This window comes from Gobio gobio, assembly GCF_949357685.1.
Source record: "Gobio gobio genome assembly, chromosome: 6".
NCBI classification, from domain to species: Eukaryota; Metazoa; Chordata; class Actinopteri; order Cypriniformes; family Gobionidae; genus Gobio; species Gobio gobio.
Window position 1 is genome coordinate 22,769,591 of NC_137102.1, and position 72,089 is coordinate 22,841,679.

General features: G+C 40.5%; 1 protein-coding gene across 1 annotated transcript; it reads left to right on the plus strand.

Annotated features, from left to right (window-relative positions):
- The first annotated feature begins 1,416 nt into the window (after positions 1-1,416).
- Positions 1,417-44,905, plus strand: brinp3b (bone morphogenetic protein/retinoic acid inducible neural-specific 3b). The gene is made up of 8 exons (XM_079819137.1): positions 1,417-1,824; positions 1,907-2,183; positions 12,286-12,476; positions 19,535-19,728; positions 31,177-31,282; positions 31,593-31,829; positions 42,507-42,729; positions 43,586-44,905. Exons 2-8 carry the CDS (start codon positions 1,951-1,953, stop codon positions 44,700-44,702), a joined length of 2,301 nt encoding a protein of 766 aa, XP_079675263.1. The 5' UTR covers positions 1,417-1,824; positions 1,907-1,950; the 3' UTR covers positions 44,703-44,905.
- Positions 44,906-72,089: the final 27,184 nt, after the last annotated feature.

Sequence of the window (72,089 nt, forward strand, 5' to 3'; positions counted from 1 at the left end):
CAATTTCATTGGATTTGCTATATTTAATTTAAATGATGACATTAGTGCAAATTCCATCTAAACCACCTCAGATGCCCGAGAATACAAAGATTTGGGGTCAGTAAGATCAGCAAGGATACATTAAATTGTATCAAAAAAAGTGACAGTGAAGTCATTTATAATGTAACAAAGGATTTTTGTACTTTATGTATTGAAGATTTTAACAATAATTACAACAATTTTTACAATTAAGTTGCAAAACTTGTGAACAAATTTTAAGGAACTGTCCCGATCCCTACCCAAACAACATGGCAATAAAGAGAACAGAGTCAACATATGGTCTATAAGGGATCTTGCATATCCAACTTATCAGCTGTTGTTCCAAGCAGAAGGCTGAAAAAATAAATCAGAATAAATCAATTAGGGGGGAAAATGTCAAATACATATATACATGTATAATACATATATAAACAAATAAATAAAATATATGACAAGAATACAGATTTACAGAACATTTGCAGTATTAATAATTAATAATAATACTAATATGTATGTATGATGTATGTACAGTATATATATAATATATATAATTGAGAAATATACTATATATATATATATATAAATTAAATAAGGTTTTTTTTGTTTTTTTTTTTGTTTTTTTACATAAACATCCATACACAGTACATATACACATAGTCTACACATACATATGTTACAAAACGAAAGGGGACATAGCCTACATACCATTTCGGACATTTTCCAATTAAACTGTTCACTCATGTTGTTACACTGATAATATCATTTGTAAAACAAGTGTAGGCCTATTAAGAGAAATATTCATAAATACCAGACGATACATGGTAACTTTGTACCTATCTAAAATGTATCACACGTTTGGAAGTCAAACATTTCCAATTAAAAATCCAAAAGATCAGCACTAAAATAGGATGATGATGTTCCAGCACTTTACAGATATCGCATGCATGATTGATTTAAAGTCTCTTTTGGAATATGAAACAGTTCTTCTCCCTCCTTTCTCAACAAATCTAATATTATTATTTTTCATTGTAAGCAATGTAATCACAGTGCAGAAAAGTGAACCCTCGTGTTGAGAGTACCTATACAAATAAGATACAAGAAGGTTATTTTTGATCAATTTAAACAGCTGACGCCTATCAAACCCCAAACAGAACATGAAGGCTAATGTAACACCTGGTTAAATAAGTCCCATTAGCCAAAGCAAGTGACTTACCTTTTTAAGTTCTGTAAGTTACGGGAATAATCACATCAATATACTTTTCTTTTTCAGAGCACATTCTGCAAAAAAAGAAGGAAAAAAAAAGAAGAAGAAATGAATGCGCAGAAGGAGGGGCATACAGGGAGAGAGAAATTGAGAAAGGGTGGGTGCACAAGAGTTATGCTTTATATGTATTGCTCAGTGTGAAAGTGTTCAGGCAGGAGATGCACTCGTGGGGAAACCAGCATTCATGCTCCATGTTTCACAGCCGATCCGAGAGAGAACATCCAACCTTCTACCCCCGAGAGAACAGAGGGATCTAAAGAAATTTCACTTTTTATTCCTCCGAGAAGCGGTTTACGTAGATTATTTTTTCTCTCTACCTCTGTCAGACGTGCGTCAACTTCTTCCATTGCGCGCGCGACCGTGGATTTGTGAAGGCGCGCGAACCTGCTTTCAACTGATATGTGAAAACAATTTATCGAGATAATTTAGACCTTTTCCGAGGGAATCGCTTTCCATTGCGAACAGTTGCTCGGAGGATTTCCAAGTGTTATCTTTTATAATTTCTTCTGTGTCTCGGATACCCGAAGTGTAACTCATGTCAGGTAGTGCCCCTCTTTCCGAAATCCTTATGCTGATGTTAACTTGAGAGCGCGGTTTGAAAACATCTATTATTCTGAGTTGCAGGACACAAAGGGGATTTGAGAGGAGGTAGCATGTATGGCTGAAGGATGTGGGCTCGGAGTGTTGGTCCTAGACCGCCTGACCTGATGCTCTTATGGGAGGGGATGGTGATCTGTCTCCGCTGGGGTTGTGTTCTCGTCTCTCTGGCTGTGTATGTGGGCTCCGCGGAGCCGCTCGGATGGCTGCTGTCAGATAAAGGTCCTTTCCACCGCTCTCAGGAATTCATTGAGTTCACCGAGCGATACCAACACGGCTTCACAACCAGATACAAAATATACAGGTACGACAGGTCTGAAATTCAGTCATGTGAAAGAATGCATTCTCGTAATTCATTTAGTTATGTGAACTGTCGCTGAAGTATGAGGCCAGGGTCAGATTCTAACCTCGTAAGGTTTGACCTTTAAACCCTTCTCAGTGTCTATTTAAACCGGGCTAGACTGCTGCTGTATAGCCTGAATATCAGCATGACTGATTCCCTCGAGGCTACAGGAAACCACTAGAGTGACTCTAATTTTTTGATTCTGTTCACTAAAAAGATTTGTTTGTATTCATATTATCTTCATATTTACTGATATTGCTTTCATAGATTTATAAATTATTTGAACGTTGAGAACTTTACTTGGTTCGTTGCTATATTTCTTAATTGCCTGGAAATTTAAAGTGTTGTGAATGCATACAATAACTGTGAGAAACAGGGTAAAAATATTTAAAAAATATATATATATTATTATAAAAAATGATCCCATTCAAAAATGTGTGTTAACACATTGGCATGTCACAATGGGTCACAAAACAAGCGAGAGCCAATGAATGTCAGTGAAGTCCTGGCACTTTTGAATGTTTAATGTGCCCCTCTGTTTTGCTTATTCAGATATTACCTTTCATGCAGTGTGTAATACAGCTGTCTGTGAATGTAGGAGGTCTGCAAAGCTTCAAAGATCACAGTGCAAGAAAAAAGTGTTATTGTCTACCAAAAGAAAGAACCGATTCTGAACTGCTTGAAACGAGTCATCTTCCTGCACAAACCTACGTAGTTTTCCAACAAATCTGCATAATGCCAGTCTATGGTCTACATTGGCTGCTCATGAACAACGTCTACTTTTACCCACCCTCAAAAGCTGTAGTTTTAGCTGAGACTGGAAAAGTTTGTTTTGTGTTGTCGACATGTGGACGAGACGCTATTTTCTGTGCTGCGAAAGCAAAGTCAACTTTGCATGCACTTCCAAATGATGAGGACTTGGGTTTGAATTGATACAGTAAAACCGACGGCATCATTACTGTTCGTATCACTGTGTATTGTGTGTAACAAGCAGTGGTGGCTGGTGAGTTTTAAATTGAGGATGCAGTGAGGCACACAACATTTTTGCAATTAGATCCCCTCCAAAGGATTTTTTATTTTATTTTGCCTAACTGCTTTAAAATGGCTTTTTTGGTCACTTTTATAGACAGAAAATTTAAAGAAAACGACAAGACAATATAAAATAATTTCACGAGTTCATGTGCCATAATCTTGGTAAACAGATTTGGCTTGCTGTCTGCTATAGAGGAGCTCAGAGAGGATATTCTACTCGAGCTCCGATTGTCCCTCTATTACACTATTACAAAATATTAAAAAAAGAGGGAGAAGCGGAGGAGAAGGGATACTATGGGAAGTGGTGAGAGGCTGTTTTTATACCTGGTATTAATTAGAAGATTAGATGGGCGTACCCCTCCCGATATTACGTTCAATAACTTCACTTTACTTTACTTGCCTAGCCATTAAATCCAAAAATCCATCCTTCTGGCCTTTTAAATGTCTGCGTTAAAAGAGCACATTCAGCCATTTAGTGAAGCTGATTGCTGTAGCCTATTTGTCCAAATTTGGTGTGGGGTCTTCCTTCTTTTTTTATTTGTAGATGTTGTTCGAATTGGTAAATTTGTTTGCAAATTTATTTGCGATCAAATATTCTATATCTCTACTGTCCATATGTACACTGTAAAATCGAATTAGTTAGACTTACTTGAAAAAAGCATGCAAACTGATTGAAAAAAAAAACAAGAAAAGTGAAATATATATGTGAATAATATGTTGTGTTAACAAATTAAATGCTTAGTTAGTGTAGTTCACTTACAAAAGAGTTCTAGTAACTAAAGAAGAACTGTAGAGAGTACTTGATCTTTTAATTTAGGTTTACTCTTGACTTAGTATAGCTACCATAGATGTTACCATTGTTTTGTTTTGCATGCTGAATGTTGAAGTCTGTGTGTAACTCAAGAATGATCAGCTGCAAGATATTGTTACAAATATAGAGGGATTATGTCAACCTAATTAAAAGTTCCACAGGTGTTTATGGCATAAGTGTTAGCAATAAAATTGTAAACGATCATTATATGACAAAGGAAAATATTGTTAATTTTAAAAGATGATCTTAATTTCTGACTAAATCATTAACTATAGTTAATTATTCAGTCAGAAGTAAACTTTTAAAAGCAACCTATTCATTACTTATCTTCCTTTGATACCAAATAACTGATTTCTTGTTACATCACTGCATCAGAAAGTGAGTTTAATAATATAAATAATTTAAAGTGCCCAATCAAAGTGAACATTTATCACCATAATGGTGAGGATTGTTTTTTTTTTTTTTTTTTGGCTTGACAAAATGGCACTCAAACCAATCAATTAATTTTAACTTGTTTTTTCTGAGTGAGCAAGGAATAGTATGTGAATAGTACAGATTACTAGATTTTTACAATTAAGTTAAGACACTAAGTAAAGTTAACTAAAAAGTGTTAATCACTCTTGGATTTTACAGGTACATCAGCTGTAGCAGTTCAAACTAATATCACATTTACGTCTCTTTGATGATTGATTGATATACCGAGGCAGGCTAGCCTCCTCTTCCATGTTTCTTTTCTCAGCACTCCTAATCACTGAAAGTGAAATCCTCAATGGTAATTGGCTGATTATTTTTGACCAACTGAGGCACAAGTCTCCCCTATCCACTCAGACTCGCATTATCACAGTTTTCCGAACAACTGTCATTACATCGGGTTCGGGGGAAGAGCGCAGTGGTTACACTTACAGTGGTGAAATGACAAGAAATACACATTCTAAGAGATGAAATGAATAACTCCCCTGATTAGCCTCCACTGGTATCAAGTGTTGAGAAATCATCCGGAGCTGAAATTCAGATATGGTAATGGCTGTTTCATTTCCGACATTCGCTGTAAGCGATAGACACAAAAGACTGGGCCATCTGACCAATCAGAGCAGAGCAGACTCTCTGAATCGTTTCAGACACTGTGAGAAAAGAGGTGATGCTGCAATGTATATTATGAGAAAATTAAATGCATGTAAACCTGTTGTAGGAGAAATACAAAGAAAAATCAGGAACCTTTAAAACAGCATAGGGCACTTTACATTTGTGAAAATAGAGGGAAATGATCAGCTAAATTGATCAAATTCATTACAATTATTGCCTAAATCTGCTCTGTTCCGCGAATAAAGCTGTTATATGACTTCAAAATAAATGGCACAAATAGAATTGACTGTTTCTAATACTTTTATGGTGATTTTTGACATTCTTGGAACCACAGCTCAGAGATAAAAAAAACAACAACAACTGCAGTACTTAACATTAACAATGAGCAATACATTTGTTTTATAAATATTTTTTAACGTTATTTCATAAAAACACAACTGTTCATTGTTAGTCAATGCTAGCTCATGTCTGTTAAATAATACTAACAGGTACAACCTTTGAATTTACTAATATATTAGTAAATGTTTAAACTAACATCAAAGAGGAATATATGCTTTAGAAATGTTTAATTGAAAGTTAATGCTAGCTAATGCAGTTCACTAATGTTAACAAATGGAATCTTATGTAAAGTGTTGCCTAGTAAATTATATTATTTTTATTCATTTAATTTGTACATATTAAAGTACCAGAGTAACATTTTGGTATTGCAGGATAAAATTGGTTAGAGTGATGTTTCCTTATGAAAGTGTGTTCTGAAGAGGAAATTATATCTGAACTTGAAGGTGAGTGTTTTTCGTTTTAAAAAAAAAACTAAATCTATTGGATCTTTATCTTAATTCGTGGTTAAGTAACTGGATTTGTTTTCCTCCCACCAAACCACGCAGGATATTCTGGCCAGAAACTGCCCACTTAAACAAGATTTGTCTGGTTGTAAAACAACCACAAGTCACCTTTTTACAAGGTGTTCAGGAAAGTGAGAAGATTTTACAATCATAAATTCTAATACATGGTAATTATTTAACAGAAAATGTCTGCTCAAAGACATCTACTTTAAAAGCTTGTAAGTGCCTAAAAAAACAAAGATTTGATGCCATTGCCTCACAAACTCTAGTAAATGCAGTGATATCCTCAAAAATGCTCCTTTTTATCAACCCTGTACCTTGCAAGCACGACTTTCTGTGCACCCGACTCCAGGAAACAGTGTTAAGCCATGCAACCCATCAGATTTGAGTTTGCCTGATCGAGAAAGTGCTTGCCATTTTTTCTCTCTCTTGCGATACACCACGTAAAGTCTTAAACTATTACTCAGTTTATTGAGTGGTTGTGTGACACCGTTCATAATGTTTTCTGATGTATTTGTTCTCATGGGCTCAGATATTAGCTTAAACTAAATTCAGACATGACCAAACAAATCATAATACAATTCTATATAGCATCCCAGCTGATAAAACGTCAAGTGCCATAAACTCAGCAAGCATATAGCGCTCGGAAATCACTAATAAATATCTTCTTCAAACAATAAGTAATAATGCTTAAACACACCTCCACAGCTTTCTGGAAGCCTTGCAGCAGAACTCTAGAGTATTATTAGCATCGTTTTCCTCTTGATCTCATCTTCATTTGCACCACTGGTTTCTGCTTCTGATTACAAAATAGCTTGTGGCTTTTGATTACATGTTGCCCTCAGGTCTACACCACAGGCTCTCAGAGAGCTCTCCAGTAAAGGAGCATTTTGCCCTCTCTGGTTTTTCGGTGGTGATCAGTGGCTAAGATGCTCGACGCTAGTGCTCATCAGGCACCTCATCTGATACTTACACCATCCCTCGTTGGGCTGATTGGTGATAATGACGTCCTCCATTCCCTTCATGATTGTTCTCTGGATAGGGCTCTTCATGTGAGTGATTGGATTGGTTCCCATGAGTTTTAAACTCTGTCACTAGTACAGAGGGCTGTGGTTTAATTGCTAATCTCCAAAGAGAGATTTCATCATCCAAGGTTGGGGAACCTCCTGTGTTTTCTCCGGTGTGGAGACTAATAACCTTGTAATGGAGATGCGGGAAATAGGATGAGAGAAAATAATAAATATTGATCTAATGGTGTGGTCTAGCGGAACCTGAGAAGAAGAGGCATGGCTTTTTGCTTGCTATGCAATTTGTTCACTGCTTGGATAACAGTAACTTCATTTGTATATAAATCATGAGATATTTTCCCATAAGGCAAAACTTACAGCATACAAATCTAATTTGCTGTTATTTGACACACTGATATTAAATTATATTTTTCAGTATAGTATATAATGCTTGAAAAGACTAGTGCGTAGACAGAATGATATACCGCTCAAAAGTTTGGGGTCAATTTGTTCTCTTCTGCTCACCAAGGCTGCATTTATTTGATAAAAAATACAGTAAAAACAGCAATATTGTGAAATATTATTACAATGTAAAATGACCTTTTTCTATTTGAACAGATTTTAAAATGTAGTTTATTTATGTGATGTAAAGCTGAATATTCAGCATCATTACCCCAGTGCAGTGCCGGTCCATACTTCTGAGGGCCCTAAGCAAAGCTTTTTTCATTGCGTTAAAAAAAAAACACGAAATGACCCCCAACCCCTTAATCCGTTCTTTCAGAGCAGTGTCACTGTCAACCAACAACAGTGAGTTGAAACGTTCTGTAATACAATAAAAAATAAAAACAATAGGACAAATAAAACAGAAAAAAAGAATGAAATTAAGCCTACTATTAATAATAGCTATAAAATTAAATAAAGTAAATAAAAAATGGCATAGTCTTCACTGTCTGCATTAAATATAAATTGATTCTTATTCAAGTTATTCAGTGAAGAGCAGTGAATTATTCCAAAGACTTTATATACTGTATAGGAAGACGGTGCACTCTGATTACTTATGAATGGGAGAAAGCGCAACGCCCAGTATGGCGAATAAGCCCCGCCTTCTAAATGAAAGAGCCAATCATTGATTATTAAAGTCATCGGGTCACTGCAGCTGCCACTCCGGTTGCTATAGAAACAGGCAGTGTTCTGAGACTCACACTTAGGACTGTGCATGCGCATTAGCTTTGTCCAGGCTACAATTATTTTTTTTGTTGTCATGATTCGAGTGCTTAGAAACAAAATGTATGAGAAATTTGTCAGATTTCATGGTGATTTTAAATATTACATTTAATCCATTAAAAAGACCTTTCATACATGAATTATGGAAAACATTAGCTATCATTTTTTAAGATTCTTTTTATCACTTTAATATGATGCTAAAATTGAAATTGAAATTTTTACAAAATTCTGTTTTATTTAAAAATTATTTAACTGTCCACGTATGTATTTAATATTACAATATAATAACAATAAAAAACATATTGTATGAACTATAATGGTAGTTATATGCGGAAACCAGCTGGACATTGCTGGCACATACTCCTCATCACTGCTGTCACTGTCACTTCCACTGTCCTCAGGGATATTCTCTATTATTCTGTACTGAGTGCTTGACCTATACTGTCCCTGTTTGGAAGGAAAAATGCAAATTTGTCTCGGTATGTATGTGTAAAGTTGCCATTTAATGTCGTAATATGTCATTTTAAATGGTTAATTATGTTGATAGATTTGTTAAATGTCTGTATTATTACAATAAAATAATTCATAACATCTTTGCAAAAATAGAACAGATATAGTTGCAGGTTACAGAAATCAGATTGTATGCTATCTGACTCCTGTTGCATGACGTCCACATATATGTGGAGAGTTAGTTTTTGGTGTATCAAAACATTTTACTCAAAATTTTTGTTTATAAAATAGTAACATATTCATCGTACTTTACTGTGCATACTAATATTTTTTTAACCTCAACTGACCTTTTATAAAGGTTTTTCACAGATATGCCTGGGTCATTTGGCACATGGCTATCGCTGTTAGCCATCTTGGATTAATGATGTCATCAAGCAATGAATGTTTGGAATGCAAGACAGTAGCCACTGTTACAATATTGCTGTCAATCTACTAGGGGTTGCACAGACTAGTTGACTTTAATGCTCTGTCATGACGTTTTAAGATTGATGTCGACTAGTTGCTGACCTATAGAGGGATAAGCCATTCCCTTTCCAAACAGTTCAAATGACAAATAAATGCATACTCAGAGAGCTCTCCACAAGACATGTTTGATTATGCCATCTGGATGCTCAAAATTGATCAGGAGAATGCTCGCTTATTGTAAACGTAAGTTAATCACAGTTCTACACTAATGCATGCTGCATAATGCACACACATAGCTCACACATCTTGCGGAGATGGTGCGCGCCTCACACAAAATCATAGAGTAGTGCAGAAATGTATTGTCAGCACTGTTCTGTGAGTTATCAATAAAATAGCTTAGAAAAGTTATAGCATACTTTTCTTAGTAACTAAAACTCACAGATTAACTATTAGTAGAGACACTGACAGGTAGAATTAATTCACACGGAAACGCTCTCTCATAAATGCATTCATTTAAATTTAATCTTTACTGTGCTACTTTATCTGTATCTGATTCAGAACTACCAGAAATTTGTGAAAAAAATAACTACCCAAAGTGATCTGATAAAGAAAGCTGTTATGTAGGAGCAATAACCTTGTGGGCAGCGCTGTGTCATATGCCATAGCTGTCCTGTGCACAAGAAAACCTCAGCTCGAGGTTCAGGCTTATTTGGTAATTAATGATGTCATCAGCGACTAGTCGACGTCAACATGACTTTCATCACATAAATTTCAACTTTAAAAAAATCTGAAGTCGTTCAACTCCTAAATTCTACTGACACTGCCCTCAAGTGGTTTGGAGAAAATTACCATGATGAATGAACCCTAAATGGAGTTAAAAAGGGTGAATGAAAATGAAAGGGTTTTAAGCTTGGCGAACAGTTTTGGAGAATTTGATGTTTCCCCATTCAAAGAGATAGGAGCTGCACGTGTATGCCCGAGAGGCGTTTCAAAGATGGCCACCGAGTGAAAAGACTTAAAGGGACTTTGATGATTCTCACATTTTCTTTTGTTGTTTGATTAAAATTAAATGAGCGAGAGAGCAGCAGGTTTATTAGGCTGCTGTCACTTTAGGACCAAATGCACAGCCCTAATACACTGACAAGCATTCGATTACTTTCCCAGCTGTTTATGTTCACTGAAGACATAAGTGAATGTGTTTAAGTTAAAAAGTCCCCAAGACAGATATTTTGACATATTTTTGTGTGCATTTGTCCACATCCAGAGTCCAACGTAGCATATACTTGTCATTGTTTCTCTCCGTCTCGGATCGCATGTTGAACAGCGTCTCTTTTGAAGCTCAATGCGCTTTTACACGTGACGTTACATAAAACTGATTTGGATGTTAAGGAAAGGAAAGGAAAGGAAAGGAAAGGAAAGGAAAGGAAAGGAAAGGAAAGGAAAGGAAAGGAAAGGAAAGGAAAGGAAAGGAAAGGAAAGGGGCATCATGTTTTCATAATTTTTGGAAGCCAAAATCAAAAGCGAAACTAAAACACAGCCCTAAATAATTATTGTGAGCAAGGGAGGTCCCTGGTGGTTCGGTGCTTCAGTATAACGTGATCATTCAGAAATCATTCTAATATGCTGATTTGCTGCTCAATATATATTTCTGGTTATTTTCAATGTTGAAAACTGCTTAATATTTTTGTGGAAACCAAATGCGTGTTTTCAGGCTCCTTTGAAGAACAGAAAGTTAAAAAGAACAACATTCACAGGAAATAAAAACCTTTCGTAATATGTCTTAGTCTCATGTTTGATCAGTTTATTGCATCCTTCCTTAATGTTGCTCATGATATTATATCTTTTGATCTAAAAGTCTGTGAAAAGAATGTGAATGGGCAAAAATCAAACAAACATTTATATATTCACATACATTCACATTCCAACTTTGCCTATATGTACAACCAGTCAAAAATGCATAGGCTACAATTACAAAAAGTCACATTGCTATAACTTAAAACCTTTTTGATCTTGCTCATTCTGAAGTGCCTGAAATGAGTATCTTAGTCAAATATAAATTAAGTCTACACGTGAATGCCTTTACAAAATACATTTTGGCATTTATCTACCTGTGGGAGCAAATTGGAGTGTGCTGACAGAGACACAAATTGACCCCTTGCGTAATTATATTAAACTGCATGTAAACATTATGATATGTTCCCATAAGGCAAAATGCACTCTCTGTGAAATTATTTAATGATCTCTTACAGATCGAATGTCATGATGTAATGCTTTAAATGCATGTCATTTCCACACACAAAGAAAGTTTAGGAACATTTCCGAAAAAAAAGAAAAGTTGAACAATCTCTCTCAATTTTTGCTAAAGGTTTTAGGGAGACACGAGTGGGATGCTTTGTTTGAAGATCTACCATCAGAACGTTAGCTTCAGGGAATGCTACAAATTCTGTCAGACCGGATTAGAACAGAATATTGGATGACTAAACTCTCAAACAGAGCTCTCTCACTGCGTAATAATAGATGCAAGTGTATTTAAATGGAAAGAAAGTAGATTCAGTTCTCCAGCCACAACACCTATTTCATAGTTTAGTGGGTGTACAGTATGCATTTTAGTTTACTTCCTTTAGTCGAGGAAGCGATTGCTGTTATCCCGTGTGAGGGCGTAATCAGATAATGGTTCCGAAAGGAAATTAACCAACATTATAACACACTGTGCCGCCTCTGTATTTGGTTAGAGCAGTAAAAGAGAGGTTTACAAGTACAGCTTTACCTTGAACAACAAGAAGGATTGTTCAAGGTACTAATGTGCACAATTCGAAATGCAGAGGCACCAAAGGAGGATCTTAAGGGATTACATCCTCAGTGCTTTGTAAAAATGTGTTCAGATTGTGCACCTGGCTCCCCACAGAGGCTCTTCAAGCCCTAAACAATAAAATACCACCTACCGTCATGGCTTCACTGTTGAGCCCAAAAGAGCTTTTTGGAATAGCAAAAGAGCAAACAAACAAATGTGGAGAAGAGACCGATTAAGCCAACATTTAAGAGGGCGACATGAATGTGACTGTAATGAGTAATGTGAGGGATGTGCTGATTACTTGTGCTACGATATCGGCTCATACTCACATCTCACGTAAATTATTATGAACTCACAGGGAGTTTGGCCGATGGAAGGTCAACAGCCTTGCTGCAGAGAGACAAGAAGGCAATGGGGTGGCCGTGCCCTTTGACCCCGACTTTATCCATAACATCAGACTTCTGGGGAGAAGGCCAAGCCTGCAGAAAATTACTGACACCATCATTAAGAAATACGGGACTCATTTCCTGCTCTCTGCCACGCTGGGAGGTAAGAAAACTCTATTATATGTGAGCTAGTTATTATCCCTGCAAAATAGATTTTCATTCCTGTCTTGTGCTTGAGTTTGCAAGGACATCTTTATATAGTCTCGGTAGAGGTTGATGTGACATTATGCATTATTGAAAACTGGGGTTAGTGTTGTCTAATGGATATGACACTGATAACTCAAGTTCCAGGATTAACATAATGGGTCTGACAATTAACTTAAAATTAATAAAAAAATTATTATCATTATTAAAGCACAATTCTGATCTTGATTTATCAGTGCATGGTATTCCTAAGAAAATTGCTTGTCTTTGTAACCTTGTAATTTTGCTAAATTATTTATTTGCCTCTGAAATGACTTTTGTTTTTGGCTTATGTCACCTAGGCCAATGGTTTTCAACTAGGGTACCGGGGCCCACAAGGGGCTCTCAGCAAACTTCCAAGGAAGCTGCAGGATGACTTAAAAAATATTTAAGTTAATATGTTATTATTATCATTATGTTGAAACAATCCAAGTTAAACTGCAAAAATGTTCCCCCTCAATTGTTTTTATTAAATAATATACAGTTATTGCACCTTCTAGAATCACACAATCAATTGTGGTATGTAAATGTACCTACACTCACCTAAAGGATTATTAGGAACACCTGTTCAATTTCTCATTAATGCAATTATCTAATCAACCAATCACATGGCAGTTGCTTCAATGCATTTAGGGGTGTGGTCCTGGTCAATACAATCTCCTGAACTCAAACTGAATGTCAGAATGGGAAAGAAAGGTGATTTAAGCAATTTTGAGCGTGGCATGGTTGTTGGTGCCAGACGGGCCGCTCTGAGTATTTCACAATCTGCTCAGTTACTGGGATTTTCACGCACAACCATTTCTAGGGTTTACAAAGAATGGTGTGAAAAGTGAAAAACATCCAGTATTCAGCAGTCCTGTGGGCGAAAATGCCTTGTTGATGCTAGAGGTCAGAGGAGAATGGGCCGACTGATTCAAGCTGATAGAAGAGCAACTTTGACTGAAATAACCACTCGTTACAACCGAGGTATGCAGCAAAGTATTTGTGAAGCCACAACACGCACAACCTTGAGGCAGATGAACAGCAGAAGACCCCACCGGGTACCACTCATCTCCACTACAAATAGGAAAAAGAGGCTACAATTTGCATGAGCTCACCAAAATTGGACAGTTGAAGACTGGAAAAATGTTGCCTGGTCTGATGAGTCTCGGTTTCTGTTGAGACATTCAGATGGTAGAGTCAGAATTTGGCGTAAACAGAATGAGAACATGGATCCATCATGCCTTGTTACCACTGTGCAGGCTGGTGGTGGTGGTGTAATGGTGTGGGGGATGTTTTCTTGGCACACTTTAGGCCCCTTAGTGCCAATTGGGCATCATTTAAATGCCACGGCCTACCTGAGCATTGTTTCTGACCATGTCCATCCCTTTATGACCACCATGTACCCATCCTCTGATGGCTACTTCCAGCAGGATAATGCACGATGTCACAAAGCTCGAATAATTTCAAATTGGTTTCTTAAACATGACAATGAGTTCACTGTACTAAAATGGCCCCCACAGTCACCAGATCTCAACCCAATAGAGCATCTTTGGGATGTGGTGGAACGGGAGCTTTGTGCCCTGGATATGCATCCCACAAATCTCCATCAACTGCAAGGTACTATCCTATCAATATGGGCCAACATTTCTAAAGAATGCTTTCAGCACCTTGTTGAATCAATGCCATGTAGAATTAAGGCAGTTCTGAAGGTGAAAGGGGGTCAAACACAGTATTAGTATGGTGTTCCTAATAATCCTTTAGGTGAGTGTATATTGACACCCAGTTTCTGTTAATAATATATTATAGTTCATATATTTAATTGTAGTTAATATTATAGTATTTAGGGGGCCTTCAAATATTGAGTTGGACAGTTTGAGGCCTTCGAGTCAAAAAGGATGAGAACTTCTGACCTAGGCCGTGTCGGCTATTAGTTAATTCTAACCAATAGCCAAATAGCTAAAAAGAACTGTTTTAGCCAGAGCCTTTGAACGACAGAGTTGCGACATGCTTTGATCTCACCGCCACATGGTCACATGGTTCATGAAGCTCTCTATAGAGTGGTGCAGGTAAGACGTCACTTTGTAGGCCAATCGGCAGTTAGCATTGCACTGGTTCCCTCAAGAAAATCCCAATAGGCTTTTGGATTATCGCTAAAAACAAGCTCTTTGATCAACAAAAGTTTATGATACTTACACATTTTGTCCATCAAGATAATTATCACAGATGAACACAACTTTTATGAATTTTGAAGCCTAAATGCAGTCGCCAGAAGTAAAAAGTAAAAGTAGATTATAAACGGACTACACCACGGTCACATAAATTCAACGTCACCATCACTAAGCTTCTGAAAACTCTTTCAGTTATTATCTAAAAACATTTTCCCAGAAATTTTGAGTTAGAATAGTTTATAAGAGCACAATTATAAGCATAACGGGGCTGTAAAAGCGGACTGAGGTTACTTGCTCGGTGTGAGGAGTTTCAATTTCCCCAACACCCTCTGTAGTCTAGCCACTTGTTAGCAACCACCTTTTTCAAGTTAAAAAAATAATGTCTTGTGTTCACACAGACCTTATTTAAGCCATTTAACCAAAATCCCATTCAAAAAGCCCCTTGACTTCAGGACGATGGAACCGGAAGTGCCAAAATGCTAACTTGCTTCCGCATATTGGCCTACAGAGTGGTCCTACCTGCACCACTCTATAGTTCCAAACAACTCAGAGCTATTAATCTCTTTGGATGTGGTTAAGCAGTATAGACAGCAATTTCACTATATTTGCAACAATTCCTGGTACTTTCCCCCTCAATTCACAAACATTTTTTTAAATTAATATTTTCTCATTTTATTTGTCTTATTATTTTAGTGGGTAGAATGAGTAAAGCTGTTTGTTAGGATGACAAATGTTTTAAAAGTTACATTTTAGGCTGCTTTGCCTCTGTAGTCTAACAGCACTTGTCAATGTCAAATTAACGAGATGGCCAAACAAATCAAAGAAGGCAGGTCTTGTTCATAGAAGACGAGTGCGAAAGAGTGCAGTGGTAAACAGCTAAACATTTAATATTTGACAACTGTTTTATGATAGAAATGTTCAACAACAGACAGTTATATCAAGTGATGCATTATGCAAACTTTTTATGAAATTTTGTCATTTTGAATTTAACATATTTTATTATGATTCATGTAATTTATAGCTGAATGTGACGAGACAATAATTTCGTGTTTTTGACATTTTAGGCATACGAATAAGAGTGAATGTGTATATATTTTCAAATAACATAAAAATATTATTTGCAAATAGTTTAAATTGATTTCTTAACTACAATTAGACCTAGAAGGTCTTTCATTTTCTTCATCTGATGGTCGGTGAATGCAAGCAAATATTGCACAAAACAAGGCCACCAATTGCATTCAACGGAAATATATTATATTAATATATAATATACCCAGTGAGGCGCTAGATACGTTATTCATTGAATGGGCAGTCTTCATAGAAACTCATTTGACCACCTACGGGGAGAGAAAGATATCAGAAAGACTAACAACATGTAAAAATATGACAACTAGCATCTGGTTATGGTAGGTATTGAAATGTTGCTCACGTTATCTAACTGCAATTATAGTCTAACTATATATTATCTAACAATAAACATTAACTATAACACGGTACATAAAATACCACTACTGGCTAGATTCCTGAGAGGTCAACTGCCGTCCGTATTCAACTTAAGGAACAAGCATAACTGGCACGACGATGACGTTGGACTTAGCGCAAGGGTTTTGAACTGCGAGAGGCGTTACACTTTCTTCATAAGTTGAATACGGAAGGCGGTACGCCGGATGCTAGATTTTTTACTTTTTATTTTTCTTACACAAAGCCATCGATTCACTGGAGAAGGCATTTATTAATAGGGGTGGTTAATCTGTCTGATTTCCCGATTCGATTCGATTACGATTATTGAAGTCCCGATTCGATTACAGTCGATTTTCGGTTATTAACGATTCTCGATTAGCGATTATTGATTTTCCATTTAACAACAGTAAACGAAAATACACTACAAAGTGATTGCAGTATAAAAAAAAGTCAGCTACTGAATTACTTAACTCTTTTATTGAGTAACAATAACCTAACCTAAAGATAATCTATTGGGTTGAGATCTGGTGACTGTGGGGGCCATTTTAGTACAGTGAACTCATTGCCATGTTCAAGAAACCAATTTGAAATGATTCGAGCTTTGTGACATAGTGCATTATCCTGCTGGAAGTAGCCATCAGAGGATGGGTACATGGTGGTCATAAAGGGATGGACATGGTCAGAAACAATGCTCAGGTAGGCCGTGGCATTTAAATGATGCCCAATTGGCATTACGGGGCCTAAAGTGTGTCAAGAAAACATCCCCCACACCATTACACCACCACCACCAGCCTGCACAGTGGTAACAAGGCATGATGGATCCATGTTCTCATTCTGTTTACGCCAAATTCTGACTCTACCATCTGAATGTCTCAACAGAAATCGAGACTCATCAGACCAGGCAACATTTTTCCAGTCTTCAACTGTCCAATTTTGGTGAGCTCGTGCAAATTGTAGCCTCTTTTTCCTATTTGTAGTGGAGATGAGTGGTACCCGGTGGGGTCTTCTGCTGTTGTAGCCCATCCGCCTCAAGGTTGTGCGTGTTGTGGCTTAACAAACGCTTTGCTGTATACCTCGGTTGTAACGAGTGGTTATTTCAGTCAAAGTTGCTCTTCTATCAGCTTGAATCAGTCAGCCCATTCTCCTCTGACCTCTAGCATCAACAAGGCATTTTCGCCCACAGGACTGCCCACATACTGGATGTTTTTCCCTTTTCACACCATTCTTTATAAACCCTAGAAATGGTTGTGCGTGAAAATCCCAGTAACTGAGCAGATTGTGAAATACTCAGAGCGGCCCGTCTGGCACCAACAACCATGCCACGCTCAAATCTGCTTAATCACCTTTCTTTCCCATACTGACATTCAGTTTGGGGTTCAGGAGATTGTCTTGACCAGGACCACACCCCTAAATGCATTGAAGCAACTGCCATGTGATTGGTTGATTAGATAATTGCATTAATGAGAAATTGAACAGGTGTTCCTAATAATCCTTTAGGTGAGTGTAGTTCATATCATAACATCATAATATACATTATACACCCGCTATATTGCTTAATCTACCCGATTTTTCATATCAACAGAAAAAATATACCGGGATAACCTGGCTTCTCTTGAGACTCCCCTTCTTCAGAGCGATCATAGTGATTGGTTACAAGGTAGTTTGTGATGTCAGAATCACCAGCGATTTCAAACCTCGTTTGCATCACTGCAGTTTTAAAGAGAACATACTCAGCACGTATTAAAAACACCTCATAGATATATAAACAACATTAAAAACTTGATTTTCACCACAGGGGGGCTTTAAAATGTGAAAAATTTCAGTAATTTCATAAATTTACCTGTACATGTGCTTGAGATACACTGAAATGAATGGGGTTCAATGCTGGAACTATTGGTTGTTTGGAACTATTGCTACACGACACGTGTTACTTCCACATTCCCCAGTTCCTGTGGAAGTCTATGGGAGTATCGTAAGTTTTTCAAGAGCTCTGGTTTTAGGCTACTTTTGTAGGTAATTCAGCCATTCTAAAATAGTCAACACAATACATTTTAATGCAATGTAATAGAAGTTACAGCGATAATAACCATATATGCTCCCTTTACACCTGGCAATAACTGTATGATTTAAATTTTTAGACTTGTTTACCAAATTTTAAGATTATTACAGGATAATAACCTTTTTTGTGCAAAACCTCTCAGTGAGGTAGACGTTAGGGGTTAGAAGTGCAGAAAAAGGAGATTCCAAGTGTAATTCGGTGAAATAATTCAATAAATGATGGGAAATTGTTGATTAAATTAAATGAGAGCAAAATAGCTCAGTGCTTGAATGTGAAAATGATTTATGCCTTTTTCGACCTCATCACATTTTACTTTCATCGCTGCATGCGGATAATCAAAATGCATTTGCATTTGCATTTACACCTTAATTTACAGTAAATTAATCCATTCAAGACCATCACCAAATGCGTTCACAATGATCCAATCACAATCCGTCTTTCATCTGGCTTTTGGATGTGGATATGGATAAGTGTGCTGATCGTGACTCAATCACAGAGAATGCATGTTAATGCCAGGTGTGCATGGAACCATAGATTTGACAAAATGGTGTATGTTGAGATGCTCTTGAGTAACTTGACGTTTAGCATCCATTTAGCAAGTCAAAAAGGCCCCTCGAAATTATTTTCCACTTAATCGGTTCCCCATATATATAATTAAGACCCTTCCGTTTTTCTTTGAATGTTTTATGTTCTGATGTATATAAAAAAAATGCTATTACAAAAGTAAAATGGATTCACTGCCATGTCAGTTTCCAGAGATGAAGAGAGTGGAAAGGTACATCCCTGATTGTTTAGCTGGTGTTCAGCTCTCTTCAAGTCTCTTCATTTGTAGATATATTGCAGAGCAGTAGTCCTTTGGTTCAGCATAGTCTTTTATGCCTTGCCTACCGAGAGATTGTTTACAGTACACAACTCTTCAAAAGAGACATTCTCATTCATCAATATCTCACTCCATAAATAAACCGCTTTTATACCATGACTGAGGCTAAAAGTGGGGATCATTTGAAGGTCTGGCTAATGCTCCACGGGACACCTTTTGACTCCACCATTTTTTCTTAGGCGTTTATTCTCTCCAAACAAACCCACCAGCTGAGTCAATTGATTTTCATTGGATCCCTCTCACTCAGAGATGAAGGATACTCTCATCTGTACCATGCGTGAAATGAGAGTTGACGCGTCAGATGGGGAAGAGCTCCATGGCTTTGTGGGCCCCCGACGGGCCGAGACGGGGCGAGCTCATGCTGTAGATGATTAGGGTTGATTAGCTTCTCCAGCTGAGATGATCATTTCTGTCTGACTTTTGATCAGGCGAGGAGTCCTTGACCATTTTCGTGGACAAAAGTAAGCTTAGCAGAGGTCAGCAGAATGGCGGTGCCTCCAATGTTACAGCTGGTTCGCTGACCCTCGAAGCCCTCCACCAACTGGCGGCATCCTATTTCATCGACAGAGACAGCACGCTCCGGAAGCTCCATCACCTCCAGATCGCCTCCACTGCCATTAAGGTATGACCCCCATGGATCCGACCAGGGTTTGAATTGTGATGACACTCGATTGGGGGTAAAAAAAAACGCAAAAATCAATTACACTTCTATTTAGCATAGTTATGGGCGATACACAGAGGCGGACAGTAGTTAAGTATTTTTACATTTGAGTGAAGTATTCAACTACATTTTTCAAGTATATGTACCTTATCCCTGTTTTTCTTTGGAAAACTTTTACTTCACTACATTCTAAAGCATAATGTCATATTTTTAACTGCAATACATTTCATAAATGTAATTTTTTTTTTACCTTTAATACTTAATTACATTAGAAAATGTAATACTGTCTTACTTGTACTCAAGTAAAACTTTGAATTACTTTTACTTGAGTAAAAGTAAGAAAGTACTACATGTTTAATGTAATTAAGCATTAAATGATATTCAATATGAAACGTAGTGCAGTAAAAAGTACAATATTATGTTTTGGAATGTTGTGAAGTAAAAGTTTTCCAAAGAAGAACACTAGTGAAGTACATATACTTGAAAAATAAAATTACTTGGAAAGTAAAAATACTTCACTACTGTCTGCCTCTGAATACATTGAAAATTAGCAATATTATTGTGATATCTTTACTGATTATATAAAATTCGGGAATATTGTTTATATCATAAAGTTTTGCTTACTGTATAAAGACTGTAAACCAATTTCACTCTTTTTTTTTACATCTCACGGCCATCACAGCTAATATAGGCACCTTTTCACACACACTTTGTTTGCTTTCTTTATAACCCATTCATTATTTGAATACAATTTTATTTCTCATGCTAATAGCTACACACTGCAAAGTTTCTGGATTGACAACCATATTTAAATGTGGGATTGAATTTGAAAATGCTGTGATTGACAGTGATAAACATGGTAACAAACAGGACAAAACAAATCTAATACAACATTCCATTGAACAATTGTACTAACACAATTGTATATACTTTGTAACGATAGCTGTTCTAAAAATATCATGCCTTTTTAGGGGGGGGGGGTATTTTGCAAATGCAAAAATATCTATATGTACTGATGACCTTATTGCATATGTATTTGTAGGAGTTTTCCTTTCAGGCGGAAAATGTATGGGAGGAGAGTATTTCAATGGTTCATGCAAGGTGATTTATTGAGGTTTGTGCTCGTAAATTTATCGGTGTTTGCAGCATTATTTACCACCCAAAAAAGCAGGTCTTAAACCAGACTATAATGGGTAGATTGCATTGGTCATTATGGAAATGATGCGGCTGCGTCTGTGCTCTTTAATTTGCGCATTGTCAATAGATCACGCACAGAACTGTCCACTCCCATCGGCGCATTTACGGAATTGTGCTCTCACACTAATTTGCCCTGTTTAGTGAATCTGGCCCTTATTATCATGAATGGTTCTGTATTTCCAGCATATTTTAAATGGTGAATATCCCACCGATAGACCAACCAATCTATCAGTGAAAAAGAAGGCACATGATTGTTGTCTGCTGTATTTCGCCATACTGTATGTCAGCCTCTTTAAACCTTAGGATACTGTGCCAGCTTTGGTCAATGCATTGAAGTGCTGCTGTGGTGCAAATATGGCCACACATTGCCACTGGAAAAATAGTTGGGAGCTGGGTTGAATCTTATTCTGAATCAGTTCAATTTATTTTGAAAATATCACTGATTGTAGTCTATATTGTTATTTGATACACACTAAGGCTTATAAAAAGCAGAGTTGCCCATTTAGCAACTTTTCGCACACCTTTTTTTCTTTAAAAAAAAAAACATTTTGGACTGCTCGTTAACATTTAGTCAGTCACTCATTTTACTTGTTTTATTATCTGAGAAAATATGTAAAAGAGAAAAGCTTTATCGGACATTCAGCTATATATTATATTAAAATACAGAATGTGAGCACGGATTAGGAGAGAAAACATATGTAAAGTGCCGGCAGTTGGCGCATTACGTCATCTAGCGAAATGTAACAACTTTTTGAGCTGGCTACTTTAGCTACTTTCACACGGCTAAAAAGTACTAACTAAAATAATAATTTATGGAATCATTAAGGAATCATAACCGGAACTGATTCCTTACAATTCCCATCTCTACTAAACAGTACTGCAATATTCAAGATATTTCTCCTTAAAGACTCATATCGTGCAAAAGTCTCTAGTTTGGAAGTCCGTTTCTTTGCAACTTAAAACTCATCTCACAGGTACCAAAAGAGGAGAACCGGGAATGATGTTCAATGTGAATTTATGTGGGATTCATGCGTACAACCGCAGGCGATACATACGAGCAGACGTCTTCCTCTTGCATACAATTATTACCACCTCGAAGGTGAGCTCATTATTCAATGCGCAGTTATCAGCAGCGTAACCTTGCGCCTGCGGCGTTTGTAATAGACTCCACACTGATCTCATTTGCTCAGGCTTTGTTTAAAGTGCCAGTGCCAAGTACAGCCTTTAAATATAAATCCATGCTTAAACCACTGAAGTGCTTCAGATATGAATGACCCAAGGTTTCCTTTCAAAAAGTCTCAAGCAGTCATCAGTAAAGCAGCGACTTAATCCCATGCAGCAGTTTTCCATTCAAAGGCCATTTCCAACTCTATCCTGCCACATTCAGTCATTTGCAATCTCAGTCAAGCAAACTGTTTTGGGGTCTGAGCCCGTTTGTTAAGACGATCCCGGGCTAAGTTGCTATTAATGAGGACAAAGCGCCTGTCAGTGTTAGTCACAACATGCATCACGGTGATGGATCAGCTTGGCTCTTCCATTTAGATTCCTTTCTGCATTGACTAATTCAACTCATTAGTTGCATCTAGCATGAAGTGAGCTCTGAGGCAAGAAAACAGATGTACGGAAGATGTATTATAAGGTTAGCCGAGGTGTTAAATGGAGCTAGTTGGATGATTCTTCAGTGTTTCTGGATGAGCAGGTGAGGGAGGATGGTATTCAAAGGGTGTTTGAGAGCATAAATTAGAGGTTTGAGTATGATGCACTGCTGCTGAATCTATTGGCCCCATTAGTTTAGCTGGGTCTTCAGTATAGTCGCAGATGGCATCAGTAACTGACCTCATTGTTGGTTTGAACAATTGTCTGTCTCTACACTAATTAATGGAGTTAAATGTGTTCAGAAGAATAATGATTTGTCAGTGAGCAATTATAGTTTTTTAATGCTATGTTATTCATTAAGGTTATTGATTCACTTATCAGGTGGTAATTTCTTGCAGTTTGAATTCGTTTTTAATTTTAACACAGACAATAAAAGTAGAGGTGAAATACTTGTTCTAGCTTTGTATTAATCAAAGCTGTAAATCCAGAGTGTTTGGAAAGAGGCTTTACCACAGTCACATCATTCACAGTTTTTTACTCTTCAGTAAAGCGGAAGAAAGAAGGCCAAATAACATTAACCTTCACATAATGCTTCTTTCTGGCACCTAAATTAAACATGATCATGGGACACTATCATTTAGATGAGGGAAATCTGATTTCACTACCAAAGTGTCTTTAACTTCACCAAGAAAGATTTGTTTTAGCATTGATTTCCCAGTGTCTGGGCAAATGTTGTCATGCAGTGCTTTGAAAGGAATGGTTCTCTCAAAAATGTGACACTATATATTTAGATAGAGAGATTTAATGATAATCATGATGATAATACATTTAATTTATTAATTTATTCAAAAATGCATTAAAATGCAATGTATACATGCAGTGACTTCTCCATGATACAGACAAAACCCTGAAGCAGGCAACGATATCATGACTGTGAGGAATCAGAGGTTAAAATTTATTTATAAAGCTGTTCCTGAGCAGTTTGCTTGTGCACAGTTCATTTTACAAAGGACTGTTTCCTGTACATCGCAGGCTATATAAAAAAAAAAAACAATTACCACTGTGAAACAGCATGGAAAATGTTGGTTATGCCAATGTTAGGCCATAGTATGTTGCATCGTTAAAGAACTCAACTAGCTAGTCACTACTTTTTCCCGAAACCGTATTGTCGCAAATCTGTTGGCTAATGATGTCACACAGGTGGTGGAGTAATAACTGCTTTTAATTAATTCGTTTGAGATCGAATTCATGCTAGATTTTTTGCTATAAATTATGGGCATGGTTCATATGGTTTCCAGATTCAATCATAGGCTCGTTCTTACGTACTAGAGGATATACACACTCTTCAAAAAAGGTACTCTTGACAAACTAAAAAACATAAATGACACTTGGATATATTCAAAATAAAAGATATAGATTGTACTAAATGTCAGCATGCTTATTTTGCTCAAGATACGAATTTATTAAGACCACAAGTCATGCAAACAGTCGAGAGCTGTCGTTGCAACCATACAAGTTTGCTATACTGTTTGCAAATGTTGGTGTTTCCCAAAACCATAGTTTCAACAAACTTGTTGAACTATGTTGATAACAACTGAACTTGCAACCATAGTTGGTTAACGATGCTTTTGGGAAATCCACATTTTTTTTAAAAATCTGACTCGGACTAAAACTGATAAGGTAAAACCGCTGACGTTATTAACTGTGTGTTTACTGCATAAATACTTGGAAGCTGAAGCTTACAATTATGGTAAGGGGCATTGCATTTCCAATATACTCTGTAGGTGTAGCCAATCATAACGCACTGGGTCAGCTGGCCAATAAGAGTACTCTGAGCTTTTCGGAAGGAGGGGATTTGTAGAAATCAGCACGTTTCTGTCACGCTCAGTTGCACCAAACAAACGATGAAGAGGAAGATCAGGTTAAAAGTCTTTAACACACTGAGAAGGTAAATCGAAATAACACAGGTGAATACACACAACCGAAGCATTAACATGAACGGACAAATGAACACTGAAAAGACTGCAACTTAAATACAAAGCAAATGAGGGAAATAATGACAAACACCAGTGATGATTAGTTAATCTCCATAGTAACTAATACGTGGCGGAAAACTAAACAAAGGACAACAGGAACTAATGAAATGTAAACTAAAAGTCCATGACAATGAAACTAAGAGCAAGATAACTAAAAGTCTGTGACATTCCGCCCCCTCCCGGAAGGCACGACCTCGTGGCATAACAAAAGAGATGGAGAGAGGCTGGTGGCTTTGGAGGGAGACAAGGAGTTGACAAAGGGCTGGTGAAAAGAGTAGGCCAAGGGTGGGAGAAGCCAATACGAAGCAGACAGGTCGACGGGCCAAGGTGGAGCAAAGGGATCAGCAGCCGGAGGTGGAGCCAGGGGATCCTCACGATTGGGCAATGCTGGTGAGTGAAAGTCCCGAGGCTTCTCCAAGCCGGAAGGTGTCAGAGGGGAAGACGAAGGGCTGCAGGGCATCAGCTGAAGTGAGGATGAAGGAATGGATGAGCTCTGGAGTGGAGGTGGGAGAGGGAGGCTGATCACTGACACCAATTCAGTATTCATACAGGATGATGACTCAGGCATTATACTGGGCTGAATCAGCAACAATGAGGAGAGTACAGATAACTCAGGGGGGGAGGCAGTATCTCAGTGTCTCAAGCTATTAACCAGTCCTCAGTTTCAAGCTACACCAAAACTCTTACATGTACGATGGTTGCCGGCTAACACCAGCCAGGCTCACATTGGCTCACATTGGAACTTCGACTCCAGGGCGATAGTTGGCGCTGTCGTCATAGGCTCCATCATCGCTGCGGGTGGAAGCTCTCCGTCTGCAGGGGGCTCTGGCGTTGTCATCTCCGTGGAAAGGGGTGATGGCGGGCTGTGCTCTGGGTCTGGTTGCGCAATGTCTGTGCGGTGGGGCTGGACAAGGCTTCTGTCATCCTCCACTTCGCCCACTGTGAATGCGGAGCCATTCACCTACAGTGCGAAATTGATTTTAAGCCTCTTAGGTCATGCAGGGATTGCTGCAGGTTATGACGAAGTGGAGATCTTCGTCCAGTCCACACCGGAATACCTCCATCAAACAGACGTTGTTGCAGGTGGCACGATGGCAGATGTCGAGGTAGTCCTCCACGTATATATCCAGGTCTCTGCCATTCTGGAACAAATATGCCGTCTTCCCAACCAGCAGACTGTGGCCCCTAATAGGGCCAATGTTTATGGATGCAATGTCCATTTTTTTACTTATTGGTCCATTATCTGTCATGCTCGGTTACAGCAAACAGGCGATGAAGAGGAATATCAGGTTAAAAGTCTTTAACACACTCAGAAGGTAAATCCAAATATCACAGGTAAAATACACACAACCGAAGTATAGCGATAGTTCACCCAAAAATGAAAATTACCCCATGATTTACTCACCTTCAAGCCATCTGTAACATATTCCACTGAAGAGGCAAGTTTCTGAACCCAAGTGCAGTTCTTTATTCAACTTAAAGCTTAACATAACTCATAAATCATAACACAAAGACTTGGCAAAACAAAGACTTGACTTGACTAAAACATGAAACTCACCAACAGTGGTTTACAACATTCAGTACAAGACAAAGACTCATGGCAGACATGAGGGCTTTAATACAAATGGACAAATGACTAGACAAGTGACACCTGTGAACAGTGATCAGACAATAAACCAATGACAGTACAAGACTCAAGATCACATGAGGGCATGGGAGTCACATGACAAGACCAGAAGTGCATGACAAACTGAGAAACATAACAGTGAACATGATAAACTAAGTACATGAAACATGAACATGAACCAACGAATACAATCAGTTATATTAAAAATGTCCTGGCTCTTCCAAGCATTATAATGGCAGTGAATTGCAGCCCAAAATTTGAAGACCAAAAAAGTGCATCCATCCATTATAAAAGTAATCCACACGGGGCCTTCTGAAGCAAATTGATGGGTTTTTGTAAGAAAAACATCCATATTTAACACGTCTAGCTTTCGGCGGATTGCCTTCCGTATTCAACTTACGAGAATGACGTCGGACGTAGTGTAAAATATCAGATAATTAAGCTTTTTTGAGCATATAATTAGTTCAGGTTTTATTTAAAAAATAATCCCCCCCAAATGTAATAATATTTACAAATTAATACTTAGTTGTAAAAGAAAATAAATACTTGACAAAATGTATCTTAAAATGTTTTGAAAATAATGATCAAGGTAAGGACACTCACATGTATTAAAGGGTTAAAGAAAATATGCAATTTTTTTGTCCTGAATAATATATTTTACATAACAATTTTTTTACATATAGTCCACAAGACAAAAAAATAGCTGAATTTATTCAAATGACCCATTCAAAAGTTTATGAACCATTGATTCTCAATACTGTGTTTCGTCACCTGAATGATCCACAGCTGTTTTTTTGTTTTGTGATGGTTGTTCTTGAGTCCCTTGTTTTATCCTGAGCAGTTAAACTGACCAACGTTCTTCAGAAAAATCCTCCAGGTCCTGCAGATTATTCAGTTTTCCAGCATCTTTTGCATATTTTAACCCTCTCCAGCAGTGACTGTATGATTTTGAGATCCATCTTTTCACAGTGAGTACAATTGAGGGACTCAAACACAACTATTAAAAAAGGTTCAAACATTCGCTGCTGCTCCAGATGGAAACACAATGCATTAAGAGCCGGGGGGTAAAAAGCTTTGAAAAGGATGAAGAGGTTCAATTTTTTCTTATTTTGTTTAGATATATATATTTTTTTCATTTAGTACTGCCCTTCAAAAGCAACAGAAGATGCTTGCATGTTTCCCAGAAGACAAATTAAGTACAATTTACCTTGATCTTCAAATTCAATAAATGTTCACCCCCCGGCATCGTGCATCGTGTTTCCTTCTGAAGCATCAGTGAATGTTTGAACCTTTTGTAATAGTTGTGTCCCTCAATTGTCCTCAATGTGAAAAGATGGATCTCAAAATCAGACAGTCACTGCTGGAGAGGGTTAAAATATGCAAAAGAGGCTCGAAAACTGAAGAATTTGCAGCACCTGGCAGATTTTTCTGAAAGAACATTGGGCAGTTTAACTGCTCAGGACAAACAAAAGATTCAAGAACAACCATCACAAAACAAAAACAAAAAACTGCCATGGATCATTAACGACACACGGAATTAAGAATCAATGGTTCATAAACTTTTGAACGGGGTCATTTTAATAAATTCAGCTATTTACTGTATTTGTCTTGTGGACTATGTAAACATTTTCTATTTAAAATATCTTATTCAGGACAGTACTGAATGAAAATAACATGCATTTTGTATAATTTCTCTTATTTAGTTAAAATTATTCACATTTTCACAAATTCTGCAAGTGGTTCACATACTTTTTCTTGCAACTGTATGTAAATATGAAGCAATTTAAATATTTAAATATTTAATTTTTTGTATTAAGGACAGACAAGTAAAATCTTCCCTTCCTCCATATTCACAATTCACAGCAAACATTACGTTTATGTAATTTACCATGTCCGGAATTCAATATTTCTCATTTATTTATTTGATGTACAATTAGATGCAGAGTGCAACAACAGGCTATTGTGTGTTTGGCCTTTGCAGGGACAATGAGCTGGCTCGGACCTCAGAGAGAATTTTTAGGATTTAATGAATCTCCCTCCAGCAGCATTAACAGAAGCGTAAGAGCCTGCTGTGGGTGTAATGAAGTTGTGATTTTTCTCTCTCACACTCTGCTGATTCTTGCCCTTGACTTCATGCCGTTTGAATACTTTTTATAGCTTTTTTTTTCATAAATGATGAATATCTCATATTGTACATTATTTTGTTGGAAAAAAATCCATAGTTTTATGCCACAGCAGAAGAAAGAGACAAACAGTGCTCTCTGGGCTGCGCAAAGATAATAAAAATGTTAATTAAATACAGTGATGTTAACCTAATTAGTTTCATGATAAATTAGGACCAGATGCAACCAACTCTTGCATCATTACACAAACAGAAGTAGACCTAGATAATTGTTGTTTGCTTTTGCAAGTACGAAAAGTGCTGAATTTGTGTATTTTTTATTTTTACAAAACTTTTAAAAAATATAATGATTTAGGCCTATTCATAGATATTTAAAAAACAGAAAATAGACTCGATGAGGACAAAATGAGGTCTGTGTGTGTTGCATTGATTCAGTAGAAAAATTAGAAAATGAGAATAATAGTCTTCCACTGCAACAGTTTGACAGATTCTTGCACTTGCGTTGCACCTGACGTCGCATTGCGCTGGGTGTATGATAGGGCCCAGTGAGTCATTCATTCAACTAATTCATTCAACACGCTGATTCATTCAGGAATGAAGCAAGTGGCTGTCTATGGCTGCATCTGAAATCACATACTTCTTTACTATATAGTTGGTGAAACACAGTATGTGACAAAAGTATGTCTGAATTCACAGTACTAATAAAAATGTAAGCAACCGGCGAGATTCTGAAGTGTTCATAAGGTGGACCCTTTACTATCCCATGAAGCCATGGGAGAGGATTTGTGAATGGCTGTAAAGCGACGCAACTGACGCTGGTAGATAACATAATAATGACAACAAGGCGAATGTAGTACGGTCCAGATTACATTCATACTACGCACATTCATACTATATAGAACATACTTTTTTAGCAGTCGTGAAGTAATTACTTGTTCAAAATAACGACCTACTCAAGAGAGTATGTGTTTTCGGACAAAGCCTATATGAATGTGTCATTGAATCATTCACTCAACCAATTTATTTAAAGACTCAGATTCATTCAGGAACGAAACAGCATTGTGCAGTGTTTGGAGTCAGCCGTGTCTGTGGCTTTATTTTGCAATAGCATCAATTAATTTGATTTCAGCTTCATCCCTTTATTTTTAAGTGTATTTACACTTAAATCTATACTGATCTGCGCTTCACTACAACGTAAAATCATTGGCTTCTTGCTGTCCAGTGAGTCACACAGCTTTGCCACTGCAGATTTTGATAGATGCAAGGTACATTAATATTTCTGAAATAATCAGCTAATATTTCTCTGCCACGTAGGTTGTCGAAAGCCCTTACTATGCCCTGCCCAGTGTGGTTTGTGTGAAAGCATTCCTTAGTCCGGTTGTTTGATGAGGGAGAGATTATTTGTAATAAACGTTTTAAGAATCTGTCCAACTATATGTCACAGACACGTCAGGTTCCAACCTCCACCAATCACAACGCACGCCATCTCCTGAGTACTGATCACCGCCACCTGCACCTCATCACGGCACTCATCACCAGCACTATATAACACACACTCACACAGCACTCCATGTCCGGTCTCGTTCGCATATACTCTGTGCTATGCTTACCTCAAGGACTTCTCTTCGTATACTTACCTGTCTCCAGCGTGTCTCCTTCCCTTTGTGTTCCTCGTCTGCTGTGTGGGTGTGTTCCAGTCAGCTCCTAAGTTCTCCAGCGATCTCCAAGCTCCAACGTTCATCTGCAAAAGAAAGGACAGTAACTATCTCTATCATATCCATTCAACGTCTATCTGCAACCAGTTTGCTCACCTGTGTTACTTAGTCTGCTCTACTGTGGTCAAATAAACAACCATTACCTGTTACGTCTGTGTCTGCCTCCTGTGTACTGTAACACTATAGCAGCGGAGGACTATTATTCTCTTGCACGGAACTTTGGTTGCCCAATCAGGGAAAAGGGGTGTTTCATGCCCGCCCACTTCTGGAAATTGAATATTCAAGCCGTTTATCCATTTTCTACATTTTCCTGAACCTAAAAACAAATCAAGCCGAAATCTTAAAAAAAAGAAAAAAAGAAAAAAGAATAAATGCACAGTTTTCGAATATTCAAATGAAAAACAGATGAACACAACGTACACGGACTGAATGAGAACCTCAATCATGGAGAACCTGGAAATATTAGGACATTTTTAAATTTGCAGCGTTGAAAATAATGAATAAAATATTAATACAATTTATTCTCAGATATAAAATAAAAATATAAAGTAATATATTCAAATATTATTTACTTATATATTTTACTTATCTTTCAGTCTTCAGTGTCGCATGATCCTTCATAAATCATTCTAATATGCTGACTTGGTGTTTAAGAAACATTTCTCATTATCAATGCTGAGAGCTTCAGGATTCTTTAATGAATAAAACACTCAAAAGAACAGCATTTATTTAAAATCCTGCATTATTAGCATGCATATTACTATGATATTGGCTGTTTGTTAGTACTTTTAAAGCACATATTAATGCCTTATTCTGCACGACCATATTCTACATCCCTTAATCCTACCCAATACCTAAACTGAAACTTAATTACCTTACTAACTATTAATAAACAGTAATTAGGAGTTTATTGAGGCAAAAGTTGCTTGTTATGAGGGCAAACTCTAGTCGATTTTCTTTTTTTTTTTTCATTGAAATCCATCAGCCAAATAGTGTATCCCTAGAGTTTCCTCACCCACTGGTCAGGTGTATTTGATAATCACCAGTCGCTTCAATCAATTTATTAGACAAAGCCAATAACTGCTTATTTCTTTCTCTCTCTATATATCTCTCCAGGTAACTGAGACCAGGACCGGACCTTTGGGCTGCAGTAACTATGACAACCTTGACTCTGTCAGCTCCGTGCTGGTTCACAGCCAGGAGAACAAAGTTCAGTTGCAAGGTAGGGAGGTACACAATCCCACACTTCCTCATAAAACACTTCCCCTCATCCTGCTGTTAATTCTAAAGTGTTTTCCAAAGGTTGTGGTTGAGTGATGAGCCATGGTAGTAACATGATCAAAGAGTTGATGCCGCTGTTGTCTAATTAGCCTGCTAATTATACACAAAAGTTGAATGCTGATAGTTGACTGTGCTTGCTAATTAGATTAAAGGATTTAGCAACTGACGAGAACAAGGCCATTTTGACTCTCAGCCATGGAAAAGCAAAGGCATGTGTGGTCGATCTCATACTTCTGTATTTCTCCTTCTAGGACTTCAGGCTATTCTGCCTAGTTATTTAAGTAGCAGCTTTGTTCAGGCTGCCTTAGGCTACATAGGCTGCAATGCTGAAGGCCAATTTGTGTGCAAAGACAATGACTGCTGGTGCCAATGCAGCAAGGAGTTTCCCCAGTGTAACTGCCCTGAGGCTGATATCGGCTCCCAGGAAAGCTATCTGGAGCACATGAGGGAGGCCTGGAGGCAGGAGAACCAGGAATTTCAAGACTCAGGTGCCAAAACATCTCGTTTTTTGTCCCCTCTGTACATGCATGAGGTACTGGTGTCCCCATTAGGCTTCGAGCCTGCTTAACTATAGCTTAACCAGCAAGACTTTCTTCCTTTGGGAACTTCACCAACGACTCATCACATATTCATACAGTTTTGCTATTATCAACCAAAGCAATTCAACTATTAAAAATAATTAATCATTAATATAATCACAAAAATAATTACTTCAGTAATTTTAGAAAACTTAAACTAATATAGAATAAATATAAATATAAATAAAAAAACAGAAATATAAAACAATTACAAAATATAAAAATAAGAGGTAATTCAAAATATTAATAAAAACTACAATTGTATATAAATAATACTAAATAACACTGTTGGCTACGAACAAAAATATACATTTTGATTTGATTAATTTAAGTTAATTTATAAATTGTACATGTATATTAATTATTTATAATAATTGTTTTTTAACAATATCAATTTACAAACTCAAGTAGGGAACAGTATTATGCATATGACAATATACACAAATAACATGTAATTAATTCTCCATTCGTATATCTGTACATATAGACTTGGTCGGCATTACTGGGAACACCCACAAAAACGTCATATTCGTTTATGCCGTGAGCGAAAACCTTGTTAGATGCTTTATCTTTACTTTTTGTAATGATTACGATTGATTTTTGCTTGGTGCAATGCTGAAAAGTTGCTGTGTGGCGTTCTGCACGTAAAAAAAAAAACGATCTGAAGTATTATACTGCAGAATAACAGACGGAGCCGTTCGTCAAATCCGAAAGCCTATGCAATACGTTTATTACAATTAAACATTTGCACTAAATGATGATGTATTATTGTAAATATGAAAACATACGAGATTTCAATACTGCAATTTTAAAAGTTTGTTTAACAAAAACGGCAATATAATCATACGTTTGTCACGGGACTTGAACTGCATCAAAAGCAGTCAACTTATCATTAAAGCAATTTTCACGCAAGCTATAACATAGTGTGTGAGGTTATTAATGTACACAACATTCAAAAGTCTTCTTTAATTCATTAAGGGAAGGTCTGGGCTCATGTTTGTGCTTCAAGCTTACAAGCTGATGTAGTCACATTACATGTACGATACTTGAATGACATTTTCTCAGAATGCATGCTGCTCCCACAAATATTATATAATACCCTACTGTATAAATCATCCAGTCTTTCAATGAAGACGGTTGCTATAAAAAAAGCAAAAAACGTTGCTATTGTCAGTAATTTGAGAATAGTACTTGTTTTAGGCTTGTTAAATGTGGCACTACGGTAATTTAACATTTGACATTAGACTCAATTTCATGTTTCTATTCTAGCCCAAACATGAACAAACGCCCTTTGCATTGCACACGGCATATTCAGAAAAACATTTAATAGCAAAAAATAAGTTAAATGTTAAAATGTTAAATGTATGTAATACATATTCTAAATCTATTAAATTCAGGAACACTGAATAAACATCTTCATCGAAAGACTGGGTGATTTATGAAGTAGGCAAGTAATATTTGTGGGAGCAGCATGCATTTTGACAAGAAAATTACACCTTTGGCCATTGCGTTGGGTCGTTTTTCCTGTCACAGATACTGGCAATCCGACCTAATACAGCTCAGTTTTTCTATGTATCTTGCTCTGTCAAACGGCAGAAGTGTTTCTAAATTGGCTATACTGAGCTAACGGCATGCATTTCCAGTGTGGGGAATGGACTGTTTTCCCCCACGCCGACTCCGCCCCATGCCACGCCCCTAGCTATGACATGACACCAACCAAGTCTATAGGCCTATGCTTAAATAGGTTCATGTGTATAGAATAAACAACAGCATATTTAGTACAATAAACAAAATCATAATCTTCAAACACTTATGCGGGTTTGCAAGGAGAGAAAATAAAATAAAATTACAGCAATAAAAATACTAAAGCATTTAGAGGTCATTTTTACTACAGTCCATAAATTACATTAAAGATGGCAGTGTTTGTATGAACCTAGAGAACGTCTCGGTTACGTATGTAACCCTCGTTCCCTGAAGGAGGGAACGGAGACGTACGTCGGAACTGACCGACGAATTGGGATCTGTTTCAGAGACCAATCTACTTCGAGTGTATTAAAAACGAGCCAATGGACATTGGCATGCGGTGCACGCATTCCACGCGCCGCCCCGCATTGCGGGTATAAATACGGAAGTGGAAGTACCGCATATTGTTTTCAACTGAGGAGCCGAGAAGAGTGGCTCGGGCCTTCAGCTGAAGCACAGCACCTGGCGACGGGACGTACGTCTCCGTTCCCTCCTTCAGGGAACGAGGGTTACATACGTAACCGAGACGTTCCCTTTCAGTCGGTCACGTTCGACGTACGTCGGAACTGACCGACGAATTGGGATCCCTACCAAAACGCCAGGGATGCTGGCCCTTCCAGCGCCCTGCCTGAGCTCGCTGGACCACTCCTAAGTTGGAGTGGGAGTCAGGGCTCCCGGCAGGGAAGGACAGTCACTGCTGTTCCTGCAAGACCCACTCAGCGTGACTATAGGATAACGCTGGGAAAGCGTGCCCGTCTCGGGAGATGGCACGCTGCGGAGCCACATCCTTCAATGGAAGGAGAGGTGGAAATACGCATCAGGACTAACCTAACCTAGGGTAGTGCAACTATGGAAAATCTCTGGGGTGGACCCAACCTGATCCCAGGGGGGGAAGAACACATCCCAGAGATGACAGAGCGGGCTCTGTCGAGGGAAGACACGGGGCTAACCGAGCAGGGTAGCAGATACCGTGGAGAATACACATATGGGGTAGCCGTGAGGGGACCGCAACATATGGAACCCAGCCTACACACACGTTCCACAAGCATACGGGTGCAGGCCTGGCGCCAGACGGCCGCGACGTCTGGCACTGCAGGGGTTACGGAGGAGCTCGACAGGGTTAGCCGTTTCCGGGGAACACAACTGGAGAAGATAGACGCACGTATCCGGCCCAGAGGGCGGGAGTGGCGTTGCAAGCCGACACTTAGAACGGGCACTTAGCGCTACTGGCCACTGGGGGCGAGGATGCGGGAAGATACCGGCTCTACACGGAGGCTATAGAATCTAGCGAACGTGTTAGGTGTCGCCCAGCCCGCAGCTCTACAAATGTCTGTCAGCGAGGCACCTTGAGCCAGCGGCCAGGATGAAGCAACACTCCTTGTTGAGTGTGCTCGCACCCCGAACGGGCAAGGTACGTCTCTGCTTGGAGACAGCCTTTCCCTTCTGCTGACCTCCGTAACAGACGAAGAGCTGCTGTGAGGATCTGAAGCTTTGAGTCCGGTCAACGTAAGCGCGAAGAGCGCGGACGGGACATAAAGCTAGGGCTGGGTCTGCCTCCTCCGAAGGCAGCGCTTGCAGGTTCACTACCTGGTCCCGGAAGGGAGTGGTAGGAACCTTGGGCACATATCCAGGCCGGGGTCTCAGGACAACGTGAGAGTTGGCCGGCCCGAATTCTAGGCACGATTCGTCGACCGAGAGTGCATGCAGGTCCCCTACCCTCTTGAAGCCAATGCAATCAGGAGAACTGTCTTCATGGACAGGATTTTTATCTCAACAGACTGCAAAGGCTCAAATGGGGGACCCTGAAGTGCTCTGAGCACCAGGGCTAAGTCCCAAGAGGGTATCGAGGTAGAACGAGGAGGATTTAGTCTCCTCGCACCTCTGAGGAACCTGACGATTAAGTCGTGCTTACCTAAGGATTTACCGTCTACTGCATCATGATACGCCGCTATTGCTGCGACGTACACTTTGAGGGTGGAGGGAGACAGCCTTCGATCCAACCCATCCTGCAGGAAGGAAAGCACAACGTTAATCGAACACTTTCGGGGGTCTTCCCGGCGGGAAGAGCACCACTCGACGAACAGGTTCCACTTCAGAGAGTAGAGGCGCCTCGTAGAGGGGGCTCTAGCTGAAGCGATGGTGTCTACCACTGCTTGTGGTAGGCCACCTAGAACCTCCGCGTCCCGTCCAGGGACCAGACATGGAGATTCCAGAGGTCTGGACGCGGGTGCCATAGAGTGCCCCGACCCTGAGAAAGCAGGTCCTTCCTCAGGGGGATCGGCCAGGGAGGGGCTGTCGCGAGGAGTGTGAGTTCTGGGAACCAGGTCCGGTTGGGCCAGTAGGGCGCAACTAACAAGACCTGCTCCTCGTCCTCCCTGACCTTGCACAGTGTCTGTGCGAGAAGGCTCACTGGGGGGAACGCATACTTGCGTAGGTCCCGGGGCCAGCTGTGCGCCAGTGCATCTATGCCTAAGGTACCTCCGGTCAGGGAGTAGTACCACTGGCAATGGGTCGAGTCCGGAGAAGCGAACAGGTCTACCTGTGCAACTCCGAAGTGGTCCCATATCAGCTGGACGCTCCGGGGGTGGAGTCGCCATTCGCCCGGAGGTGTCGACTGGCGAGAGAGCTCGTCGGCTGTCTGGTTCAGCGCACCTGGGATGTGAATGGCACGAAGTGACCTCACAAACTTCTGACTCCACAGGAGGAGATGGCGGGCGAGCCGGAGCATGCAACGGGAGCGTAGACCACCCTGACGGTTGATGTACGCAACGGCCGCAGTGCTGTCCGAACGGACCAGTACGTGCTTGCCCCGAAGCGGTTTCTTGAACCGGGCCAGGGCAAGACGTACCGCCAGTAACTCTAGGCAATTGATATGCCAACGCAGTTGGGGCCCCGTCCACAGACCCGAAACTGCGTGCCCGTTGTACGTGGCCCCCCAGCCCGTGGATGAGGCATCCGTGAAGGCCACAGCATGCCTCGACACCTGTTCTAGGGACACTCCGGCCCGGAGAAACGAGGGGTCTGACCACGGACTGAAGGTTTGGCGACAGTAAGGAGTAACTAGGACCCGGTACTGACCGCTCTGCCACGCCCATCTCGGGACTCGGTCGTGCAACCAGCGTTGAAGCGGTCTCATATGAAGCAATCCGAGCGGCGTTACCGCGGCTGCAGATGCCATATGCCCCAGGAGCCTCTGAAATAATTTCAGTGGGACCGCTGTCCTGCCTTTGAACGTATTCAAGCAGTTCAACACTGACCGGACGCGCTCCGGAGTGAGGCGCGCCGTCCGGCTGACCGAATCCAGCTCCATACCGAGACAAGAGATCCTCTGCGTGGGACAGAGTTTGCTCTTCTCTCGGTTGACCCGAAGTCCCAACAGGCTGAGGTGACTGAGCACCATGTCCCTGTGTTCGCACAACTGCTCCCGAGACTGGGCGAGAATAAGCCAGTCGTCAAGATAGTTGAGTAAGCGAACGCCGCGTTCTCTGAGCGGAACAATGGCTGCCTCTACGCCTTTCGTGGAGACGCGAGGCGACAGGGACAGCCCGAAGGGCTTCAGGTCGATCGCTGCGAACCAATCTTGGGGACGGATGCACTGAAAATTGCGTTTCTGCATTAACATCTTGAACGGGAGCTTGTGCAGGGCCCGATTCAAAATGCGCAGGTCCAAGATTGGCCTTAACCCACCCCCTTTCTTGGGTACAATGAAGTAGGGGCTGTAGAACCCCGACCTCATATCGGCAGGAGGAACCGGCTCGACCGCGCCCTTCGCCAGCAGGACATCGATCTCGGACCGCAAGACATGGGCATCGCTGCTCCGCACGGAGGTGAAGAGGATGCCCCTGTACTTGGGAGGCCGGCGTGCGAATTGAATCGCATAGCCGAGTCTGATGGTACGGATGAGCCAGCGAGACGGCCTGGGGAGACCTAGCCAGGCCCCCAGAGACCGAACTAGCGGGATCAACGGCACCACAGACGTACCGCTGTACAGCACCGTCACACCGACACAGGAACAGGTAAGCTGATCTTCTCTCGTAATGTCTTGAAACTCGTTCGTAGAACACACTCTTCGCAGGAAGCATGAAAGCTCGGCTCCGAAGTTGAAAGCAATATGCGGTACTTCCACTTCCGTATTTATACCCGCAATGCGGGGCGGCGCGTGGAATGCGTGCACCGCATGCCAATGTCCATTGGCTCGTTTTTAATACACTCGAAGTAGATTGGTCTCTGAAACAGATCCCAATTCGTCGGTCAGTTCCGACGTACGTCGAACGTGACCGACTGAAAGGGAACGACAGTTCAGTTACCTGGATTTCAGTTACCTGAATGAGTGAATTGTCCAATCAGAATAAAATAAAAAATATTGCACACCTGATTTGGTAATGCGACAATGAAGCAAAGTGGAGTGTTCGTTATTTTTTTATAATTATTCCGCTTATTCTACGGTTACCTCACCTCAAAACATTGTTCAGATGATGGATTTCGGAACACTTGTCAGGTTTTTGTACTTAAAATGCTCTTGTTTGTAGGAAGTGCCGGAAAAGAGAGTGCGTGCTTTTTCGTACATAATAAAACGTAATTTTGTCACCAAAAAACATGGAAATAATTTGCTGTTGTAGGCTGTAAAGACCTTTGAAATAACTGAAATCATTTGGCGAAGTAATATGGAACAGTAATGTGGTCAAGACCTGGCTGGAACTATTTTAGCTGTGCGTTTTCCTGAAAATAAATGCACACCTTAGAACGTTCACCAACTAACCAGTTTCATGCATTCAACAGCCCCATAGTATAAATCATAATACTGTACAAGTACACAGCTAATTACAGACTAGGAGCAATAATTACAAGATCAACTCTCATCCCAAAATGACAAACAGACACACATGAACACAAAATGTCAACAAACATCACAAAGGAAGGGCTTGAAGTTGTTTTGGAAGGGGAAAAAGAAAAAGTGTTCATATGGATGGGAATGCTTTTAATGGCAGCATGGCTGGATTTTGCGGGGTTTTTTTTTTTTTTTTTTTTTCTCATACTCACAGAGGTAGGCAAAAGGCAGATCTGAACTCGGGTCGCTCGCACATATAAGTGTATTGGATCCATCTTTACTCTCCACACCACTGCAGCTACAGTACATACATGACAAACTTTGTCCTAAATATCTACAGTTTCAGAAGACCGTGGGTACAAATAGCTGCGCTGTGTGGGAGAAGCTATTTGCACCTGGGTTCAAATAGACACTGTGTAATTATAAATAATTGTTGCCATGCACAAATTGCGTTCATGATGTCACCGCATGGCAAAATATCCACATGCAGCACAGAAAACAACATTTTAAAATTTGCTACAGAATCTGTGACTACTTAGAGCGTGTCTCATGTGTAAATGAAAAGTGACTTTCACAAGCTGCAATTTGACTAGGATCTGCTACTTTTTTGGACGCTTTCTTGAAGTAGATTAAATCACATTTGTGTCTCGTGTCGCAAGTCCAATGATGCTGGTAGTGACGATTCTCTCTGACCAATCAGTGATCTGCAGTGTTTACACATCACATTTTAGTATCACTACGGCCATACTGAGCCGTACCGTGCCGTACCATGCAGTGGAAAAGCGCCTTAACTAAACATTTGTCAGTAAAATATTATTCCTATTTCACTTTACTAAGGTACACTTGGTTTGCATGCCTTTTTTAAGTAAGTCTAAGTAATCCGATTTTACAGTGTAGTCAGGCCCTGTTATATGCATGCGGACCATGTGATGTCACTGTGCTTTATCGCCACCATTTTTGTGTCCGGTCACAGCCGGTCACAGCTTCAGTCTATGGGCACAGCAGCCACAACTACCAGAGGAAGATCAACGGAAAACTCCCAGAAGGTTCACAACAAGATTACAATATGCCTGGGATATGTTGTGCTGTAGCTGTTCTGATAAATACCAAACTACAATTTTATTCGATCGCAAAGGAGTTCATGTTAGATCGGCGGAATAAATGGTTGACTTTAATCAGAAGGGACCAATGGCATGCAGCCAAACATTAATAACTACTGGGACTGTCATATACATAACATTATAATGTTATTAAATAATTATAACATTATAATAAAACGTTGTGAATTCTCTGGGTTTGGTTGTTGTTTCAGCGCGTTTTTGTGGGAAGAGTGCGTCTATGGCTAACACATTGTGATTAGCACATTACTTAGTTCAAGATTCACTTTTGCAGATATAAGTCGTGATATAAAGTTATGTAGTATAAATATCAGATTCATCTCTTATAGATGCTTTTCATTGAGGTAAATAACCTGCAGCACTTCATTGTACCTGATCCTCTTTAGCTTCAGTGGAGCGTGCATGCTCAAACAGCAAAGCAAAACATTAATAACTATGATTGGGGCTGTCATATTCATAACATTATAATTGTATACACTATTCTGCCCTACAAAGCAAAAAGGCAGTAACTATGCAGAGAACAGAACTGAGAAAAATGACTTTAAAGTTATCCTGTCATCCAGCCTAAGTAGTTGTAGGTAGATTATTGGACATGTGGCTGTTTTGTTACTTTATAGTAGCTTATTCTTTGTACATATCAATCCTCATATTTAATTTGATATGTTACCCTTATTTTGCAGTTACTGTATTCTTGCTTTGTATTACTTACCAAAGACATGGCACCATACCAAGGAAAAAGGCAGTAACTACAGATTCTCCAAAAACTATTTTGCCACAACTTGGGCTCTGGGTGTGTTAGATACACTGTATTTGAAATAATTGGAACTATTTGTTTTCCTGAACATGGATATACCAAACCCAAATTAATTTGATGGTGATCCGGAACACGGGACATTTGGAATTTGTATTGCCTCAGTGACCTATTAGGCTATCTTGACAGAGGTTAGTGCTCTCTGAGTGCTTTTCTAGTTATTGAATATTTTTCCACCGCTGGTTGGATTATAACTTTGTGACATGAACAACAAAATGATGACATGGCATCAGCAATGATGTGAAGTTACAGAGGATAAAGTTACAGCTAGGAGCAGGGAGGATCAGGGGCAGGTAAGCAAAGCTATTTAAAACATTGCCTGTCAATTAGCATAATGCTATCTGAATGGACCTCTGAGAGCAAGTCCCGCCCTGGCAGCTGACAGGTGTTTATATTGTGATAGCCTAGTCTCAAAATGTTTAATCTGTCACTGTTACTTACCATTCTCCGGGTATTTTCTTTTCAACGCAATTTCGACCATCTTCTTTCCCCGGCTTTGTGCCATCTCAAACTAAATTTGTGTGAAGTTAGAAGGGTGAAATCTCAAATGTTAAAACCGTCCCATGAGGATGCCGGGAAATCAGCTGTGTGTGTTCACCATGGAAACAGTAACTTCACTGTGCAGCAACACAGTTATTTTTTGTTAGGTAAAACATAGCAAGAATACAGTAATGGATGTTACTGTACTCATACTTTGTTTCACTAGGGCTTTTTGCAGTTACTGTACAACGACTACCATTTTTCTCCAAATGACACTCATTTGAGATAAGATGTTTTGTCACAAAACAAAGGATGCCTTGAATATCATGATATCATGAAAATGATAATATCTAATTTTTGACCAAAAATGCAGTTACTACCTTTTTGTTTTGTAGGGCAGTATTGTAATAAAACGTTGTGAATTCTTTGGGCTCAGTTGCCGTGTTTCAGCGTATTGTTACGGGAACGCATCCACAACAAGCTTTTCAGTTTACAAGTGTTAATTATCTTCAGCTTCAGCACGTTCAAACAGCAATGATGTTATTTCAAACTGTAATATTAAAGATGTTTACTATTACTGTAATATTTTTTAAATATATTTTGCATTATTTTTGTTTTTTAATTAACTATTGTTCTTGTATTATTTTCATCAACAACATGGTTTTTCTTATAGCAGAGGCTATTTAATTGTATTTATCCGTGGCACATGCATTTTGTTTCTTTATATAGCCTAAGTAATTGTTGTCATTGTTGTCCAATGACATTTAGGTATTTTATTGTTTTGTATTTTATTTTTATGTTAGGCAATAGATTTTTTGGCAACACTTTCTCCGGTGTATGGCAATGGATTGTGTACAAGATATATCCACCTTATTCTTGGGAGCGCTACTGTAGAAATGCCAGGAAAAGTAAGTTGTCGTCGCAGATTTTAAGGGACAAAACACAGTTGGAGGTAATAAATAGGGATCACAACTAATAACAAATGTTTTTTCCAAATATCAAATCGTCTCATCTAGAATGTGCTGTGTTCCTTGCCATGTTGGACACAAAATTGGCGGCGAGCATAGCGGAAGAGTCGTCTTCGGTACCTATGAATATAGAACATACAAACAGTTATACCGAAACTGAAGCAGAAGTTGCGTCTCCCTCCCTATTGTGATATGCATCCGAATTAAATGGCTTCTCAAACAAGAAAAAATGTAGTGGGGGGTTTCATTTTGTCATTTGGAATTGCTTGGATGGGTGTGGTTTGCTATTGGTGTGATGTCATGTGAGTGACAGGTTGTCCCACCCTCATGCCAGTAAACACGTAATCAGAGAAGAGAAGAGCTGTGAAAGGGAGGGGAAGTTACTTTGATGAAGATTCATGTGGCCACATGAATAAAAAAAAAATAATGATATGCACAGATAAATAATTTATAATAAATGCTATGATATTCCATAAAAAATAAGAATGATCAGTTTTGATTTCATGGTAACTTTAACATTTAGCATGCGATTACCTTGTTAGTAGGCTTAACACCTATAATGTGGGTATTTTACTGACAACTACATTTTGAAAATCTTCACACAAATGCTGTGTTAATTCACATCTCCATTTTCATCAGATGAGTTCCAGAGCTTCATGGGTAGATTACCGACACAGAGTGCTCTAAATTCATCAAGAATCCAGCAACTGTGGAGGACAGACAGCGCTCTACAGCAACGCTATAGGCAGCTCGAAAGCCGCGTTAGCCTCCTGCTTTCCAAGAGCCGACGAACTGCTAACAAGCTCTTCAGCCTCAGCAAGAGATGCCGCATGCAGCCCAAAATAGTGTCTCTAAGGGAGAGGTAAAATGTATTTATAGGCACATATTAAACCCACGAATGCTAATTTGCAATTATGCAAGCTATGCAAATGAAGCTACATGAAAAGCTGCAAAGTTTTAGCCTATAAGGAATTCAGAATGTTTGTGCATCATTAAACCCCAAGTTCCAGATTCATTTGGTTTTAGCTGAAATTTCTATCCCATAGGGAATCACAAATCAAATCCCTTCAATATCTCAGATATTTCTCCTATAGACAGTAATACAATTAAAAAGACAACAAAAGGAGACTTTTGCTTTAATGGATAGTTCGCATAAAATGGGAGTGAGTAAATAAATATTCGGGGTCCCTAGGCATCAGAAAGTTTTTAAAACCAATAATGATTTCTTTTGTGTCTATTTTTTAATTTGTAAAATAAGATACATAAATTAAACATAAGTAAAATCCCAATCAAGTCTATTGAGCTTTGAAAGGGTAACCTCTGAGCAAATAATGTACCTCTGGGATTGTGAAAACACTTTGATTGAGTATTACACTACTGGATTTTGATTTGAAAGCGCAATTGTTTAGCCAAGCCCCATCTCCAAGCGAGTGTAAAAGACTAATGACTAATCTATTGTTTAACCACCCACTACAGCCTCTGAGGCTACTGCTGCACTAATGGATTACTTTTGTCCTACCAGTGCTTTCAAAGGCAGATATTAGCAGAGCTGAAGGTTAGAAACCAATTAGTTCTGTTGCTAAACAAAACTGTCTATTGGCAGTCACCGTTTGTTGCGAATCATTGCCTTATAATCTTAGCAATTACTTGCATACATTACAAGCCATTATGTATTGTTTACTCACATTTTTTTGTTTGTTTACTGTTGGTTTTCTTAGGCCCTTCGGCTACTGGCTACAGTTCACCCTGTCCGTCCTGTACTGCAGTGAGAATAACCAACTGGGATTTTACGCAGAGGAGTTACGAACTTGTGCCTGTCTGTACGAGAACCCCTCATGCCAGGGTGTTGTCCCTTGCGAAGTGGGTGACGGCCACCGTTGCGCTTCCTGCTCCGTGGACAACCGCACCCGCTGCTCCAGCTGCAACCCAGGTTACGTTCTCAGTCATGGAGTTTGTAAATACGCCGTACCCAACCCGACTGACCACTACCTGGGCTTTGAGACAGACCTTCAAGACCTGGAGCTACGCTACCTACTGCAACACCGAGATGGCCGCATCACCACGCATGCAATCTTCGTCAGCAACGACGTGCGCCTCAACGTCTGGTTCGACCCGTCTTGGAGAAAGAGGATGCTGCTTACACTAAAGAGCAATAAGTTCAAATCCAACCGTGTCCATATGCTGCTGGGCATCTCGCTGCAGATCTGCATGACCAAGAACTCCACCTTGGAGCCTGCGCTGTCCGTCTACGTCAACCCTTTCGGTGGTAGCCATTCAGAAAGCTGGACTATGCCCATCAATCAAAACGGATATCCGGACTGGGAGAAAACCAAGCTGGACATTCCTTTGGATTGCTTCAATTGGACCTTGACTTTAGGCAACCGGTGGAAGAGCTTTTTTGAGACTGTTCACTTCTACCTGAGGAGCCGCATTCGGACCGAGTCCTCTCAGGGGAACGATACGGTCTACTTCGAGCCTCTAGAAGCTATGGAGTCTTCTCAGAACTTTGGATACATGAAGATCAACAGCATGCAGCTGTTTGGTTACAGTATGCACTTTGACCCCGAGGCTATCCAGGACCTGATCCTACAGTTGGACTATCCGTACACTCAGGGATCTCAAGACTCTGCCCTGCTGCAGCTAATGGAGATCCGATACCGGGTCAATAGACTGTCTCCTCCTGGACCACTGCCATTAGATCTGTTCTCATGCCTACTCCGACATAGGCTCAAACTCTCCAGCTCTGAGGTACAGAGAATACTCACCACACTGCTGACTTTTAGTGCCAAACAGCCATTCTACAAAGAGTATGAAGCTGCGAAACTTTGCAGTTAGAAAGCAAATTAATTTACTTTTGCCATTGATGTTTGGCTTTACTCGCTGAGAAGTTAATTTAACTGTTGCTGTTTGATATGAAGTCATTACTGTTCATAGACATGGTATATATTTGATGTCTTTGGTTCAAATGGTAGTTCAGATTAAACAAAGTTTTGCACAATTTTATCAATTCTACCATGTTTCAATTAAATAAAATAGGCAAAAAGAAAAACAATCTAACTTTTTGTTATGTTTTTGTAGTATACTGATTGGGGTTGGCTGGATCCCAACTCTGCAATGGAACATTTTAATAATATATTTAACAAAAAGTTGAAAACTTCCCATTCTCTCGTTAACTTGAAGTCAATCTAACAAAACTCCTAAATAAACTCCTTTCCACCACGGAATAAAAGAAAATTAAAAGATAATTGTGACTTTTTATTTTGCAAAAATGTCAAAATTGGGAGTTTACATCTTTATATCTCGCAATTCTCACTTTATATTTCACAATTCTGACTTTATAAATCACAATTCTGATTTTATATCACATAATTGTGACTTTATAACTTGCAATTTTGACTTCATATCTCGCAATTCTGACTTTATATCTCATAATTCTGACTTTATATCTTGCAATTATGACTTTATATCTCGCAATTGTGACTTTATATCTCACAATTCTGACTTTATAACTCGCATTTCTGACTTTATATCTAACAATTATGACTTTATACCTCGCAATTATGACTTTATACCTCACAATTATGACTTTATATCTCGCAGCTCTGACTTTATATCTCGCAATTATGACTTTATATCTCGCAATTATGACTTTATAATTCGCAATTGTGATTTTATATCTCACAATTCTGACTTTATAACTCGCAATTGCAACTTTATATCTCAAAATTCTGACTTTATAATTCGCAATTGTGATTTTATATCTCACAATTCTGACTTTATATCTCGCAATTCTGACTTTTTACCTCACAATTCTGACTTTATCTCACAATTCTTACTTTATACCTCGCAATTCTGACGTTATACCTCACAATTCTGACTTTATATCTCGCAATTCTGACTTTTTACCTCACAATTCTGACTTTATCTCACAATTCTGACTTTATACCTCGCAATTCTGACGTTATAACTCACGATTCTGACTTTATATCTTGCAATTGTGACTTTTTATCTCGCAATTATGACTTTATACCTCACAATTATGACTTTATATCTCGCAGCTCTGACTTTATAATTCGCAATTATGACTTTATATCTCACAATTCTGACTTTATAACTCGCAATTGCAACTTTATATCTCAAAATTCTGACTTTATAATTCGCAATTGTGATTTTATATCTCACAATTCTGACGTTATAACTCACGATTCTGACTTTATATCTTGCAATTGTGACTTTTTATCTCGCAATTATGACTTTATACCTCGCAATTCTGACGTTATACCTCACAATTCTGACTTTATATCTCGCAATTCTGACTTTTTACCTCACAATTCTGACTTTATCTCACAATTCTGACTTTATACCTCGCAATTCTGACGTTATAACTCACGATTCTGACTTTATATCTTGCAATTGTGACTTTTTATCTCGCAATTATGACTTTATACCTCACAATTATGACTTTATATCTCGCAGCTCTGACTTTATAATTCGCAATTATGACTTTATATCTCACAATTCTGACTTTATAACTCGCAATTGCAACTTTATATCTCAAAATTCTGACTTTATAATTCGCAATTGTGATTTTATATCTCACAATTCTGACTTTATATCTCGCAATTCTGACTTTTTACCTCACAATTCTGACTTTATCTCACAATTCTTACTTTATACCTCGCAATTCTGACGTTATACCTCACAATTCTGACTTTATATCTCGCAATTCTGACTTTTTACCTCACAATTCTGACTTTATCTCACAATTCTGACTTTATACCTCGCAATTCTGACGTTTTAACTCACGATTCTGACTTTATATCTTGCAATTGTGACTTTTTATCTCACAATTATGACTTTATAGTTCCCAATTCTGACTTTATATCTCACAATTCTGACTTTATACCTTGCAATTCTGACTTTATACCTCACAATTATGACTTTATATCTCGCAGCTCTGACTTTATATCTCGCAATTATGACTTTATATCTCGCAATTAGGACTTTATAATTCGCAATTGTGATTTTATATCTCACAATTCTGACTTTATATCTCACAATTCTGACTTTATAACTCGCAATTGCAACTTTATATCTCAAGATTCTGACTTTATAACTTGCAATTTTCAACTTTATATCATGCTATTGCGATAAAAACTGTACTGTGAGATAAGTCACTATTAACTTTTTTAATTTTTTATTCCATGGTGACAACAAGCTTCCATATCATGGTCATATTTCACCTGAAAATAAATAAGTATGTAGCCTACATATACACTACCATTTAAAAGTTTGGGGATGGTAAGTTTTTTATTTTTTATTTTTTTTATTATTATTAAGCAACTGTTTTCAACATTGATAATAATAAAAAAAACTTCTTGAGCAGCAGAATTATAATGATTTCTGAAGGATCATGTGACACTGAAGACTAGAGTAATGATGCTAAAAAAAATCACAACTTTGCATCACATCAATTAATTGCATTTTGAAGTATTTAAACAGAAAACAGTTCTTTTAAATTGTAATAATATTTCACTATATTACTGTTTTTATTGCTTTCATTAAATAAATGCAGCCTTGGTGAACATAAGAGACTTCTTTCAAACATAAGAGACTTGTATTCTCTATAGTGAATCTCATTAAAGTCTCATTAATCTGTATTTAATGTATTAAAAATACTGTAATTATTTTTATTAATTTCAATGAATTCTACCATGATGTATAAAAACTTTGAAATGATATATAAATATAGCAAAGCAAATACAAATGCTTAGATAGCAAAAAAAGGTCTTCATTTTCATGTGATATGAAAGTTTGTATTTTTGTCCCATTCATTTTGGGGTAAAACATGACCTGAACATGTTTTGGTCACCCTTACACTTCTAATCATGCAATTACACCAAGACAAAGTAATAATTCATCCCCATCTTTAAAAAAAAAAGTAATTCCTTCAAATGTGTTATTCCAGTTGAAATCCAGATCTATTGCATTAAGACATTGGGTGAAGTCGTCTTGCAGGTGTACACGAGATATTCAAATGATTTCAAACATTTCCTGAAAAACATAAATATGTATTGATCTGTCAATGGAGAGCACTTGTCTTAGCGACATTTAATTTCTCAGATTCATTTTAAAATTCTCGCCAAAATCAGATTTGCGTTCTGAAACATCAATCACATGGTCATTAATAAACATTATTTCCTGCCTGATTCACATGACATATTCCAACTCATCCTTCAACGTTCCATCACACCTTATAGCGTGTGAAGAGGCTCTTAACAACCCCTAAAAATGGACGGCATATGGTCCCCTCCTACTTTCTTTGTGGCAAATTTAGTGCCCTAAATGCATGGTCCTCAAGAGACGAGCGCTGGCACTGATCAGCAGGCGAATAACGATGAGGAGAGTGACCTCCCTCAGTCCTCCACTCCGTCATCGCTCCCGGTGTGATGGATGAGCACTGAGGAGATGGAGACATGCGGTGCTCGAAAGGCTGGCACCCTGGACAGAGCCCATTATCAAACATCCTTCTCCACGGCTGCAGGAGTCTGTTCAAAGCGCGTGAGCTATTTACCTCGGTTGCTGGGGTTCAGATGAATTTGTTTTTGGTTCTGCGAAACCATCTGCTGCTCCAGAGTGCTGCGTAGTGATTGACAGCAGCATTGTGAAGTAAATTTCCCCCTGTTTCTATCTCGCAGACAAGCATGACTCACAAGTTGTTGCCACATAAGGTGAACAGATTTCCTGTGTGTCAGTGTGGTTCACTATGGGTACACGCAGAAATTCAACCAGAGTGATGGCATGCTGAATTCCTGGAAGAAAACATAAAAGTGCAGTGGGGTGTACGTCTGATCTGATAGGGTCACAAGCATGACTCGCAAGGGAAGAAACAACACTGAATGCAAATAATAAAATGCAAAGTGTCTTTTTGTTAATGTCAAAGGCCATACATCCAATCAAACTCTATGGTATTTTGCCGCACATTCATCTATCATTCGGTCGAAGCTATAGTCAATTCGGCCAATGTCAACCTGGACAGGTGGTGCGACATGCCCTTATCATCAGACACCATTATTTAAAGGGATAGTTCTCACCCTCGTTTTGTTACAAGCTAATATGACTTTCTTTCTTCTGCTGAACAAGATATTTTTGAGAACCCAACCGAACAATCTCGGTTCCCATTGATTTTCATACAGTGGAAGTTCAGGAAATTAAAGTGATATGTGTTCTGAATTAAAATCATTTTCATATTTATTTCAGGGACATGAAGTCAGAAATGTCAGTGAGATATATCTGCCCAGATATAAATGAAGGAAAAGGGCTTATCAAAGGATGGGATTCTTTGAGGAGAACATTTTGTTTTTGCATCACTGCATATTAATATTTGAAGTTACCAAATCTTAAAAACTCAATTTCAGTTTGCGTCAAGATCAATATCTCTTTTATAATCAGCATGAAATGAACATTTTCTAAATGTATGTTATAAATATTATTCATCCAACAACAACTGATATGTTCATAAGGTTAATTTATTAAAAAACTATTTGACCTCATTATGTTTAATTGAAACTAAATGTCCTAACTGGACCTTCTTTAGTGAAGTATGCAGGACTTTCAAGGCCTGCAAACTCGCGTTCATCTGCCTTCACTTTTGAGAGCAGTCCCCTATACATTTTTCTTTTTCAATTATCAGTTAAACTCAGATGGAAGTCACAATACAGAATAGATCTGTTGCTATACTTCCGTTTCCGAATATCAGATCATTTGACTTTTTTTTAGGACAAGACAAGGTTAATCAAGGTAGCAAAATGTTATATGATGTATATAATGTGACCCCCCCCCCCTCTAAAAAAAAAAATTATAATTCAAGCTATTCGTGAAAATACTTTTTACCTTGAAAATATATTTAAAACTTTTTGGAAAATAATGATTAATATGTATAAGAATGTGTAAGAATGTTTTTTACTTGATAGTTACACCAAATGATCACACCACACTTGCATTGTTACTAAACAGAAACTTTTGTGAAAATGGCATAAAAGTTTTTCATAACCATATGAAGTCATAGGCTGCATCTAAATTATTAAGTAATTTAAAACATCTTAAGTATTTGCCTGTGAATAAGTACTTACTTTAAAACAGTGTGTGAGTGTGTGTAGTATGAATGTATTCTGGACGTACTACATCCGCAATGTTGTCATTATCATGTGACCTACCAGCGTCTGTTGTGTTGCTTCACTGCCATTGACAAATTATCTCCGGAGGCCTCATGCCGGAATTAGCAGGTCATCCTGGTACTTTTAACCTACTGTTTTTTGAATGCTGAGAATTCATAAACCACTCTTTCACATAGGCTGTGTTCGAAATTGCATATCATCATACAACTCTTACTATTTCTGCAGCCAGTATGTGTACTGTGCGTAGTATGTACCTTTTCTCTATAATACCCGAATGACCTACTATACTTGCCAGCATAAGGCTAAATACAACTCAAGAACACTGCAATCTGTATGGAAGCTGTGTTCAGAATGGCATACTACCATACAACTCCTACTATATTGCAGTATGCAATGTGTATATTGTGAATAAATGTTCCGTATGCCTGGAATTCCCACATTACTTACTACATTTGCTAAAATCTGATGTATTCATCTGAGACTGACACTGCATGGGATACTGGTTCCCACAATGCAACACGCTCCATGTGGCATTTGGTCTTCGTGAAGAGTGTGGCGTGAGTGAACTGGAGGCAGGGAATAATTATAAATGTACACATATACATCTTACTGTAAAGTATAGCTGTGTTTCTAAAAACACTATCGTTAGTAGCACATAAATTGTAGGCTACTTTTAGTACGTTTCCGATCAAGTCACCTTCAGCCTATTTTTATAGCGCTTTATACAATGCAGATTTCAAAGCAGCTTTACAGTGATGAACAGGAAAATAAAGATTCATTGTTTAGCTGAAGTCTGTTTAGTGTTGATTCAAATCTGTTTGATATCTTTAAAGTTCATCAATTAGGAATCAATTATTGGCTATCATCAATCATAAATTATTGGCTATAAGGCATTGTTGTTTAGTAGTACGATCAACTGAACCTTTTGTAAATTAACGATAGCTTTTAGACCATTACATTAAAACAAATCTTTTCTCATTTTTGCATTCTCATCCCAAGTTAAAGGGATGATTATGCCATTTTACGAAGACTTCATTTTATTTTTGGGGTGTACTAGAATATGCTTTAATGCTTGATTGTTCAAAAAACACATCGTTTTTTTCACATATTTTACATTATTACAACATCTCTCTCCCCAGTCTGGCCTAAACCCATTGCTTTCTTCCGGTTTCGATTATGCCCCTCCTTCCGAAATGTTGTTGTGACCCAGTGTGTGATTGACACCATTTAGCACATGTTCAGGAAATGTCACACCCCTTACTGCAAGCTCCCCGCTCAGATGTAAATATTAAGGTTAGCGTAAATTTTAAACCAATTCAAGCTTGATTCAGACTTAAAAATGTTAACAAACAAGAGGATAATGCAGTAAAGCATTTCATGCACATACTTTTTAAGCATGGATTTCACAGGACATTTCTGAGTGGTATGTGTTTTTTTATTTTTTTATTTTTTTAAATAGTTACTATTAGTAAAATGTGCCATTTCTGCCACCCACTGGACTGGAGTTTGAAGCACTAGAGGGTACTAACAGAACAGCAATGTACTGTACAATTAAATATAAAGCAATAATATGGATTTTATTGAAATAAATTCATCTTTATTTAATTTTTATTATAAAAAAATATATTTATAAATTGGGTCACCACTTGATGTCCATAGTAAAATCTGGGCCCTGAAGCAAATCATTTGAGAACCATTGATCAAAGGCTCAATGGAGATGTATTACAGTGTTTTCTGATGAAACCTGCTTGAAATATATCAAAACATGCAAACATTTACTGACATCTGCTCTTCTCATCTCAGGGATAAAGAAATGCTCATATCTGTTGTACAAGAGTGAGAATGTTCTACTTTTCAGACAGTGAAAAGAAAACACAGAGAGAAAAGATGGCGAGTCACTGAGATTAAGTGGACCACTAAACTGACAGTTCTGAAATTCACAATGACAGAATAAATGCAGATGGACACAGGTTCTGCTGAATAACAACACCAGCAAAACACACAGCATAATTAGATGGAGAGTCTATAGGGACTCCAAAACTAGTGACATAAACACACTGAGAAAATAACAAGGAAGTACCAATTAGTTATGAAGATAAAAGACTTCAAAACAAACCTAACATTATGCTAATAACACAATGTAGTTAAATATGCATAGTGATCAGAGAGAAAATCTCGGACAACATTTGCGGAGTGACAAACAATAATCCCATTCAGGGACCACAGATCTGGGGCCTGTACCATGATGGTAGTTTAACAAACTCAGGGTTACAGGATTAGTTTCGAGTTTACAAAACCAAGCCAATCTATTCAGGCTTTGTTGGTCCCATGATGCTGATCATCAGCTTTCTCTGTCAACTCAGGCTTTGATCCTGAGTTTAGGAGTTTAGCTGTGACATCAGTAGTGAACAGCCAATCACATGCTGTGGATGGATCGGTGAAACTGAGATTCACTTCTCACGAGAGAAGCAGTGAGATTCATTTCTCTCTTCTTCCTTCTTCCTTTGTGAATTTGTTTAAATTCTTAATATTTTTCAATCATGTAATATTCTGCAGAAGAGAGAAATTAATCTTTGATCATTTTGATAATTAATTAATGATTGAAAAATATTAAGAATTTAAACTAATTCACACAGGAAGAAGAAAAGAGCTGTCTATAAAAGAGGATAACTTTAAGAAAAATCTTACTACGTCAAGTAAAACGTATGAAGTTAGTTTAGTTGATATATAGAGAGAATTGTACATTTGAGCTCACATGTAATAATTTTTATCGCTTTATTTATTGATTTTAAAGCTTATTTGTATGACCTTTATATAGGCTATTTATATTCATTTTAACTAAGTGCCTATTAATGATTGATTAACTAAAATGAAACATGTGTAAATGATTAAGGGTATAATTACATAAATTATATCTAAATCATTCAAAAGTATTATTATTATAAATAAGCATTGTTAAAAGCCAGACACTTTAGTCTTTAAAAAACATTTGCTATGTAGTGACCTTTAATTTGGAGTAGAAACTGGGGGAGTGACTTTATTGCATCAGAGGCGTGTCACTTTTCTCACAGCTGATTGGTCTAATTTCAGTTTGAGATCTCTTATCCAGAACATGACCTGTCCTGGGGCCTATACCATGAAGCCGGTTTAGCTGGCTAGCCAGATATGTTTAAGCTTAGTTTGTGCTAATCCTGGGTTTTGGTTACCATTAAAATGGTTTGGCTTTTAGCAGTGTTCATCTCCATAGTAACTTAAGCTCCACAGCTAACCTGCTCCAGGGCAGGTTATGTTCTGGATAAGAGATCTCAAACTGAAATTGGACCAATCAGCTGTGAGCAAAGTGACACACCTCTGATGCAATAAAGTCACTCCCCCTTTTTCTACTCCACATTAAAGGTCACAACATGGCAAATGGCTATTAAAGACTAAAGTGTCTGGCTTTTAACAATGCTTATTTATAATAATAATAATTTTGAATGATTTAGATATCATTTATGTAATTATTATACCCTTAATCAACTACATATGAATAATTTTAGTTAATCAATCATTAATAGGCACTTAGTTGAAATTAATATAAATAGCCTATACAAAGGTCATACAAATAAGCTTTAAAATCAATAAATAAAGCTATACAAATTACTACATGCGAGCTTAAATGTTCAATTCTCTATATATCAACTAAACTAACTTCATAACTTTTACTTGCATTGACGTAGTGAATATTTTCTTTAAGTTGTACTCTTTTATAGGCAGCTCTTTTCTTCTTGCTGTGTAAATTTGTTTAAATTCTTAATATTTTTCAATCATCTAATATTCTGCAGAAGAGAGAAATGAATCTCGCTGCTTCTCTCTCGAGAAGTGAATCTCAGTTTTACTGATCCACAGCGTGTGATTGGCTGTTCACTACTGATGTCACAGCTAAACTCCTAAACTCAGGATCAAAGCCTGAGTTGACAGAGAAAGCTGATGATCAGCATCATGGGACCAACAATGCCTGAATAGATTGGTTTGGTTTTGTCAACTCTAAACTAATCCTGTAACCCTGAGTTTGTTAAACTACCATCATGGTACAGGCCCCTGGAGCAGGTTAGCCGAGGAGCGTAAGTTACTATGGAGAGGAACACTGCTAAAAGCCAAATCACTTTAATGGTACCTAAAACCCAGGATTGGCACAAACCAAGCTTAAACATATCTGGGCTAGCCAGCTAAACCGGCTTCATGGTATAGGCCCCTGTACTCACATTCATGACAAACAGCACTGTCGTTGAAGTCAAAAACATTACTTTCTTACACACTACCGCATGAAGACTCTTATTTGTATAGAAAAGTATAGAAAATATGCCTTTAGCTTTTTCTTTCCCTTCTGAGGTGGGAAATGTAAAGCAAAAAAAAATAAAAGAATAAAAACTAATCTTATGAAAAGCATGTCCAGGTCTCATTTCACCACAAAATTCATTGTATTTTACCTTTTATTTATTTATTGCAGGTAATGAGTGATGTAATTTCTCCAAATTACGAAAATGAGAATGTGATTGCATGAAGTCACAATCTCTAGAGGCTGGTAAAGTACAAACTGTGGAATATGGAATGTCACAATAATGTGGCATTTAAATGTATTTGTACATAATATTTGGAGATATGATATCTCTTAGCATATGTACATCTTAAAAGGCTGTATTTTCACTCAAAGAAAAAAAGCAGATGTAGGTGAAGGGCATCAAAAATAAGATGTAAAAAGACCAAAAACATCCTTGTTTTTTTACATTTTGAAAGATGCATCATTGCTTGCTTTTACGTGGAGAGACTGAAACAATAAATCTATTTAGTGGGCTTTCTCCCTGTTGCTGGGGTTTTAATGCTGCCCTGGGGGCAGGAGGTATGGGCTGGTGTTAATGAACGGTTGAGCTGTAAAAGAACTAAAAGCCTGAATAATCAATATAAAGGAAATGTGCAAAAATAGAAAAAATGTCTTGCCTGGTTTTTCACCCCCAGGTCTCGAGTCATTCTGCCATATCTTTGAATAACACCATTGCTTAAAGAAATGTCAGCAACGCCTTGCAATACCCTACAGCGATACCTGGGGTATTTTAGTAGCTCCTTTCTTTGAACAACATATTCAGTGAGTTCTGGCACATTAATGGGCACAGTGCAAAACATAATGGCCAAGACTAAGAGTCCTTGAAATGAAATAGACGGGTACTATTGTTACGTTTGAAAGAACATTCCTCTGGCATTGGATGCTAGTGAAGTAGTCTGTTGCCTTAGCCTTAGATGCTGAAAAACTAGAGGAATAACTTATCTTCAACAACCTTGAAGAGGGAAACCATGAAAGATTTTGATTAAACATAATAATATTAGCATGAACAAATAATATGGGAGTCTATACTGATGATGGAGGGAGGGCCGAGGTTCTAGAAGAGGACTAGGGGTTGACGAAAGGCAGAAAACTGGAGGAGATGATGGCAGAAGGAGCCCGACGGAGCCGAATGGGTGGAGGGACGAAGAGCAGATGACGGCCTGGAAGTCCGTGGCACAGGCAGAGCAATGACTGACTAAGGTGAAGCCGGGGGGACAAGGGAGCCTGGTGGAGCCATAAGGACAGCAGCCCCAGGTGGAACCGAGGGAGGAAGGAGCCGAGGTGGAGTGACAGGTTTAAAGGCTGGAGGACAAGCTAGGGGATCCCCTTGCCAAGGCAGAGCTGGAGATCAAAGGATCCGAGGCAGATCCATGCAGCAGAGTGGAGTCAACAGAGGGGGAGCTGAGGGACTGAAGGAAATTCCCCCACGGACCATCACTGATCACTTGCTGAGGCTGGTATAGTAAAAAATTATTGTCTAGTGTCAATAGTGTACTGTTGTATGAAGTACAGCTCACACAGAAGTCCCTTTCAGACAAAGCAGCTTTCTGTTGGGCAGCACGGCGAATCCACATGACCAACTTGAACATCGGTGTGTTCAATTTAAATTAATTTAAATTTAAATTTAATTATTTGGAACACTCAAAACTCCAGAATGCACAGATTCCTTTTGAAATTACTGAATTTCACCCACAACATTTCGATGCTCAAATGTTTCGATGCTAACGTTTCTTTTCTCTCTTGTTTATTGAATTGTAATTGAAAGCTGTATCACACTCACAAAATCTTGTGATATTTTTTCTGCCCACTATTGGAGTGACATCCGATGCATAAATCTCAATTTTGGTAACACTTTATTTAACGGTTAAATTCCCGCTATTAACTAATTGCTTATTAGTATAAATATTACTAGGATATTGCCTGTTTATTATTACTCATAAAGTACATATTAATGCCTTATTCGGCATGACCTTGTTAATCGTACCCAATACCTAAACTTAACAATTACCTTACTAACTATTAATAAGCAGTAAATTAGGAGTTTATTGTGCCAAAGGATGTAGTTAATAGTGAATATGTGCTCCCCATACTAAAGTGTTTCCTCAATTTCTATAATTAAGCTAATTTCAAGCATTTAACAAAGTTTTTTAAAGTCATGAGAAACTTTAATCAAGCATTGAGCAAGTGTCTCCAGGCAGATTTTTGAGTTGCAATGACTACCAGTCAGCTCAAAAATCTATCTGCTAGTTTACCATGTATGCATGTGAATTTAGAACAATTGTACAAACACCCTTAAAAGAATTCAGTCCAGCATGAATCTAATCCTCATCTCTTTTCTTTCTTCTTTAGAGTGACACAATACAAAACCAAGCAAAAGGCTGTTATTTACACATTACTCACACCAACAGAGCATTATGCAAATGCACGCTCATGCCCCATCAAACAGCATACTATTAGAACCTCCACTAGAGGAATTATGCAGCTTCCTCTGACTAGTGGAGTTATTATACTCAACAATAACACTGAATACAATAAAAGATAAATTAAAAATTTACAATGGAATAAGAAATAAGCATTGCTTTAAAGCAGTGGTCAAAAACCAAGAAGAGACAATTTAATAATCGTATTAAAGATAATTTGAAAGGAGTAAAACAGCAGCAGAGTGTTATCTGTTATCAGGGTAGAGTAAAACTGTAGGGAATTCAAATGCTCACCAGCTGTAGCCTTAGGGGATTTTAGTTTATGAAAAACTCATTAAAAAATAACAACACACAAACACCACTACATAAATCAGACATCCACACAACTGCACCTTAAGGAAACAAGAGGGGACAGATTTGCAATTAAGGGACATGTAAAAAATGTCCACATCAGCATCTGTGCAGTCCACCGAGACATTGGAAGTCATAGCTTTCAAAGCCTGGTGATAAATAATCACACAATTTACTGCGCCATAGCCAATAGCACTGTGAAATCAAACAATGCAACAAGGTGAGGGATCGAGGGTCATTCGAGCGGAGAGACAGGAACACATTTTCTTTCATCATCTGTAACGCTTTGTCTCAAATTTTGACATACAATTCTTGGATGTATTATTTCCATATTGTCTAAAATCTACAACTTATCCCTAAACTGTGTAAATTGATGTCAAGTATCTATAGCATTTTGCTGTTGTTACAACCTATACCATTACCGAGTGATCAAATTCACTTCAAAATTATAAAAATTGTTAGAAAATAATTAAAATAATTCTTAACCCTTTAACTCTCACCCCTAAAAGGAGCCAAGGGAATAATAATTTTTTTCTTAAAATTTTTCTAAAAGAAAACTCTACTGTACGGTTGAGATGTCAGTTTATGGTAAATCTTGCTTTACATCTACAGAAGTTTATGAGCTTTTTTGAATAAACATTCATGCAACAATGTTAGTACAGTATACATTTATTGTTGTACTATACACAGATCAGGCATAACATTATGACCACCTTCCCAATATTGTGTTGGTCCCCCTTTTGCTGCCAAAACAGCCCTGACCCGTCGAGACATGTACTCCACTAGACCCCTAAGGTGTGCTGTGTGTGGTATCTGGCACCAAGATGTTAGCAGCAGATCCTTTAAGTCCTGTAAGTTGCAAGGTGAAAACGTGATTCATCAGACTAGGCCACCTTATTCCATTGCTCCTTGGTCCAGTTCTGATGCTCACATGCATCCGTTGGTGCTTTCGGCGGTGGACAGGTGTCAGCATGGGCACCTGACAGGTCTGCGGCTATGCAGCCCCGTACGCAACAAACTGTGATGCACTGTGTATTCTGACACCTTTCTATCAGAACCAGCATTAACTTCTTGAGCAATTTGAGCTACAGTAGCTCGTCTGTTTGATCGAACAACATGGGCCAACCTTCGCTCCCCACGTGCATCAATGAGCCTTGGCTGCCCATGACCCTGTCGCCGGTTCACCACTGTTCCTTCCTTGGAGCACTTTTGATAGATACTGACCACTGCAGACCGGGAACACCCCACAAGAGCTGCAGTTTTGGAGATGCTCTGACCCAGTCGTCTAGCCATCACAATTTGGCCCTTGTCAAACTCGCTAAAATCTTTATGCTTGCATATGCCCATTTTTCCTGCTTCTAACACATCAACTTTGAGGACAAAATGTTCACTTGCTGCCTAATATAGCCCACCCACTAACAGGTGCCGCGATGAAGAGATAATGCCTGATCGGTGTATGTGTAAGTAACATTATTTTAAATTCCTTTTTTTATGTCTGCTTGATGAAAAAAATTAAATATCCCAATTGACATCCTCAAAATCCACTCTCAAAAGACCCTATTGTCACACTTCAGTCTGTCTATATGGCTATTTTATCCCTTTACAGACATATCAACCGTTCAGTCACACATACTTTTAGAAAATTATGGCAAACGTGTTTATGTATTTCTCTTATATTTTGCCATATATATATATATATATATTGTTTAGACTCCACCCTACTAACTACAACATTATGGTTTGACTTAACTGATATCATGTTTGACCTATATTATTTGATGACCGATCAGCAACATCATTTTTTTGTGTGACCGACTGAAGTGTGCAAACTGATGCTGTCACCTGAAAAGTCCCATCCCTCCATGCCAAAAGCAGACAGGGGGGTGGAGCAATAGAGCTGTAGAAGATTGTCTCATCTCCTTCTTTTGACTGAATTTTTTTCACACTCAAAGGTCTACCGTACGGTTGAGATATTTTTATTTTTATCGATTGAAATAATATTAAATCAATTCAATTTAATTAATATATACCTAATTTTTTTCTTATTACAACCTTCTCCATCTTGTCAGCCATGATATTTGTAGTCTGCCATAAATTGCTTATATATTATTTATCAGTTGAATAAAGAGAACCTGATGCTTCAGATGATACTAGTTTTTATTCTGTTCTATTTACACTGGTATTACTTCATCTTACCAACACGAAGCAACATGTTTGAAGCCAATGGTTTTAATGTTACATTCCCATATTGAAAACAGTTTGCAATCTGATTCAAACATGAATCCATCATAAAAATGGCTGAAAATTCTTGTTTTGCTCTCTTGCTGCTTTAAAGCAATGTGTGTGATTGAAAGGCCGGAGGGGTCAGACACAGGTCAATAGCAACTTGGGCAGGGGGCATGAGGTTTGCTGGGCTTTAGCAGATGAGAAAAAACACTGAGCTTTCCATCAAATTAACCAAAGAAAAAATCCTCAGGGTTTTAATCTCTGAACTTCTTCAAAAGTATCTTAAAAGTGGTCAAAACAACTGGTGCACTATATTGGCTATTGAAACCATACTGTAGTGTGAAACCGTCTCCGGTTACGTATGTAATCTAGGTTCCCTGAGAACAGGGAACGAGACGCTGCGTCAGCTTGACGCTACTGGGGACCGCCTCCAGTGTGACAGGTGTCTGAGTTACAATCGAATCACATCAGTCCTACTGACCGGCGACAGCCGATGATGTCATCAGGGTGCGACCAGGAAGTATAAAAGGGCGCCTCTGCCAACATGACACCGCCCTTCGTCTTCAGGGACTGTCCGGCAGGCAAACCTTGAGGCATGGCAAAGCGACGCAGCGTCTCGTTCCCTGTTCTCAGGGAACCTAGGTTACATACGTAACCGGAGATGTTCCCTTTCGAAAGGGAACTCGTGCTGCGTCAGATTGACGCTACGGTGAACGATATACCCACGCCGCCATGCCGAGGGGAGTGCATGCCTACTGGCAGTGACAACTGTCAGGACAAGCAAATTCAATTGAAATGCCTGAACCAATCCCCCTCTGGTCACAGAGGCTGTCAGTGACAGCATTCCCTTCGGTCATAGCCCAAGCTATAAGCCTGAGTAGGAAGCTTCGAACACTTAGAGAAGTTCTACCCAGGCCGCTCAAAGGCCTGGATCCGACCCATTCAAAGGAAGGGGGTTCCTTTAAGGGAATGTGGCTAGGGGGCCCTAGGGCGCCCCAGCCAGCCACTACTGCCACCAAGGAGGCCTAGCTTGGTGCCTTTTAAAACAGGCGCTTCAGCCGGGCCATCCCTGTCTGTTCGATAACAGAGCCTCTGGATACTCGCCTCCTGAAGAGGCATCCAGTCCCAGGGACTGCAGAATGGCAGTGTCCTCCTCAGACCGGATCTAAGAGACGGGAATGCCGGAGAGCAGCACTCATAGCGCTTTCTACCCTTGCCAGCGAGGGGAGTTAATCTGCTCAATCCTAGGATCTACTGAGCTATTATCAGATAGAAACACTCAGGAGGCCAGACTGGCCTAAAAGCTGATCTAATTGGGAGGCCACCCTAGGGGCCTACGACCACCCGATCAGGCCCAGGCAGCTTCGGCTCACATACGACCCTTCCGAAAGGAGGGGAGCTTAAAGGGGGCTGCCCGGTAGGTAAACCAGGTTGCAGGCTGAAATAGTAGCAGAAGCGACACCAGTCGCGCTAGGGACTTACACCTTACTCAGATGTTGCCGGCTAAGGACAGGATCACAGATAGCAGGTCACCACTAGCTGTCAGCGTCATGCCAGTTAACAGTCCTTGTACTGAGAACCAAAGGCCCGTTAGGGAGGCCTAGTGAGGCCCAATGTATGATAGAAACGTATGCCAGAGAAGCCTGAGAAGTCATGCTCAGGAACTCGCTTAGAGGGAGGCCTGGTGAGGCCTACTACCTGATAGCAGTTGACGCCAACTGTCAAAGTCAAAAACGGAAACTTGTTCTCTCAGGCAGGCCTAGTGAAGGCCTACTACCTGAAAGTCAAGCTACACCAGCTAGCCGAGCATCCTAACTCAGGAACTCTCCCTCAAGGGAGGCCTAGTGAGGCCTACTACCTGATAGCGGGCCTGTAGGGAGGCCCAGTGCGGCCTGCTACCTGCCAGCGACTCGTGCTAGCTGTTTCTCAGGTGACTGGAGCCCAGGAACATGCCCTTAGGGAGGCCCGGTGAGGCCTACTACTGTCACATGTCTGTCTTGTCCTGTGTAGCACATGGTGTTTTGGTTTATTTCTGTCCTGTGTGCGCCTGTCATCTGTCTTGACCCCACCCCTCGTTATCTGATTATTAGTTAATTTGTTCCACCTGTTGTCCCTTGTTACCTGCCTTGTTTGTCTGCTATTTAGGCTCCTTCCATTTTCAGTCCTGTGCGGTTATGTTGTCTATGTTACGTGTGGAGGTATTCTGGTTCCTGATTCTTGTCCCTGATCTCGGTCCCTGGTTTGTCTCTGTTTGATGTTTGATTTTTACCCCATAGTGGGTTTTTGTTTTGTGTTTATGTTTCTTTGGTTAATAAAATTCATGTTCACCTGCATTTGAGTCCTCACCCCTTTTTTCACCATAGCGTTCGTGACAGAACATAACCGCCAGTAGAGGACTCAGCAGTTGTTTTTTGCCCTTTTTTCTGTTTCTCTCCATGGAACCTGTCACCCACCTAGAGGCTATGTGGTATGTGAACTCCCGTTATCTACGTCAGCAGGGAGCTGATGTGAGGAGGTTTGCTCGGGTCTTCCTCATTGAGATCGATCACTTGGACCTGAGTGAGGCAGAGACCAAGGAGGTTTTTAATCTTTGTCTGGACATGCCCCTCACTCCGGAGGAGATGGGGAGGATGGGGGTTTTTGGCTTCTGGGAGTTCATAGACTATCTTGACCCCAGCCCTCCAATGACCATTGTCCCAGTCCCGGTGGTCCCTGTTCCGCTGGTCCCTGTTCCGCTGGTCCCTGTTCCGCTGGTCCCTGTTTCGGTGGTCCCAAAACGGAGGAGGAGGAGGAGAAAGGCTCCCTCCATGCCTGTTCCAGTGGTCCCAGGTCCGGTGGGTCGTGTTCCGGTGGTCCCAGGTCCGGTGGATCGTGGTCCGGTGGACCTTATTCCGGTGGTCCGTGTTTCGGTGCTCCATGTTCCGGTGGTCCCTGTTCCGAAACGGAGGAGGAAGGCTGTTCTGGTGGTCCGTGTTCCACCCACGCCGACCCGGCGCCCTGCTCTGTCTGCGCCGCCCAGACACCCTGCTCTGCCCACGCCGACCCGGCGCCCTGCTCTGCCCGCGCCGACCCGGCGCCCTGCTCTGCCCGCTCCAACCCGGCGCCTTGCTCTGCCCGCTCCGACCCGGGCCCTTGCTCTGCCCGCTCCGACCCGGCACCTTGCTCTGCCCGCTCCGACCCGGCGCCCTGCTCTGCCCGCTCCGACCCGGCGCCCTGCTCTGCCCGCTCCGACCCGGCGCCCTGCTCTGCCCGCTCCGACCCGGCGCCCTGCTCTGCCCGCTCCGACCCGGCGTCCTGCTCTGCCCGTGCCACCCAGACGCCCTGCTCTGCCCGTGCCGACCCGGCGTCCTGCTCTGTCCGAGCCGCCCAGGCGCCCTGCTCTGCCCGAGCACCCCCGGCCGCCTGAACTCTGCGGGCCGCCTGAACTCTGCGGGCCGTCTCCCCGGCCACCTGAACTCTGCGGGCCACCTGAGCTCTGCGGGCCGCCTGAACTCTGCGGGCCGTCTCCCCGGCCGCCTGAACTCTGCGGGCCGCCTTCCCGGCCACCTGAACTCTGCGGGCCACCTGAGCTCTGCGGGCCGCCTGAACTCTGCGGGCCGTCTCCCCGGCCGCCTGAACTCTACGGGCCGCCTGAACTCTGCGGGCCGCCTCCCCAGCCGCCTGAACTCTGCGGGCCGCCTACCCGGCCGCCTGAACTCTGCGGGCCGCCTGAACTCTGCGGGCCGCCTCCCCGGCCGCCTGAACTCTGCGGGCCGCCTACCCGGCCGCCGGAACTCTGCGGGCCGCCTCCCCGGCCGCCTGAACTCTGCGGGCCGCCTGAACTCTGCGGGCCGCCTGAACGCTGCGGGCCGCCTCCCAGGCCGCCTGAACGCTGCGGGCCGCCTCTCCGGCCGCCTGAACTCTGCGGGCCGCCCCCCCGGCCGCCTGAACTCTGTGGGCCGCCTCCCAGGCCGCCTGAACTCTGCGGGCCGCCTCCCCGGCCGCCTGAACTCTGCGGGCCGCCCCCCCGGCCGCCTGAACTCTGTGGGCCGCCTCCCCGGCCGCCTGAACTCTGCGGGCCGCCCCCCCGGCCGCCTGAACTCTGTGGGCCGCCTCCCCGGCCGCCTGAACTCTGCGGGCCGCCCCCCCGGCCGTCTGTCCCTCCCGTCCCGCCCTGGTCTGTCCCTCTTTGGGTTCTGATGGAGCGTCTGGAAGCCGCTCCTTGGAGAGGGGGTAGTGTCACATGTCTGTCTTGTCCTGTGTAGCACATGGTGTTTTGGTTTATTTCTGTCCTGTGTGCGCCTGTCATCTGTCTTGACCCCACCCCTCGTTATCTGATTATTAGTTAATTTGTTCCACCTGTTGTCCCTTGTTACCTGCCTTGTTTGTCTGCTATTTAGGCTCCTTCCATTTTCAGTCCTGTGCGGTTATGTTGTCTATGTTACGTGTGGAGGTATTCTGGTTCCTGATTCTTGTCCCTGATCTCGGTCCCTGGTTTGTCTCTGTTTGATGTTTGATTTTTACCCCATAGTGGGTTTTTGTTTTGTGTTTATGTTTCTTTGGTTAATAAAATTCATGTTCACCTGCATTTGAGTCCTCACCCCTTTTTTCACCATAGCGTTCGTGACAACTACCTTACGACTAGTCTTCAGGGAGGCCTAGTGCGGCCTACTACCCAGCAACAGCCTAGCAGCTCCTGTGCTAGCTGACACGGTGACTGGCAAACAGGAGCCCTCCTTCAGGGAGGCCTGGTGAGGCCTGCTACCTCATGCCGAGTTTTCAGGGAGGCCTGGTGCGGCCTACCACCCATCAACAGCTTAGCAGCCCATGCTAGCTGACACAGCGACTGGCGAATGGGAGCCTGCTTTCAGGGAGGCCTAATGGGGCCTACTACCTCACAGCAGGCCTGCAGGAACGGCTTCCTAGTGGCAGGAGTGAAAAACTGTGATGTTATAACCATGGGCTGACAGTAGCTTCTCTGCTGGCTGATAAAAATTAACATCCAACTGCTAACTAAGGTTTGGGAAAATCTGCTACTTGGAGCCGACATCGTTGGGGAGCAATATATACCGCAATACACATGGGGCTGAACTTTGCAGAGGCCTACCAAGGCTGACTACCTATTTTCCAGGTTGCAGCTCATAAATTGCCAACCTCCCCAAACGTCGGGACTCACTCGCAAGGAGACCTATCTCTGAGGCCTACTACCTGACCTGGAGTCTACTGCCAAGACTGCTCCAGCTGGCTACTCACAGCCAGCTGGCCTAAAATCCATCCCAGCCTAGCTGGCTGACCCATCCCGGAGGGCTCCAATTCCTTCTGGAGCCAACTGTACAATGGTGCAGTCTTATCGGCAGCGCCTACAAACACTGGAACCTAATCACATTGTCCATAGCAGGGTACTCGGCAAACCAAACGCCTTGTACCCCCTAAGCGGGGGGAGTACCACATACCACTCCTAGCTTTAATAGCGCCTACCATACTGTGTGAGGGCGTCAGCCATGGCAATGCTCTGGCTACAAGGTAGCTCACGACCAAACCTACATAAACCAAAAGGTTGTGAAGTGCTGCTCAACCCAAGCCATGGGTGAGGCAGAATGATACAGAGCTGGTGTGGAGGTACTCAAATCTACCCTGCCTTGTCAGGGGAGTACTACCAACTGGCCAGGGTATATACAGGAAAGGCCAGCGCCTGCCCAAAAACTGGCAGCTTCTAAAAACTAGCTCTGGAGGGCCAGGCAGAGCTATGCATACGGAATTCTCGTACTTGCATGAAAAAACGCCTTAGCCCTGCCCCACGACTACTGGCTAAGTCGCTATCAATTCTGCACAGCACCAACCTGCATTACTTGAAAAAGCCCCAGAACGCAGGTAAGGGGGCGGGCCTTGGCCGGACTACTCTGCATAAGAGGAGGCTACATTAGGGACACACAATAAAGCTAAGTTCAACCTGGAACAGCTACCCGGAGCGCAAACGCTTCTTGGCGTGCGCCTCCGTAATCCCTAGAAAGCCTAGGCCAATCTAGATCTATACCCGAGGTCCAAAAAGGGCCACTACTATTGCACCACGCAAAAGGGGCACTCGGATAGAAGTGCCAGTCGTTAAATAGATCTGGCTCCAGATCTAACTGTAGTTCTAGCATAGTCTGATCCTGCTTTCTCCAGAAATTTACACTGAGAGAAGATACAGACCGCCTTACCCTGAGGCGGCTACCAGTTAGCAGCTTAATACTAGGAGAAAAATGCCTAGCCTTTCCTCACAACCCCCCCCCCCCCCCTTTTTTTTACAACTGCTACACACCCGCAGGAATGAGCGCCATTCCCAGCGCTAATTCTAACGCATTTTAGCTTTTTAGGTCTGGGAATAAAAAGGGCTGTACAGCTCTCACAGCGTGTACCATATATAGTGTTTGCTGGCCTCCACTAGCAATACTAGCTCACTTATACCGAGCTTAAGCAACTGGTAATATTTTATTGTTCTAGCCAACCTAACAGGGGAACTACAGGCCCTTTTAGAACATATCCAGTGATCCCCGAAGCCCTCAGCAGGGAGCATAAGTCAGAAAATATGTAATAATTTCCCATATATAGGGGACTTACCCGCTCGCCTGTGGCACACCATGATATCGACCCACAAGCTTTATTCCCATATGTGCTTAGGTGTACTACTACCACGGGGCTGAGGGGGGCGCACTCACAAGCCAAGCCAGGCAGGCAGTCAGAGTCTGACGTATCTTTTTCTCCGCTCATCATGGGCCCGCCCGGCCTGGTGTGAAAAGCGCCTGGGGAGAAAAAACTAGGAGAAGGACGCCTCACTAGTCTCAGCGCGCCCTAGGGGGAGGAGACCTGTCCCAGCGTGGTCTTCTTCGCTGGAACCGGCCTTGCGCCCCGGCGTCCTTCCGACTCCTAGTGCGGGAGTCCCGCCTCTTCTGCGCCCTACTCCGCCACTGAGGTGGCGCACGAGAGGCGACACTGGCTCGCTGGTCCTGTCGCTGGTCCTCGGGCCATGACGGACCAGGGCCTCCCGCCTGCCTGGGCGCGGCCCTGGATCTCCGCGGAATGCATGACTTGAATGCTGCTGAGCGCGCCTTCGCCTCTCTGAATCTTTCCACCACCGCCTCAACGGAGGTGCCAAAGAGTTCAGAGGGCGAAACCGGGGCATCGAGGATAAAGGCTTTCTCTTTCGCCCCGATGTCCGCAAGGTTCAGCCACAGATGTCTCTCCGTAGCTACCATAGCCGCTATCGCACGCCCGATGGCGACTGCTGTCTGCTTGGAAGCACGGAGAGCCAGGTCTGTGGTGAGGCGGAGCTCAGCCATCGCGTCAGGGGGTAGGCCCTCCCCCTGGTCGAGATCCTTCAGCAAGTCGGCCTGGTATGCCTGCAGCACTGTGGTGGTGTGCAGTGCTGCAGCGGCCTGACCTGCTGACGTGTACGCCCTGCCGTTTAAGCACGAGGTGTTTTTCAGCGCTTTAGACGGCAGGGTGGGAGCTCTAAGTGTCAATGGCCTCCCTGATGCAAGATAGTTCGCAAATGTCTCATCAATCAGAGGCATCGACACGTACCCAGACTCGGCCAATCCCTCGACATCAGCGAAGTTTCCACGCTGATGCCGAATTATCCTGGCCGAGTATGGGTTCTTCCAAGCCCCTGCGATCTGATCGTGCAGATCGGGGAGGAATGGAAGGCTCCCCAGAGGTGATGGGTTATGGCCGGAGAGAAAGCGATCGTCCAGGCGACCGGGACGCTCGGGTTCTCTCCTAGCACGCCGCCATTGTAACTCCAGCCTGTTGGTGGCACTCTCCATAACCTCCACCAACTCCGCATACACGGGGCAAGATGGCTGAGAGGGTTCGGCCTCAACCGATTCATCACCACCCTGCCCAGCCATCCTCTGCTCAAATGGAAGAGCATCGGCTGACGAGGAGGAGAAATCCGACTCCTCCCCCGTCAGCCGACCCTCGCGACCTGGCTGGTCGTCTGTGAGGACTACGCCCTCCTCCAGACAGTCACTGAAGACAGTCACTGAAGATGAAGAAGCGGTGTCATGTTGGCAGAGGCGCCCTTTTATACTTCCTGGTCGCACCCTGATGACATCATCGGCTGTCGCTGGTCAGTAGGACTGATGTGATTCGATTGTAACTCAGACACCTGTCACGCTGGAGGCGTACCCCGTAGCGTCAAGCTGACGCAGCGCGAGTTCCCTTTCGAAAGGGAATATTGTTTATCTTCCCAGCCACTGAAGCTCACAAATTGCTTGTTCAGTGCAAACTCGCAGACTCAAAAAATGTGTACATAGCATTTACACATACATTTTTGTACCCTTGGAAATATGTTCAAATGTACAATATGGGCGTATTAACAGCATCTAAAACACAGTATTTGTATACACTATGCATGTGTGGCAGATTGGTCAGATAGGGGGGTTAGAAAATATACACAAAGGACCCAAGATCCTGTAGTAAATACTCAACTACGCCACCTGGAATACACCAGAACCTAAAAGCCCTACACAAGGGCAAAGGTTTGGTGTCAAAGGCAAAGAGATAAGAACAAAGAGAGAAGAACAAAAATACAAAAAAGGGGACACTTTATTTAAATACAAAAATGAATATAAATAAACAATCATTAAACAATACCCATTTCACAAAAAAAATACTAAAAGAGGGAGGTGGCCAGAGGAGGCTCTCAGCAAAACAGCACTCTGTGCAAATACACAAAAATCAACTGATAACCACGGCCGACCCCTCCCGTTTAAAGATCCAAACCAAAAAGAAATACACAAACAAAAGTTGTAATATAACCCAAGAATCCACATACGAACAAACAAAAAACAAAAACACACTTGGAATTACAAACAAACCCAAAATCACACTTTAACGAAATCAAACATAATATATTTAAATTAAGTAAAAAATAAATAAAATAAAAATCAATTCAATAACAGTTAGACGCAACACAAATAAAAGAAAAAAAAAACACAAGTTGTGAAAACAACAAGATAAAATTTGTCCAAATGCGAACCAGGCAAAGTAGCAGTGCAGTCACATCAGCAGGTGTACATTCCGCCCCAAAATATATTACAGGAACCCCTAGACGGACAGTCACACCTGCTGAACATGAGATGCAGAATTACTCAAAATAACCATAAAAAAAAAAAATACGATCATACATACCAAAGGAGGTTCATCGCATTGTGCATCGCCTACTGCATATCGTCATCATGAGACTGCAGCCGCTAACAGCTGCTTATGAGTCGCTAAAAAATTGTAAGCATATCAATCTCTCGTTAACAGACAGATCACTTATTTTGTTTTTTTTACTGAAAACCCACCTGAGAATTGGAAGTAGGCAGTACATGATAGTCATATTTGAATTGTGTGATAGTCAGATTTGAATTGTGTGATATAAAGTCAGAATTGTGTGATATAAAGTCAGAATTGTGTGATAGTCAGATTTGAATTGTGTGATATAAAGTCATGATTGTGTGATATAAAGTCAGAATTGTGTGATAGTCAGATTTGAATTGTGTGATATAAAGTCAGAATTGTGTGATATAAAGTCAGAATTGTGTGATAGTCAGATTTGAATTGTGTGATATAAAGTCAGAATTGTGTGTACAAATTCAGAATTGTGTGATATAAAGTCAGAATTGTGTGTATAAAGTCAGAATTGTGTGATATAAAGAAAAAAAAAGGAAGTAGGCAGTACACAGCAAAGAACCCAGAGGGTGCCTCAACACTTGTGCGGCCACAAAATATACAGATGTTAACATCTCAAAAAAGTTCAAGTTCAAACACAACGCTACTACACCTACCATCATTCACAACATAGAGCCTACGATGGGCGGGACCAATAGTGACGCATACCCAGTCAACAACACTTACGTTTTTATACATCCCAAAATGAACACATAGGCTCACAGAGTTGGCATGACAACAGCCAATAAACAGCAAACATACCAATCTTTTTTATCTTTTATTATTTATTATAATTTTATGGCACATTGGATATGCTTTACACTATGGGCCCTATTCCATGTGTACGAATCCACTTTTGCTATTTTAACGACAGAGGCGCGCCCGGCTCATGGTCTAAAAGGGTTGTCCCTATTCTCTTAATGAGTAATGGGTAAGTTTTGGGCATAATGTGCAATAAACCAATCAGAGTCTCATTTCCCATTCCCTTTAAAAGCCAGTTGCGCTCGCGCCATGGCGGATTCGCTATTTACATGGCAGAATTTGCAAGCGTAAAAACTGAACGCTTCTCTAGCTAGCGAGGAAACGGATCTGCTCGTCATTACTGCATTAGTGCTGGTAGGCTAATTCTGATACATGCAATGACTATCCATTATGACATGTAGGAATTTTTATGTACACAATAATACTTTTCTACATTTTAATCCTTTAATTTTTCATATTTTAACACGTTTGCGTGCTGCTGTGCGTCCCTCTGCCTGTAGGTGCATATTACTAACACGCTCTTTAAAGGGTAACTAAACCCCAGCTCAGCGCTTAACTCCTCCCACTGGCAATATTTGAAAAATGCTGGAAAAGTGGGCAGAACCCAGCGGAGATAGAGGGGATGAACCGAGGGCGGGACTGAGCAGAGGGCGTGCACCTGAGACCCGCAGTGGCGGATTGATTGACAGCTGTCTGATTCGCGAGTGACGCCAGTAGCTTTACAACAGAGCGGTCATTCTCCTACCTTCACCTGAAGTGGAGGAGGGTGAATTGTCTGTAGACACAGACCCGGAGCCTTATCATTGCGAGCCGCTGGCTCAAAATGTTTTATCTCTCGATGCTGACGATGCTAGCGAAGCAGCAGCACAAGAGAACTGACCTAATCTATGAACAGTCAAATCCTTACACTGAATGCCACTAAAAATAGATCAGATACATACAATGTATTTTCATTCAAATTAACTGAATCAATAAGCAGCGCAGGACCAATAAGTTCAAACCTAATAGCCTATTATAAACAGATTTCCTCAAGTAAAAGTTAGACTATATCCGGCAGCATGATACGGTATTGTTGTTTGTTACCACGACAACCTTGTCAGGGTTTGAAAGTGCGTATCATGTATGAAAATTATCTTCTGTACACATGACAGGCGGCAATAATAATGCAAGAAAAGCCTGACGTGTACTGACAACTGCATTCATTATTTAACCATATTTTCTTCCTTACAATGTTAAAGCAAGTGTCAAGTAAGTTTCATTCATAATGTTTCTACTTCACAGACTGATCTCATGAAATAGCGTATGTATGACACGCCAATTCGCTATGCCATTTTGGCGTGCTATCAAGACGCATAATCGCTTTTTAGCGTGTTTATCAACGGCGTTTCATTCTATCCCCCTACACTGCTCCTACCCCTAAACCTACCCATCACACACACAAACACACATACACACACACACTGCCCCTGCCCCTGCCCCTAAACCTACCCATCACAAGAAACATTCTGCATTTTTACATTTTCAAAAAAGCATCATTTAGTATGTTTATAAATCCATTTACATTCACGCGGAATCACACGGCATTGACATACACGCAGAATCACACGGCGTACACATACACGCGGAATCACACGGCGTAGACATACACGCGGATAGCTCAAAATGCGTACAGTTAACACGCCATTTGGCTTTAGAAAGTGGCGTGTATGTTTACGCAAAGTCATGATGTCATGTTGCTACTTCATGTAACATGAGAGTTCATACTGGAGTGAAGCCGTTCTCATCATGTGATCTATTTCAGTCTTTTTCAGTTGCCTCAAAATAGCAACACGCCAACAATGCACCTGAACATGCCTCATTCTATTTCTATTCTATCTATTTGCTTTTTATTTAGAAAAACGGTGCTAGTCTAACTGGGGCCTGTCACAGCACTTACATATTGTTGCCCTGCAGTTGGTTTGATTGCTTCTATTGTTCTCCTGATTTGTAAGTCGCCTTAGATAAAAGCATCTGCTAAATGATTCAGTGTTAAATACAATTAAGTGCACTTTGTTTTCACGAGGGTTGCAAAGACATTTTGAATGATTTACAGGTTTTGTTGTTGAAAAGGGCAGAGTCGCTCTCATAGGTATCCTGGACTCAAAGCTCTCGCCTCGCAATATTCAGATGAAAGCGAGAATCCCTTTACCAAGCTCTGGATCAAATTAATGACAAAATCGATCATGTCTGCTGCCAGTCTGTCACCGTTAATTTACTTAGAAATATGGTTGAATGAACCATGGTGTCTGCCAAAGGATAAATCTCCCCAATACCATCTCAAACATAATCAGCATGACACCTCGTATAACTGAAATCCTGATGCGAGATACAGAGTTGCATGTTAAAGAATAGACCTACAGTCGCCATAATGTGTGTAATAGAGTCTTTTATCTAAAGTGGAGTTTGCCCTCACTGATGGAGTTTTCAGATGAAAAGATGTCTCTATCCGATTTGGTCGTCATTACTCTTAATTCAGGTGTTCGCAAGTCTTCTTCTGGTGCTCTTTCTCGCTCCACATGCACAGTCATTGATATTGAGGGCGGTCCTCTAATAGGACTGTCAGGACACTTTGAGGCTTTGATAGAGAAATTGAGACAAATTTGTCTTGAGAGACAGCAGTGAGCCATTTTGCCATGCTTTGCCACATGAAAAAAAAAAAGTCTCCCAGCACAGCTATCATTCCTGTGAATTATTTTCCTAATTATATTTT

Coding starts and splice junctions, on each gene's coding strand:
- brinp3b (XM_079819137.1), top strand. CDS start 1,951: ATGTGGGCTCGGAGTGTTGGTCCTAGACCGCCTGACCTGATGCTCTTA. Junction 31,283..31,592: donor GAACAAAGTTCAGTTGCAAG/GTAGGGAGGTAC, acceptor TTCTCCTTCTAG/GACTTCAGGCTATTCTGCCT. Junction 31,830..42,506: donor CCAGGAATTTCAAGACTCAG/GTGCCAAAACAT, acceptor CATTTTCATCAG/ATGAGTTCCAGAGCTTCATG.